Genomic DNA, 71,564 nt, shown 5'->3' on the forward strand with positions numbered 1-71,564 from the left:
GGAAAAACAGACGGGAGTGTTTGGAAGGTTCTGACTCCATTTAGCCAATAATTAATTCTGGAGGCACCAAAAGGAAGGAACACTGAGCAGTGCAATCGGCAGGATGCAATCTGTGTCGGTAGATCCCAGTGGAGTTAAAATCCATCGCCTTAATCACTCAGCCATGACTGGAGCCCTTACACTGGTGTAAATGTTGTTCATGTAAAATCATGGAATGGTTACAGCAGAGAATGAGAGCATTCAGTCCGGCTTATTCGCAGTCACCCTGCAATTCCTACAGCCTCCCTTGTAACTCCTACCAAGACGAACCACATCATACATCAAATTACCCGAGCCTATGCTAAGGAATTTGATGAAACGTCTGAAAGGACGAACCAACTGAAACTTTGGCAGTGATGAGATTCAAATCCATGACTCGATAGAAGCTGCAGCCTAAATCAGCCATTCAAACACGCTACTGCTGGCAATATGATAGTAGCCTTGAGTGGTATTGGTGCTGAATAAGAACATAACAAGTAGCAGCAGGAATACACCATTTTGTTGCTCGAGCCCATCAGAGTTCCAAAAAATCAGAGCCAAGGCAACACCACATCTTGAGGCCATTCAGCCCTGGTCAGAGGAACATCGGCCTTTCAGGTCTTTGATCCTGCTCTGCCATTCACTAAGATCATGGCTGATCTTGTGGTCTCAACTCCACTTTCCTGTCTATCTGTTCCGTCCCCTGCCCCCATAGTCATTGACTCACTTGTCTATCAAAAATCTGTTTAATTCTGCCTTGAATAAATTCAACGACCCAGCCTCCAATGTTTCCTGGGTAACACTCCTCACACTAACAACCCCCAAAGAAAACAAAAAAAACCTCTTCATCATCGTCTGAAATGGGAGACCTATTATTCTTCTAGAAACTAACTCGCCTGTTCCCATTCCTCTGCCCTTTCCCTGGACATGCTGCAGGTTTTGGTCCAATTTCCTTATGAAATCCACGACTGAATCTGCCTCCGCCACACACTCTATCTAACCCAGCCGCTGGCTCCAACCCTTCCCGCTCTCCGGACAGTTTCTCACCCAAATAAACATCCACCGCACCACTTGGTGCAACCCCGGGATTGGGAGTTTCTTATTGAGAGTTTGAGGACTTCACTGGGTGTTCGTGATGCCTCATCATCCACGCAGCCACCGCCATTCCTCTCCACCACTCGGCCCCTCCATTCCGCCCCAAGCACCCGGCCGCCTTTCGCCCTCCCCACGCCCTTAGCCTCCCCGTTGCTCTCTTGTCGCTCGACCCCTTCATTCCTCTCCACCCACCGGCTTCATTCACTCGCGTCGACTTTCTGTTGCTCAGCTCAAGTTACACCCTGCAATGCGCATGCTCCAGGCAAAGTCCGGTACTCTGTCTGCACGGGGAAATCTTGCAGTGAGGATAAGGCATATACTACCCCGCAGCGAAGGCTGAGCAGGAGCACCGCCATTGAAAGGTCACGTGGTTGAATAGAAAAATATGTTTGTGATCCGAAGACAATGAAGCCATTGGGCCAATATGTACAATTTTTTAAAAATCACATGATCACTTCAGCTGCTGTGACTCCAAAGGGTTCACATGCAACTGTTGGGGTTTGTTCTGCTGTTGGTTACTCCCAGAACAGAACTCTGGTGGAGGTTTTAGGCACATTGATTACTGGAACAAATTATTTAATAATTCTGTATATCATCTCCATGGCTCCAATTGTAATCGGAGTTGAAAATATAATTATCCAGTTAAGATTTCGCCTTCTCCATGGCGGGGTTCCGACCCAGATTTCGCTACGGTGCAGAATGTGCCCAATGTTACCCACAGGGGCTCCCGCGCAGGCGCAATGGTGGGTTGAGAAGGGAGCGTGCGCAGGTCAGATAGGCGCATGCGCAGTCTGGATGAGCAACTGCGGGGATGCTGTTATCTCTGCTCCGCAACCGGAGAGAAACGGCCGATTGTAGGAGGAATGGAGGCGGCAGAGCGGGTGGGGAAGATTCACAAACACCCAGTGGAGGCCTCAAACCCCAAAGGAAACTCCCGGTCCCGCGGTCACACCGAGCGGGGCGGCGGCTGTTTATCGGGTGAGCGGGGAGGGATGGAGCCGGCGGCTGGGTTAGACAGGAGGATTCACAAACACCCGGTGTAGACCCCAAACCCCCAGTAAGAAGATCCCGGGTCCGGGTTTGAACCGGCGGCAGCTGCTCGGGGTTTTCCCGCTGACAGGCCCGGGGGTCAACGGCCGCCATCTTTACAAGGGTCAGTGTGCAACGGGGCGCATGCGCAGCAATAGAGGGCGCAACCCCGCCCCTCATTCACTCCGATTGGCTGGAGGTCCAGCCGCTGCCGTTCGGTCCTCCGGCCCCTCCCCTTCCATTTGGTCAGTCACAGAGAAAAACAGCAAAGAAACAGGCCCTTCGGCCCATTGTGTCTGTGCCGGCCCGCAAGCCCCCATCTATTCTAATCCCATTGTCCAGCACTTGGCCCCTAACCCTGTAAGCTGTGGCGTTTCAGGTGCTCATCTAAATCTTCTCAAATGTTGTTGCCTCTACCACCCCCTCAGGCAGTGAGTTCCAGACTCCAACCACCCTCTTGGTGAAAAAAATCCTCAAATGCTCTCTAAACCTCCTGCCCCTTACCTTAAATCGATGACCCCTGGTTATTGACACCCCTGCTAAGGGGAAATGCTTCTTCACTTCCACCCTATTTATGTCCCTCATAATTTTGTATAGCTCTATTCCCTCAGCCTTCTCTGCTCTTAGCAACACAACCCCAGCCTATCCAGTCTCTCTTCATAGCTGAAACTCTCCAGCCCAGGCTGCATCCTGGTGATTCTCCTTTGCACCTCTCCAGTGCAGCCGGGGAGGCTGGAGCCAGAGATGCCGTCAATCACTCCCCAGTCATTTTGAACTGGAGCAAGAACAGTGCGGAAACCCTAGGATGTGGTTGGGGAGAATTCAGAAACACCTGCTGGAGGAAGGAAACTCCCAATAAGAACCTGCAGCTCTGGGGATTTTCACCACGAACAGGCCCAGGTTAACGGCCACCATCTTGCTTCAACAGCGAGTTTTGCGCATGCCCGGCTATCCTGGTGAAATGAGAGTAGGCGGGGCTTCAAGGTCCTAGTAACCAGGAGAAAAGTGATTCATTCATTGATTTTATTCTCAATCTGCACACAGAGGTTTGAGAACTGAACTGAACCAGAGCAGATGGAGGGAGAAAGCTGGGAGTGGAGGAAATATATGGGGGAGATGGTATGATGGGTTTGGAATTTAGCACAGAAAATGGGAGTGTGTTTGGGCCAAGGGTTCGCACCTTTGGGAAATGAGAAAGTTAAAACAAGAATTGTCTGCTCTGGATTCCTATGCTGTACTACCAATGATTACTTTTGTAACCTTTCTTTGCAGATCTTAGAAAGGAAGGAATCGGAGATGTTCACTGAAACTAAACGTCTTGGCTGAGTCAATTGCTTATTCAGAACCTGAATACCATCAACCTTTGAAGATGGAAGGGAAAATGTTCGTCTGTTTTGTCTCCAAGAAAATAATTGAAATATAAATGTGACTGGACAAGTATCAAGACACATATACCCGAGTGAGAGCGTTTCACTGCACTGACTGTGGAAGGAGCTTTAACCAGTTACACAGCCTGGACAAACATCACACCATTCACAGCAGAGAGAAACTGTCACCTGTTCTGTGTGTGGACAAGGTTCCAATTGATCGCCTCAACTGTAGAAACACAAAGACATTGGCACCATGGAAAAACCTTGGAAATGTGAGGACTGTGGTAAAGGATTCATTTATCCATCCCGGCTGGAATATCATCGACGCAGTCACACTGGGGAGAGGCCGTTCACCTGCTCCAAGTGTGGGAAGGGATTCACTCAGAAAACCTCCTTGATGTTACACCAGAGAATTCACACTGAGGAGAGGCCCTTCAGCTGCACTTACTGTGGGAAGAGGTTCAGGTATTCATCCACCCTCAATACACACCAGCGAGTTCACACTGGGGAGCGACCTTTCACCTGCTCCATGTGTGGGAAAGGATTCACTCAGTCAGCCAGCCTGCTGAATCACCAGCGAATTCACACTGGGGAAAAGCCGTTCACCTGTTCTGTGTGTGGCGAAGGTTTCACTCGGTCATCCAGTCTTTTGTCACACCGGCAAATTCATACTGAGGAGAAGCCTTTCAGCTGCACCTCCTGTGGAAAGAGTTTCGGGCATTCATCCACACTCGCTGTACACCAACGTACTCACACTGGGGAGCGACCGTTCACCTGCTCTGTGTGTGGGAAGGGATTCACTCAGTCATTTGACCTGGTTAGACACCAGCGGCTTCACACTGGGGAGAGACCATTCACCTGCTCCGTGTGTGGGAAGGGATTTGCTCGATTATTCAGCCTCCAGTTACACCAACGAATTCACACTGAGGAGAGTCCATTCAGCTGCACTACTTGTGGAAAGAGTTTCAGACAGTCATCTGTCCTTATTGAACACCAGCGAATTCACACTGAGGAGAAGCCGTTCAGCTGCACTTCCTGTGGAAAGAGGTTCAGACATTCTTCTGCCCTCACTGTACACCAGCGCACTCACACTGGGGAGAGGCCGTTCACCTGCTCCGTGTGTGGGAAAAAATTTGCTCAGTCATTTGATCTGGTGAGACACCAGCGAATTCACACGGGGGAGAGACCATTCACCTGCTCCGTGTGTGGGAAGGGATTTGCTCGGTTATCCAGCCTTCAGTCACACCAACAAATTCACACTGAGAAGAGCCCATTCAGCTGAAATATCTGTGGAAAGAGATTCAGTCAGTTATCTAAGCTGACTGTACACCAGCGAATTCACATTAAGGAGAGACCATTCACCTGCTCCGTGTGTGGAAAGGGATTCACCAGATCCTCCAACCTGCGGACTCACCAGTGATTTCATAAATAACTGCGGGGTTGGATTCTGCTTCTGTTAATCACGTCCAGGATTGATAGTCTGACAATAAATAGGTTTGTTCCTGCTGATGTTAACAGCCGTATAACTGGCTGGAGTTTAATATTCTGGATCTGTCACTGGTTTTCTGAACTGCAGTGCCCCTTTTTAAAAGCACCATCTGTGACATTACCCCTTAATTCAAGAACTCATGACAGGAATGCATTTATAATAAAATTATTAACTTTTACCTCAATCATAAATTGATCTTTGGTACGAACTCTACAATTCAGTATCTGAGATTTTCCACTGATTAACATCTCCAATTAGAAAGTGCTGATTAATCCTTGCTGACAATTCTTACTGATCTGCATATTCTTTATAGTGACACCTCCGTTGTGCAATTAAACTATCAAGCAAGATGAACAAAGTAGTGAAATATTTTACAGGCTCATCAATAAAAGCTTCATCAGTCAACATTGATATTGCTGAATCTTGGAAGTGGCTGAGTTCAATCATTTCTGACACAGCAGCAGCAACATTTGGGAAAGGTGGAACCCACAACAAAGTGTGGTTTGTGACCTACTCAGCAGAGATGAATCTGTCATTGAAACAAAAAGCAAAGCCTACCTGATTACAACATAAACCCAACAGCTAGAGCACAGTGTGACTTGAAAGTAGCTGAGACAGTTGTGTAAAAGACAGGGAGATACTGTGTAAATAAACACTGGATCAGCCCACGTCAAGAAATCCAAACTGCCTGTGACAATGGAAATCTACGTGCTGTGTATGATGGGATCAGGAGGGCACTTGGTCCGACCATCACCAAAGTTACCCCGTGAAATCAGCAGATGGTGAAGCACCCACTGACAGAAGTAAACAGATGTCCCACTGGGTTGAAACTGCTGTGAGCTGTACTCCTGTGAGAAGGACATCTCCCAGTCTCTGTTTGACTCTCTCCTGCAGCTTCCTGTCATGATTGGGTTGGACGAGGAACCCTCATCACGTGAGCTCGAAAAGGCCATTAATTGCTTAGCAAGCAGAAAGACACCTGGCAAGGATGGAATTCCAGCTGAACTGCTCAAACCCAGAAAGTCCCATCGACTGTCACAGCTTCATGAGCTCCTCCTTCTCTGTTGGGATGTAGGATCCATTCCACAGGACATGTGTGTGATTGAAGAATGATCACAATATACTAAAAGAAAGGTGACAGAGGAGATTGCAACAACTACAGGGACATCTCACTCCTCAGCATCACAGGGACGTCCTTCACTAGGGTCAGGCCTCCATCTGCTTGCAGACCGAGTGTATCCAGAAGCACAGTGCGGTTTCTGTGCTGGCAGATCTACAGTGGACATGATCTTCTCCATACGCCAGCTACAAGAGAAGTTTACAATTGGGATTGAATCTAAAATGCTGCCGGCTTCTGTGCTGAGAAAAGTGAAAGGTTATAATGACTGAGTGAAAGTAAACATTTAAGTATGAATCACAATGAACTTGTACAATTGTAAAAGACATCGAAAAGTTTGATTCCCTAAAGATAAGCTTCAGCCTTGAGGTTCTGTTCTGGAGCTCACAAGCTGTGGGAAGCTCCACCCTCTTTAACTCTTTTCAGTCTCAGAAGGTTGAAGCTCCTTTTGCCTGTGAAAGTGAACTTTTTCAGTTTTATTTTTCTTCAGTTTTATTACCGTCATTTGGAAAGGTGCCTGAAGGAAGAAGAAAAAAATAATATTTGGGCAAAGCTGAGAAAAATACCAAGAGAATTGGAAAAACAAAGATTGAAATGGGGTTTGGTTCATCCTTGATCTGAAAATGAAGTTACATAAAGTTGACACAAGTGTGCACATTTGAGAATGTTTCTTCAGCCCCTTTGCTAACAAGCTGAGAAGTTAACCCTTTCCACTACAGCACGGTGATAATTTAAACAAAAGGCTTTGCTTTTTAAAGATTTGACTTCATCCCATTTGTTATCATTCAGGATAAAGTGCCTGAGAATAGGAGATATGGGAGTGATCTACAATCTGATTGCAAGTCTCTGTACTTCTGTCTCTGATCTACAAACACCATAATATGAGTGTATTAAATGGGACAGTAAAGTTCCTTGAGTTTTCCTGAATGAGATCGAATGGTAATTCATGAAATGACGTATTTAGAATAAAAGATAGAGAAAATCACACCACCAATTGGGAAATGGAATAATTCACTTGAGTATAATTCATTTGACTAGTTCAATCTGACATACCTGTACCTTCTAGTGAAAGTCAGGGAAGTGTAGATGAGCTCAGTAAAAACAGAGATTTCTCTTGGTGATGTTTGTGTCCTTTCCTCTGTATTTTAAAAGAAACTGAATTTGATAGTCAGGCCACTATCCGAGACTCCAGAACCAAGCAGGGTTAGATCAGCAAAGATCTTCAGACAGACACCCCATTGATATTTTGATAAGATCACCTGAAAGACCAAGAGTGACTTGCATAGGTTGGCACATTCAGCATGATATTGGGATACAGTGTGAGTGTGCAGATGTGATATGTTCCATGTGGTGTAATTAACATGTGGAAATGCATGGTGACCCTGTACTGAAGAACAGGTCCCAGACATGCTCAGCTACTTGACAACAGAACATGAAGTGATTATTGTGGAAAATTGAATAAGACATTTTAAATCATCAGGACATTAACTTATACTCCATAGTGAAACTAACTATAAAACAATCAGCATTGAATGAAACACACTGGTACCTATCAGAGGGAGTAAAGTTAAAGTGAAGGGGGAAATAGAATCTGGATTTAGAAAATATCCACAAGGTGGATGCAGGTGAACAGAGAGATGGAGAATCTTTAAAGTCCGTACATGAACTTCTGTTTGAACCAGATGTATTTACCACATGCTAATAATTTAGATTGTGTGAGATGATCAGCAGGTGGGGAGGATGAATCTAAGTCGATAGTTATCACATTTTGACATTTATTCTTGGTGGCAGCTCAAGGGTTTGTGTTGCTGATTCTGATCATTCTGGCAGCTTTAGTATGTTATCTACAGTTTGTCATCAAGAAATTAGGAAAACAAGCTCGGAGCTTAGAAATAGGTTAGTCAGAAATCAGTTGTGAGAAGCCAATCAGGATTTTCCCTTTTCAAGGTGGGGAGATCTGTAAGAAATCACTGTCTAATAATCTTATAAAATCTTCAGAAATGTATTGAATATTATAGGAATAGCGCTTCATCTTTTGCTTAGGAAGAATGAGGGGAGATGGTAGAGAAACTGGAGAAAGATGTGGGTTCAGGACACAGACAAGAGGGAACTTTAGAGACAGTTTGTCCCAGTGGGCTAGTGGAAGGGAGGGAAGCAGCAGAGGCAGCTGATCAGATTGTCTCAATCTTAGTGACAAAGAAGCTCCATGAGCTCCTCACACTTGTTGTTGGAGGTGAGGATGGAGGAGACAGGGGAGAGGGAGAGCCCTTCCAAAGGAACTAACTTGTGTTTGAGATATTAAGAAGACTTGACACAGTGAGTTTAACACAAAGCTGATTTATTTGACTTTTATCCAGAATATCAATCCCTATAACTGGGCTGTAGTTTATTAACATCAGCAGAAACAGCCCTGAATGAACATGGTTAGTCCTGGATGGAATTTCACAACAACATCCAATCACTGTAGTTACTTATGAACCCGCTGGTGTCTCAGCAGGTGAGATGACTGAGTGAATCCCTTCCCACACTTGGAGCAGATGAATGGTCTCTCCCCACTGTGAACTCGCTGGTGTGTCAGCAGGTGGGATGACTGAGTGAATTCCTTCCCACATTCTGAACAGGTGAACGGCCTCTCCCCAGTGTGACTGCGCTGGTGTTCAGTGAGGTGAGATGACCATCTGAACCCAGTCCCACACTGAGAGCACCTGAACGGTCTCTCGTCAGTGTGAAGACGTTGATGGGACATCAGATTCCCAGAACTTATGCAGCACTTCCCACAGTCTGGACATTTAAAAGGTCTCTCCTCAGTGTGAACTCGCTGGTGTGTCAGCAGGTTGGATGAATCCGTAAATCCCTTCCCACACTCAGAGCAGGTGAAAGGTCTTTCCCCAGTGTGAACTCGCTTGTGAGTCAACAGGTGGGACAACCGAGTGAATCCCTTCCAACACTTGGAACAGGTGAACGGCCTCTCTCCAGTGTGACTGCGCCGATGCATCTCCAGCAGGGAAGGGTAATTGAATCTCTTCCCACAATCCCCACATTTCCACGGTTTCTCCCCATTGTGACTGCGTTTATGTTCTGACCGGCCAGATGATCGGCTGAAGCCTCGTCCACACACAGAACACGTGTACGGTTTCTCCCCACTGTGAACGGTGCTTTTTCCTTCCATGTTCAAAATCTAAAGATATTCAGTTTACGATAGAATGGGCGACTCCATCAAAGTCTGAAGTGATGTTTGGTTTCAGTTTCCTGACTATAAATCCTCCCCTTCTAATACCCTGTGAAATTGATTTAAAACAGAAAAAGGGGAGTGAGAGGGAACCCACAAAAACACAAAGGCAGGTTGTGAAACTGAGCTGAATGAATCTGGGAATTTGTGGGGCCGGCACGAGGAAAAAGTGACCATGAAAACTGCTGGATTGTCATAAAAACCCAACTGGTTCACTAATGTCCTTCAGGGAAGGGAACCTGCCACCGCTCTGGGCCTACACAAGACTCTGGCCCACAAGGGAGGAGAGGGAGAGAGAGAGATGGGAGAGGCAGGGGGTGAAGGATATCTACAACACAACAAAAACTTTGACAAAATTTCCAGAAACCTCAACCTCCACCCGCTAGAAGGACCAGGGTAGCAGGTGTATGTGACACACCATCACCTCCCAAGTTCCCCTGCAAGTCACACACCATCCTGACTTGTCTGACATTCAGTACTAAGTCAGCTGAAAATTCCTCCATTTAATTACTGGGAAGACTAAAGCCATTGTCTTCAGTCCCAGCTAAAACCTCCACTCCTTAGACACCGACTCAATCCCTCTCCCGGGAACTGACTGAGACTGAACCAGACTGTTCATAGGAATAGGAGTAGGCCATTCTGCCCGTCAAACCTGCTCCACCGTTCAATCCAATCAATGTCTTTTTCCCCACACTATCCCCATATCCCTTCATGTAATTGCTAAGCCTGACATCCATTCCCTTGTTCCCTCTAGACTCAACTCCCGGCCGGCTTCCCACATTCAGCACCCCTGTAATCCAGAACTCTGCTTACTCGCTCCAAGTCTTGTTCACCCATCACTCCTGTACTCACTGACTTACAAAGGCTCTGGGTTAAGGAGAACCTAGATTTTAAATTTCTCATCCTTAGTTTAAATTCTTGCAAGGTCTTTCCTTCTCTATCTCTGTAATCTCCTCCAGCCTCACAATCCTCCAAGATATCTACACTTCTCTAATTCCGACCTCATCAGCATTCCTGATTTTAACTGCTCCACCTTTGGTGTCTCTCCCAGCAGCTGCCAAGGCCACAAGCTCTGGAATTTCCCCCCTAAACATCTCCACATCTCTTTTCTCCTTTAAGATACTCCTTAAAACCTACCTCTTTTAGTAGACCTTTGTTCATCTGCCCTGATATCTCTTCAGGTATCTCAGTGTCAAACGTTGCTTTCTAACACTCCTGCGAAACACCTTGGAGCATTCTATCACACAATAGAATTAATTAATTAACGTTTCAGGGTGGGCAGTATGTGATGGTCAATATAAGCTCAGAGCGGGAGAGAAATTGACTATAGCACAGGAAAAACAATTCCTGACTATGAAAGATACTGTGGGAAGATAAAGCTGGGAAGCCAGCAGCACGTGGTGAGGGGGTGGACAGCAGTGGAAACCTCATTTAGACAGAGTTGGCAGAAGTTACAGTAGAGTACTAAACATAGTTAAAACACACCCGGTATTAGAGGCAGGAGAAGTTAGACAATAGCAGAGAGGTGATCAGGAAGGGCAGAGGTAAAACAGAGCAATGGGTGGACATCGATTCAGATCCACAGTAAAGGAGTCACACCAGCCCCAGAGCCATTGAAATCTCACAGATAACAGAGTACAACACTAAAGGTCTCAATTGTAGATGAATACTCAAAAATATTAACCTCTGAAACTATTTCACTCATTCCAACTTTAGACTCTCCTGCTGGAGCCTGCGACTGGAAAGAAAACAGAAGCACTGGAGTCAGAGAAAAATCTCCCAGTTGAGGAAATACCCAGGGGAGCTGGGTGATGTCACCGTGTAATTGTCGATGTGTGATGATGTCACAGTGTAATTGTTGATGTGTGATGATGTCACAGACATGGACACAAGAACATCTGGGTCTGTGCAAACCAGTGATCACCACACATTATGAAGGATGTGAGGGTCCGTTGAGGGACTGCAGAGTAGATTTGCGAGAATAGTTTGAGGGATGAGGGATTTTAATTGTAAGGTTAGGTTCTGGAAACTGGGGTTTTCCTCCTTGGTGTAAAGGAGATTGAAGGGAGATTTGATAGAGGTTTACAAGATTATGAAAGGTATGTATAGGGTAGTTAAATAAAATCTTTTCCCATTGGTTGATTATAAAAGGATTAAGGGACAGAGATTTAAGATTTTAGGCAAGATCCACAAGGGGGATGTGAGGAAGAGATTTTTTACCTGGTGACTGGTAGTGACCTGGAACTCAATGCTTACATTCAAAGGCTGGTGATATTAAGGTGCTGAGGAATCAAGTGACTTTCAGATGTTGATGTGCTGTTTGGTTTGAGTTTCTCATCTCCCTTGAGTTTCCCCTCCTCTTCTTAAATCCTGTAAATGGAGTACACAAGATCCATCACTGTCAATCCAGGACAGAAATCCTGAAAGGATTCCCTTGGTTTGAGTTTGCTGTGTGTAAATCCTCCCCTTCTAACTCCCTGTAAAAGGAGTTTCCAAAATCCATCCCTGTTCGTCCAGGATAGACATTCACAATATTCTCTCCTTCTGCTATCTGGACCAGGATGACCGCGCATGCGCCCTGCTGCACATTGCCCCCTATAAAGATGGCGGCCGTTACCCCGGGCCTGCTGAAGGGAGAAATCCAGAATTTTTCAGTCTGTTCTCTGTAAACACAATACCGGTACCTTGTTATTTGGGGTCTGCGGCCTGCACTGTGTCTTAATGAAACCTCCCTGCCCAGGTCCGCTGGCTCCATTCCTCCTCACACACACACTAACTCTGTTAGTTTGCTCCACTCGACATTCACTCACCAGCTCTGAACAACTTCAGTCACAGACCAGCACTGTGCATGCTCATGAAACAGACCGCAATGCGCATGCTTCAAAAACACACACACACACACACACACACGCAGTGTAATGCGCATGTGCAGGAAGCTGCTTTAATGGGGATAGGGCACATTCTGCCCCGCAGCGAATGCTGGGTGACCACCCCGTCATTCAAAGGTGATAATGTGCAACAGAAACATATGCCCTGTAATCAGAATACGATGCCAAGGGGGCAAGATATAAAATTCTTGAATCAATCGATGCAGTGACCAAATTGGTCTAGTTTCCACCATATTTCTCTCCTGGCTGTAATGAACAGCAGCACAAAGCACTACAGCTAGACCTGAACCCAGTGGAGTCTCAGCAGTTGGGGTGAGATGGTGCCTTTTTATCGCTCCCAAACATGGAACATTAAATGCCTCTTGCCAGTAGCAATGCCCTGACTGTGGATCAAACTCTATGAACTTTTCAAGTTGGAGTGTTAACATGTGGGCAAACTGAATAAAGCCCTTTGCACTCATGAAGTATCTGAATGGCCTCGCACCAGTGAGACTGTGTTGCTGTGTCAGTAAAAGGGATGATGAGTGAATGCCTTTCCATTTCCAGCTGGTGAATGATCTGTTTACAGTTTGAGTTTACCTGTATGTTTTCAGCTCAGACATGGATCTCGAAATCTACTGGTAATGGGTTTGTCCATAAGAACAAGCAGCAGGAGTCGGCCATTCGGCCCCTCAAGCCTGCTCCGCCATTCAATAAGATCGTGGCTGATCTGAAAGTAACCCAAAATCTATATCGTGCCTACCCCCAATAATTTATCACCCCCTTGCTTACCAAGAATATATCCACCTCTGTTTTAAAAATATTCAAAGACTTTGCTTCCACAATCTTTTCAGGAAGGGAGTTCCAAAGACTCATGGCCCTCTGGGAGAAAAAAACTTTGCTTCAGCTCTGTTTTAAATCAGTGAACCTTTATTTTTAAATTGTAATCCCTAGTTCTAGATTCCCCCACAAGAGGCAACATCCTCTCCACATTAACCCTGTCAAGTCCCCTCAGGATCTCATATGTTTCACTAAGGAGTTAAAGAAATGCAAAATACTGCAGGTGCTGGCTATCTGAAATAAAAACAGAAATACTGGAATTCTCAGCAAATCTGTTAGCGTCTGTGGAGAGAGAAACATGGTTTTCATTTCAGGCCTGTAACCTTTCATCAGAACCGCACTGCATCTGAACTGTTAATTTTGCCTCTCAATCCAAAGATGCTGCCAGGTCTAGTCAGGGAACTCAAGAAGAAAAAAGAAAATCCCTTTGAGGAATGGAATCCGAGGAAAATGAAGGGTGAAATGCCCGACTGACCAGAGACAGTCAAGGCACCTTTCCCTTCTTTAAGACGCTGGAACATTGACTCTGATGTTATCAGTGAAATTAACTGATCTGAGACATTGAAAGGGTTCTCGTTACCGCACATCAGGAATTCAAACCTAATATTGGCTTTGGGACAATCAGAATATTTAGTAACAGACAAAACACGGGAAGGCTTTAAGGGAGACAGGACCGGTTGTAGGAGAGCTGGTTCCCAGTGACATGGATGTGTCTGCAGTGGGTGGGATCAGACTGTTTCCATATAACCATAATGAATGTCCCATCCTTTATTTTGAAAGAATAAAACTGATAGAGAACGATAGTCATCTGGGTAGTGACAACCTGAAGATTTGACTCACCTTCACCCTGGTAGGGATACCTTGTTGGCTGACCTCTCATAAGTCTCTGTGGTGCAATTGGTCAGCGTGTTTGCCTTTTTATCGAAAGGTTGGTGATTGAAGACCATCCAGGGGCGAAGCTGTTACTGTTTTCCCTCCATCAGTATTCATTATCACATGTTCCGCATTGTCACCGGGTACTTGGGCTGCAAAATAATATCCCCAAAATGGTGGCCAGATCAACTGTTATCCAGTGAACTCCCACACAAAAAGCAAACACACAAACACATATAATGAGAAAAGATTTGAGCCTACTAAATACCTTCATCGAACCCATTAGAAATCTAGGAAATTATTGGATTCAAACAAAGCCATCAATTAATCTCTCATCCTCAGCTCCACAGTGAGTGAGACAGGGAAAAGCAGAAAATCAACCCAGGCCAAACCTCCCAATACACCAAGCATAGGCTCAGGGAAAAGCAGGTAGATTATATCCTGGTCACTAAACCTCCGAGCAGCATTTACAGAATACCCAAGTTAGTGAGTCACAAATAATTTCTAAAGGTTTTCACTGTATTTGTTCTCAAGTGTAAGATTTGCAGCTGAGGCAAAGCTTCAACCCTCACTCCACTGATTCTGGTGGGGCTGTTAAATGTTTCCAAGAAATCGTTTTAACAACTTCACAAGATCAATAAATTTTCATTCCCTGACTGGGAATTGAATCATGAGAGCGTCGAATCCTAACCACTAGACCACCATACTAGCTGTCCAATGCGCTTTCGGTTTGGCTTATCTACAGCTTTTGCCCTTTTTTTCATTTCAGTTGAGGTTCAGCTTCAACAAAAAACAACTTATTCAGCCATTGAAAACAACGACTGCTGTGAGCTGGAATATGAAATTGACTGTGAGGCGAATGTCCCACAAGTTGCTCATGTGCAACTTTCAATTTCCAAAACCCTCCAACATAATTGCTATTGGTCCAATGAAAGTGCTGAATCATAGTCACTGTGCCACGAGGGAAACTACCAATAAGGCTTGAAATTTGACTTATGCAGGCTACTGTATTTTTTCATTTTAGATCTTTTCCACCTCCGACTAAATGGTCTCTTTAGGTTGAACACAAATGATATCTTCACCAATGAGAAGAACCATTGCTGTTAGCTGGAACATGAAATCGATACTTTCCTCCTGTAAGACAGTTCTTAAGGCTTCCACCTTTGACGGAGCTTTTAGTCATCTGACTGGATATGTGGCTCGGTGTCACACTTTGTTATATAATGATCTTGAGGAATGCCTTGTGACGTTTCATTACATTAAACGTGCTTTATAAATATAAGTTGTTGTTGTAAGGCACACATAGAAAGGGCCAATCTCCTCTTTTATCTTTTACGCTGCTGCTTCTCTCTGCAACTTTTTAACATGAAGTTGCACACCTAATGTAAATAAAATTTGTGATTTTAAAAACGCTTTCACCCCTCAGGGAACTGAACCACATTGACAATCGCAGAAGAACACACACAGGTATATACACCAAGAGTGACAGAGGCCTAAGGGGAGACAGGGGCGTATAAAGCATGGATTTCACTAAATTGACTCAGTTTTTATTTGATTTCCAAAAGCAAATTTCCTGAATGGAAATCAAAAAATACGTATGTTTTTGGATGGGATTTCTTCTATTGAAATGATAATTAATTCGGTTAAAATCACAAAAGGTAAAAATCTTAGTCCGCAAGATGTTTATATATACAACAAAGGTAAATGATCGCACTTCCACTCACACTTAAAATAAACAAGCTTGTATAATGCTCCTGCCAGGTTTCAAACTGCTGCTTTATAATATGTGAAGTGAATATGACCCCACTCGCCTCTATAAACCCTGCGCTGTAAAGATCCCAATGGAGCTGTCTGGAATGTTAAACGGTGACGTCATGCAGCAGCACTTTTGGTCTTTGTTTTGAAGAAATGGAATTCGGCTGTTCTCATTAGGAATGCTGGAGACAGACTGATCAACAATGTCAAACAATTGGTTTGAATTCCTGATGTGCAGTAACGAGAATCCTTTCAAAGTCTCAGATCAGTAAATTTCACTGATAACATCAGAGTCAATGTTCCAGCATCTTAAAGAAGGTAAAGGTGCCTTGACTGTCCCTGGTCAGTCGGACAGTTCACCCTTCATTCTCCGCTGATTCCTGTTCCCAAAGTCTTTCTGTAGATTCACAAAGCTGGAGACTGGGTTTTCTGTTTTGGTTCTTTCTCCATTTTCCCACCTGCAGACTGACAATATTTTCCAAAATCTTGTCTCAATCCTTCGCCTTGCTTCATGTCCAGAGATGAGGAAATTCAGTTTTGTGGAGAGTTTATGGACACCGGGATTGTCCTCGATGAGCAAAGAAGGTTCAACGGAGATTTCACGGAGCTGTTCAAAATGACGGGGGTGGGGACAACAGGGACCAGGCGGTTTGTTAGTGCAGATAGGGAGGGACTGTTTCCATTGACGGGGGTCAGTAACCAGAGGACTGGGAGTTAAGATAATTAAAGAAGGATAAATTTGCATTTTAATAGCGCTATTCCTGACCAGTGGAACCAGTGGATGTCTCAAACCACTTTCCAGCAAATTAAGTACATTTTTGAAATAAAAACAGAAAATGTTGGAAAACACAGCAGGTTTCTCTCTCCACAGATGCTGTCAGCCCTGCTGAGTTTTTCCTGCATTTTCTGTTTCCCTTTCCAGATTTCTGCAGTATTTTGCGTTTATTGAAGTGGAGTCATTGATGTAATGCAGGGAATACGGCAGCCAATCACCGCTCAGGAAACAGCCAAAAGGAGGGACGTCACAACGAACAGACCATGTGCGGTTGGTTGAGGGATAAATACTGACCAGGCCACGTGGCTGCATCGTGAACCCACAGATTTTGATAATAGCTCTGCCCAGTTATGAACCAGAGAACGTTTCATGTGTTAGACAAACATGATAATCGCTGCACCACAGAAACAGGAAACAGTGCAAAGGCTCAATGGGCTTCACTAAAATGTACAGCTGTGACGTCATGCAGTAGCATTTTGGGTCTTTGTTTTAAAGAAATAGAATTTGGCTGTTCTCATTAGGAATGCTGGAGACAGACTGATCAACAATTTCATCATGTCATGATACAGCTCCTCAAGAGGCCTTTCGGACAATCATATTTATGTCAGTTTTGGACAAAGAGATTTCTAGTTAATCTCAACTTCTTTGCCTCTTTCCATAACTCTGATTATTTTTCTCCCTTTCATGTAATTGTCCAATTCCCTTCTGAGAACTCTGAGTTAAGAAAAACAATATTGAAAGAGGTGCAGGAACTTCTGCAGTCTACATGCATAATGTGTGAAAATTAACAAAGCTTCCCTGACCCAATGACATGAAGAGTTGGATTCTGAAACTTTTTACAGTTTTCAAAATTTTTGAAATAGTTGATGTCAAATCGAATTATCAAAAAATGTTTATCCTGACGAATCATCTTCTCATTTTTCTCAGTTAATAGATACAAATTCATTACTTTTTACCAACACTTCATTTAGCAAACACTCACAGTCACACAGGAAAAAAAAGAAACATCATTGGAAACATCGAAACAATGAGACATTGAAAAAATAATTTAGCAGTGGAGATGATTTCTGTATGTTACAAAATACAGGATGACCTGATTAACTGGCGGAGTTGTTTCGAATTTCGAAATGACTTACCCCTGCTCCTTTGCTGCTGTTCTATTTCGTTGGCAATACTATTAAAGGAAATTATTCATGCAATCACATACTGTGGTAGCGTGGCCGAGCGGTCTAAGAAGCTACATTTAGACGCTAGTCTTTACGGAGGCGTGGGTTCGAATCCCACCGCTACCGAACAATTAAGTTACCCGCCTTTTAGAATCTGCAGCAGTCCCATTTGAACCAACACATATCAACTCACATTAAATCCAGCGGAGTGTGCGGTTTTTAACTTTGATAGGAGGAACGAGGAGAGACGATATAAATTTGATTTGCTGTAAGAAAAAGGCGGGTTGTGGAATTACAGTCGCTGAGCTTCTCTTCTAGAGACTCGGCATGTGAATGGCCATCTGATGCAGCCGTCTATGGTTTTATACAAACAACTTTCGTGCAAATCTGGGACTTGGACTGAGTTGTTAAGCTGACGGGATTGAATGAATTGGGATCTCCACAGGTAGGCTGGAATCCTGACAGCTACGCTGCTTATCATCCCTGAATTTTATTGTGTGCCTGCACAATTAATTGACGATTAAGTTGATTAAAAAACATATATAACTTCCAGCGTTCTCTAATTTCCATTCGTCTGCAAGCATTCACAAAAGTTACAGCTACAAAGTGGAGGATGATGGAAATTGTCACTGAGCAACATTTAAAAAGACAGACACCAAGTGCTTGTGATCAAGTGGGTAAGGCAATGGTCACATCGAGAGAATTAATTTTTAAATACAAATAGTCCAAATTGAAATCACTCGGGCATTAGGAACTGTTTTTGCTGCTGCCAGGTGTCACAAGGGACAGGAAAGTAAAAGCTCAATAACAAATGTTGCAGTAACGGCTAGGTTATAATCACCAGGAAAGGCTGAACAGCCTGAAACTCTTTTCTCTGGAAAGAGAAGGCTGAGAAATGATCTGACGGAAATGGGATGTTTTGCCCCTGTTTCGTCAGGGATTCGAGGTGAAATTTATTCACTCAGCTGCAGGTTTACATCCTGTGAATCTGCATCAAACAAACAATGAAATGTTTAGAGATATAGAAAGAAAGATTCTACATTGAGATGGAATTGTTAAGATCGTATTTTGTCATCCATTGAATCAGCATTTTTTTTCAAACTCTCTCTGTCATTAGATTACAACAGTGACTACTTTTCAAAAAGATTTCATTGTCTCTAAAGAGCCTCCGGTTTTCCTGAATTGGTGAAAGGCTCTGTTTTAATGTAAATCTTTATTTCTCTCTTTCTGTCTGTCAACCTAAAGATAACAATCATATGGAATGGTGAAATGTATCAGTTCCTTTCTGTGTCTACCCCTCTCTCTCCTTCTCTCTGCTTCTCTTTGTCTCTGTATATCTGTCTCGGTCACTTTCACTCTCTCAGTCTCTAGTCTGTGTCTCTATCTCTGTTCACTCTTGTGCCTTTTGTTCCCTCTATTCTCTCGCTGCCTGTGTGCAACCAAGATTCACTGGATTGATTCCTGAGATGAGGATGAGAGATTAAGTGGGATGAGTCTGTTCTCTCTGGAGTTTAGAATAATGAGAGGTGATCTCATTGAACAGTCTGACATTCTGAGCCAGCTTGACAGTGAACATGCTGAGAAGCTGTTTCCCCCCGGCTGGAGCATCTAGAACTGGGCTCACATTCTCCAGATAATGTGTCAGCCGTTTAGGACTGAGGTGAGGAGACATTTCTTTACTCAAAGGCATGTGAATCTTTCGAATTGTGTAGCCCACGTGCCTCTAGATCCTCAGTTGACGAGTATATTGATGGCTGAGGTGAATATATTTTTGGACTTTAAGGGAATGAAGGACTATCAGGATCGGATTGGAAATTGCTGTTGAGTTTCGGGATCTGACACGATCTAATAAAATGGTAGCGGAGGCTCGAGGGGGCTTATAGCCAATTCCTGTTCCTTTTTTGATGTTTTCATGTTCTGTTTCAGTGGAAACACCATCGAGGCGACGGGAAACAGCAGGTTGAGAGAAGTAGCCTGGCCGAACGGCCTCAGGCGCTGGATTCAGGTTCCAGTCCCTGTGGAACCGCTGCCAAAGTTATTGGTGGTTCACCTGTGGGTCACTTTGAATGCTCCCTTCTGACGAAAAAGTGCCAGCTCAAAGTGAATGTGGGAGTGTATTGGTTTTCATTTTAACCGGGAGAAGAAGAAGAGACAATACAAATATTAATTGCTTTTGTGAGAATGCACGGCAGTGGAAGTAGCTGACTTGTTCTTCCAGACAGTCGGCACGGAGAAGATGGGCCGAAAGCCCGGCTTTCTGTGCTGCAGCCATCTTATATACCAGCAACATTAACCTGTCCATAAGGCCAGTCGCCGTGGCCGAGTGGTTAAGGTGATGGTGTTCAAATCCATTGGGTTTCCCCGCTGCTCATTATTCCTGGTTTTAACTCTGTACCGACAGAGTTAATTCTCGGTTAGATTCAACCAAATCCATCCAAGTACTAAAACATCCGAGGGGGTTTTCCTATTTCCATTCATTCACGAAAACATTCACGAAACTTGTAGGTCTTGTGGTCCACTCCTCCATCACCCCCTACTCCTCAACCCCCTCCTATGGCACCACCCCATGCCCACGCAAAAGATGCAACACCTGCCCCTTCACTTCCTCTCTCCTCACCGTCCAAGGACCCAAACACTCCTTTCAAGTGAAGCAGCATTTCACTTGCATTTCCCCCAACTTAGTCTACTGCATTCGTTGCTCCCAATGTGGTCTCCTCTACATTGGAGAGACCAAACGTAAACTGGGCGACCGCTTTGCAGAACACCTGCAGTCTGTCCGCAAGAATGACCCAAACCTCCCTGTCGCTTGCCATTTCAACACTCCACCCTGCTCTCTTGCCCACATGTCTGTCCTTGGCTTGCTGCATTGTTCCAGTGAAGCCCAATGCAAACTGGAGGAACAACACCTCATCTTCCGACTAGGGACTTTACAGCCTTCCGGACTGAATATTGAATTCAACAACTTTAGGTCGTGAGCTCCCTCCCCCATCCCCACCCCCTTTCTGTTTCCCCCTTCCCTTTTTTTTCCAATAAATTATAAAGATTTTCCTTTTCCCACCTATTTCCATTATATAAAAAAAATAAAAAAAAACCCACTAGAGCTATACCTTGAGTGCCCTACCATCCATTCTTAATTAGCACATTCGTTTAGATAATATCACCAACTTTAATTTTAACACCTATGTGTTCTATTGTACTATTGTCGTTGACATCTTTTGATGATCTGCTTCTATCACTGCTTGTTTGTCCCTACAACCACACCACCCCCCCTCCACCTTGTTGTCTCTCTATCTCTCCGCCCCACACACACACACCTTAAACCAGCTTATATTTCAACTCTTTCTTGGACTCGAACGCAAGTTCTGTCAAAGGGTCATGAGGACTCGAAACGTCAACTCTTTTCTTCTCTGCCGATGCTGCCAGACCTGCTGAGTTTTCTAGGTAATTCTGTTTTTGTTCACGAAAACTGTAGTCCTAGCGGAACAAAAACGGAGCCAGGTGGTGTCATGCTTGCTTTCTGGGTGTTAGTCTATCCTTGGATACAACCCTTGCCCTCTTTCACTCTCGGTGTATATGTCTGTGTGTTTCCCTCTATGTGTGTCGATGTGCTTCAGTTCCCCGAGGGGGTGAACACATTTTTAACATCACGAACTTTATTTACATTAGTCGTGCAGTTTCATATGAAAATGTTACAGAGAAAAATATCAGGATGGAAGGTGCACGAGGAGTTTGCAATAAAACAAAAATAGCTGGAAAAACTCAGCAGGTTTGACAGCATCTGTGGAGAAGAAGACCGAGTTAGCATTACGAGTCCTTATGAATCTTCATGAGTTCTGTTGAAGAGTCAGTCAAACGGACTCGAAATGTCAACTGTATTGCTCTCCACAGATGCTGTCAGACCTGCTGAGTTTTTCCAGCTATTTTTGTTTTTGTATCAGATTTCCAGCATCTGCAGTATTTTGCTTTTATCTTAGGCATTTTCAATGTTTGGAAGGAGGTGCGATAAAAAGTGAGAGATTCAACAACAAGTCTTCTTCTCATTTAACATGAGATTTGGAAGCAGTTCTGGGAGATATTTGTATCGGTTTCAACAATAAAATCTCCCCTATTACCGCTTTATTTTGTCGTACACCACCATCTCTATTGTCAGTGCTTTGTAGCCGATCACAGCCCTTCTCTCATTCCTTATCTTCACCTCTGTGTTTGTTCTCGACTGGTTGAGACCGAATGACATTTCCAACTCTGATGCAAAACTCAAGCTCTGACGCCACTGAGAATCAGATGACTTGCATTTCTCGCTTTTAATCAGGAAATTATTCAATCTCATTTGAACAGTTTGCACGAGGTCAATAAATTGCTACCCCTTCACTGGGAATCTAACCTGGGCAGCAGCTGCGAAACCGCTGTATCCTGACCAATAGACCATTAAGGAAACTGCAGACAACACTTACAACCTGGATTACCTATGTTATTTGTGCCTTTTATTTCCGGCCCCTTTCACCAGAGACACGTTTCAAACGAACATAGGAACATAAGGGAAAGGAGCAGGAGTCGACCATTTAGCCCCTCAAGTCTGCCCCGCTATTCAATAAGATCATGGCTGATCTGCCTCAGGCCTGAACTCCTCTTTTGTGCTCGCTCCTCATAGGCCTCAACTCCCCGATATTTTAAAAATCCAACTACCTCCTCTTTAAATACTTTCACTGATCTAGCTGCCACAACTCCCTGGAGTACAGAATTCCAGACACTTACTACCCTCTGAGAGAGGGAATTCCTGCGCATCTCAGTTTTAAATGAGTGTCCCCTGATCCTGTAACTATGTCCCCGATTTCGAGATTCCCCACTAGTGGAAACATCTTCTCTACATCTGCCCTGTCAAGCCTCCTCAGAATTTTGTCCGTTTCAATAAGATCACCCATCATTCTTATAAACTCTAATGAATAAAGACTTAACCTGTTTCACCGTTTTTGATAAGTCAGCCTCTTCATCCCAAAAATGAGCCTACTGAATCAAGATTCCCCACTACTGGAAAGTGTTCTTTACATTAACCTGTCAAGCCTCCTCAGAATCTTGTAGGTTTATAGAGGAGATTTTACTGTTGGCACCAAACAAATATCTCCCAGATCTAGTTCCAAATCTCGTGTTAAATGAAAAGAAAGCTGCTTGCTGAATCCTCTGCATCATGGCTGCACCTCATGCTAAACATTACAAACCCCTCTTGCATCTTCCATCCTGAAACTTTTCTCTTCAACACTTTGACATGAAGCTGTACAACTAACGTGAATAAAGTTTTTGATGGTAAAACTGTTTTCAATCTCTCGGGGAACTGAGCCACATTGACACACACAGAGGAAAACAGACAGACATATACACCAAGAGTTAGTGAGGGCAAGGGCTTGTCTCTAAGGAGAGGCAAACACCCAGAAAGCAAGAATACCATCAGCCTGGCTCCGTTATTGTTCCATTTCCGAATGGAAATTTCTTGAATGCTTTCAGCAACTAACGGACATAGTTCCTGAGTTTCTGGATGGATTTCATTCAACGTAACCAATAATAAACTCTGTAGACACAGAGTTAAAACCAGGAATAATGAGATGCGGAAACCCCAATGGATTTGAACTCCATCACCCTATCCACTCAGCTACGATGACTGGTCCTATGGATAGTTTAATGTTGATGGTATGTGAGCATAGATAGCTGCAGCAAAGAAGGAGGGCATTCAGCCCATTGTGTCCGTGCTGGCTGTCTGGAAGAGCAACTCAACTACTTCCACTACCGTGCATTCTCACAAAATCAATTAATATTTGTTTTGCTTCTCCTCCTTCTTCCAGTTGAAATGAAACCCAATAGACTCCTGCATTCACTTTGTGCTGGCACTTCATCGTCAGAACAGAGCACCCAAAGTGACTCACAGGTGAACCACCTATAACTTTGGCAGCAGTTCCACAGAGACTGAAATCTGAATCCAGCAACGGAGGCCATTCGGCCAGACTACCACGCTCAAACTGCTGTTTCTCATTGCCTTGATGGTATTTCCACTGAGATAGAACATTGAAATGATCAAAAAAGGAACAGTAATTGGCCATGTGCCCCTTCGAGCCTCCTCCTCCAGTTCATAAGATCATGGTGGATCCCCAATCTCAACACCAATTGCCCACCCAATCCTGATGCCCTTTCATTCCCTTAAAGACCAAAAATCTAAACATCTCAGCCTTCAATATACTCATCGGCTAAAGATCCACAGACCTCTCGGCTACAGAATTCCAAATGTTCACAAACATTTGAGTGAAGAAATGTCTCCTCACCTCAGTCCTAAACGGCTGACACATTATCTGGAGAAGCTGAGCCCAGTTCTAGACACTTCAGCCAGGGGGAAACAGCCTCTCAGCATGTTCACTGTCAAACTGTCTCAGAATGTCAGACTGTTCAATGAGATCACCTCTCATTATTCTAAACTCCAGAGAGAACAGACTCATCTCACTTAATCTCTCCTCCTAGGACAATCGTCTCATCTCAGCAATCAATCCAGTAAATCTTGGCTGCGCACAGACAGCGAGAGAATAGAGGGAACAAAGAGCACAAGAGTGAACTGAGATAGAGACACAGGCAGAGAGACTGAGAGAGTGAATGAGAGCGAGACAGGTATACAGAGACAAAGGGAGACAGGTAGAGACAGAGAGTGAAGTAGACACTGCAAGGAACAGATACACTTCACCATTCCATCCGATTGTTAACTTAGATTGCCAGTCAGAAAGAAAGAAGAGAAAGAAAGACTTTCAATTAAACAGTGCCTTTCAACAAGTTATGATAACGGGAGGCATTTTACAGCCAATGAAATCTTGCTCAAGTGCAGTCACTGTTGTAATCTAATGACAGAGAGAGTTTGATAAAAGTTATTCATTTAGCAGATGACAATATCCGACTTTAAGAATTCCATTTCAACGTAGAATCTTTCTTTCTATATCCCTAAACATTTCATTGTTTGTTTGATGCAGATTCAGAAGATGTAAACCTGCAGCTGAGTGAATAAATTTCACCTCGAATCCCTGAAGAAACAGGGACAAAGCATCCCATTTCTATCAGGTCATCTCTCAGCCTTCTCTCTTCCACAGAAAAGAGCTTCAGGCTGTTCAGCCTTTCCTGGTGATTATAACCTATCCGTTCCTGGAACATTTGTGAATCAACTTTTATTTTCCTGTTCCTTGTGACACCTGGCAGCAATAGAAACAGTTCCTAATGTCCGGGTGATTTCAGTTTGGACTATCTGTATTTAAAAATAAATTCTCTCATCCATTGCCTTAACCACTCGACCACAAGGACTCGGTGTCTGTCTGTTTAAATGTCGCTCAGTGACAATTCCCATCATTCTCCACTTTGTACCACCCCGATCCTTAGAAGCTGAAAAGTCTTCAGTCAAAAAAAGAAAGAAAACCTCTCTTGTATATTTTAAATCCGCTCTTTTTGTTCCCTGTGCCATCTTAATATGAAGCTACAAAATTAACGTGAATAATGTTTGGTTGGTAAAAATAGGAACTGAACCATATTGACACACACACAGGAACACAGACAGACCGAGAGTGACAGGGAGCAAGTGTCTAAGGAGAGACAAACACCCAGAAAGCAAGTATGACACCAACATCGCACTGCTTTTCTTCCATTTCTAGCTGTAACTTTTGTGAATCCTTGCAGACGAATGGAAATTAGAGAACGCTGGGGAAATTTGGTCAGGGAAACTTTGTTACTTTTCACACACTGTGCAGAGGCACTGCAGAAGATCCTGCACCTCTTTCAATATTGTTTGTCTTAACTCAGAGTTTTCAAAAGGGAATTGGACAATGACTTGAAAGGGAGTTAAGAAAAGAGTTATGGAAAGAGGCAACGAAATTGAGATTAACTGGAAATCTCTGTACAAAACGGACATGGATATGATTGCCCAAAAGACCACTTATGCGCTGTGCCATTTGATGATGACATTGTTGATCAGTCTGTCTCCAGCATTCCTAATGAGAACAGCCGAATCCCATTTCTTCAAAACAAAGACCCAAAGTGCTACTGCATGACGTCACAGCTGTACATTTTAGTGAAGCCCATTGAGCCTTCGCACTGTTTCCTGTTTCTGTGGTGCAGCGATTATCATGTTTGTCCAACACGTGAAACGTTCTCTGGTTCATAACTGGACAGAGCCATTTTCAAAATCTGTGTGTTCACGTTGCAGCCACGTGGCCTGGTCAGTGTTTAACCCTCAACCAACCGCATTTGGTCTGCTCATTGTGACGTGCCTGGTTTTGGCTGTTTACTGAGCGGTGATTGGCTGCCGTGTTCCCTGCATTACAACAATGGCTCCACTTCAATAAACGCAAAATACTGCAGAAATCAGGAAATGGAAAACAGAAAATGCAGGCAAAACTCAGCCGGTCTGACAGCATCTGTGGAGAGAGAAACCTGCTGAGTTTTCCAACATTTTCTATTCTTATTCCAAAAAAGAACTTAATTGGCTGGTGCTTTGAGACATCCACTCGTCGGGACAATCGCTATATAAATGCAAGTCTGTCCTTATTTAAGTATCTTAAATCCCAGTCCTCTGGTTACTGACTCCCGTCAGTGAAGAGCGCCCGTCCCCACTGCTCCCACTCCCATAATTTTGACCAGCTCCATGAATTCTCCGTTAAACCATCTTTATTTTAAATAGAACAATCCGGGTCTCTATAACCCCTCCACCAAATTGAATTTCCTCATCTCTGGACATGATGCAAGGTGGTGGATTGAGATGAGATTTTGGAAAATATTGTCAGTCGGCAGGTGGGAAAATGGAGAAGGAACCAAATCAAAAAACCCAGACTCCAGTTTTATGAATCTTCAGAAAAACTTTGGAAACCGGAATCAGAGGTGAAAGAAGGGTGAACTGTCCAAATGACCAGACAGAGCCAAGGCACCTTTACCTTCTTTAAGATGCTGGAACATTGACTCCGATGCTATCAGTAAAGTTAAATGATCAGAGGCATTGAAAGGATTCACGTTACTACACATCAGGAATTCAAACCAAACAACGGCTTCAGGAAAATCAGAATACTTGATAACAGTCAAGGCACCGAAAGGCTCAAAGGGAGACGGCACCAGTTGTAGGAGAGCTGATACCCAGTGACATGAATGTGTCTGCAGTGGGTGGGATCAGACGGTTTCCATGTATCCACAATGAATATCCCAACCTTTATTTTGGAAGAGTAAAACTGATAGAGAGCAATTGCCATTCCGTTCGCTGCAATCTGAAGCTTTAACTCACTGACACGCTAGCAATGTCCTCATTGGTCTCTGTGGTGCAATCGGTTAGCACATTCGCCTATTAACTGAAAGGTTGGTGGATCAAAACCACTCAGGGACGAAGCTGTCACTGTTTTCTCCCCATCAGCCTTCACTGTCACACAGTTTCTGGCTGTCTTTGGGTCCTTGAACGAAATGTCAATATTCCAGAAATGTTGTCGGCTCCACAGTTATCCAGTGAGCTCCCAGATAAGTGGCTTTTTTTTCCGGATATTCATTTCAAATTAATGGGAAAACAATTAGGCATACCATGTACCGATATCCAACACACTGGAAACCTATGAAGTTACTGGATTCAAAGAAATCCATCAATTCTTCCCTCTTCCTCATTTCCAAAGTGAGTGAGACAGGGAAAAGCAGCAAGGCAGCAATATTCCGCCCCGCACTCTCCAATCACCCGCTGCCCGCAGAAAGCAGTGACTGCAGCTTCAGTCAGCGGGTTACTGCCCATCCCTGGGACACAAGATACTCCAACCCGGGCCAAACCTCCCAATACACCGAGCACAGGCTCAGGAAAACACAGGTAGATTATATCCTGGTCACTAAACCTCCGACAAACATTTACAGATTACCCGAATGAGTCAGTTACAAATAAAAGTCACACAAACTTTCTAATCTTTTCACTGTAAAATTCCTTCATTTTATTGAAAAGCTGACTGTTGTGAATCTGAAAATTAGCACCATGGGATTTGTTACTGAGTGACTTGTTTTCCATTGTTTGTCCATCGGGTTTGCAACTCAATTTGTGTTGGATGTTGATGCCAATAATTTCAAAATGAGGACAAAGCAGGTAAGTATTAAATGCAGGAGAAAATCCTGAGGAAAATGGATCACAGTATTTGGAAGGAGGTGCAGCTCAGAAGGGGAAGATGTGAATGATGTTATTGATGATTGAGAGGAATGCATTGCAACCTTGGGACATTTGTCGGCCGATTATGTTCCATACTTTAAAATTCCGACCAAGCTGAGGTATCAGGTGGAAAGCAACAAAACCATCCATGTATGTTGGGATACGAAGCAGCTTCACACATTCCCGGCTAGCTCAGCCCGTGGAACATGTGACTCTTCATCTCAGGGTCGTGGTTTAGTGCCCCAAGCTGGGTGCTGTTTAAAAATCTGAATAAGCGTCGTACAGACTGAGAACATTGACTCTGTTTCTCCTTCCAGCTGCTGAGTTTTTCCAGCATTTTCTGTGTTTGTTTCAAATTTCCATCATTCGCAATAATTTGCTTTTATCTTTTTATTTTTACATCTTACTGCTTAAAAAAAAAACACCAACTAATCACTGCGGCTCCTGTGAAACTTAGAAAACAGACATTCACCACTGAGAGCAACTGATACACATCAAATTGAAAGTAATTTCATGTCGCATCTCTTTCCGCTTCTGTCCCTGCCTCACCTCCAGCTCCCTCTGACCGTTCAGCCGCCAGGTCAACTAACTGCTTGATGTAGACACAGTCAGTTCGTGGGAATGGGTAAAACACGTGGGTAAAGAGACACCTGAATCTCACCTTCCTGGTTCTCCCAGATACTGATTACAGGAATGTGTCCAGTGCCGATTATCCACAGTCACTCTCCTCCTAGTTGTTCAGCTTTTGAATTGATTTTCACACTGGGTTTCAATGTGAAGAAAGCAGAGCTGTGATAAGCTTATATTGTTCAGCAGATGTACTGCAAGATGGTTCAGAACAGGCTGATGATAACAGTGCTCTTTGGACACGGTGAGCTGCAGTGAAGGATTGGCACCATTAATGTGTCGCTAATTTAGTCTCGTGACCAATCTCGTGCTGGAAATGACAAGAAAACTCGTTGAATTTACTCCGTGTTTTGGTTTCAAAAAAGCCAAATACAAGGTAAGAAAGTACATCTCGCTCAAATGGGTTACAAAATGGCAGAATGACCCGTGCTGGTGGGAAACATAAAATTATCGAAAGTCACAGCACAGAAAGAGGCCATTCGGCCGGGCGTGCTGCTTTCAAAGTGCAGATTGGTTGATCCATCAGGAGTGATATCTGTGCCAGTGCAAACTCTAGGCACCAAAATTCGCACTTTTCCCCACCCATATTGTGCCTCAAACCAACATTTCTACAGTCAGTGCTATGCACTGCTCTTCTCCCTTTGTACCCTCACTACACTTGGACCAAGTGTGATATTTCCCAGCTCTGAGGCGAAACTTAAACTCTCACTCCTCTGATTCTGGTGGAGCTTTTAAAAGTTTCCAATCAATGAGCAATCAACACTTGTTCGTACAAACTCATTAACTCGACATTGCCTGACAGGGAATCGTACCGGGGTTGCACTGCATCCTGACCACGACAACACCAGGGAATCTGCAGCAGCATTTTTCAATTTGGTTTATCTACGTTCCTTTTGCCTATTGGTTTTCAGTTCAGATCTCTTCACAAAACTGCCTGTTTTGGTTCAACCCAAACGACTTCTTCAGCCAATGAAAACAACGGTTGCTGGGAGCTGGAACATGAAATAGACAGTGAGGTGAAATAGTCCCACTAGCTGTTCATGTGTAACTTTCAATTTCCAAAAACCTCCATCCTATTCGCTGTTGGTCAAATGAAAGCGCCGATTCCCAGTCACTGGACATCAGGGAAACAATCAATAAAGCTGGACAGATGGATTATGCAAGCTACATTTGACTTTTCTTTCATTCCCGAACTCGTTTACCAGAGACAACTTTCTCCGGCCAAATGGTCTGCTTCAGTTTGAACACAGTGACTTCATCGCCAATGAGAAGAACCATTGCTGTGAGCTGGAACATGAAATCAATACTTTCCTCCTTTAAGACAGTTTTTAAAGCCTCCCCCTTTGACCGAGCTTTTAGTCACCTGACCGAATATGAGACTCGGTGTCACGCTTTGTTATATAATGATCCTGGGGAACGCCTTGTGACATTTTATTAGGTTAAAGATTTAGGAAGATAAGTTGCTGTTGTAGGATCGAAATAGAAAAGGCCAGCCTCCTGTTTTATCTTTCTTGCTGATACTTTTCTCTGCGACATTTTAACATGAATTCGCACAACTCATGCGAATCAAGTTTGCGATGTTGAAAACATTTTAACCCCCTCGGGGAACTGATCCACGTTGACAATCACAGAGGAGCAGACACAGAGATATACATCGAGAGTGACAGAGGCCTAAGGAGAGACACAGGCCCAGAAATCAAAGATATCACCAAATTGTCTCCACGTTTTTCTATTTCCGAAAGCAAATTTCCTGAATGCTGAAAAATGAATGGAAATCAGAAAAGACGGACGTATTTGGATGGATTTCCTTCTAATCAACTGATAATTAATTTGGATAAAATCAAAAATGATGAAAACTTTAGTCAGCAGGATCCCAACCCTTGTGTTCACATTTACAACAAACGTAAATTGTCGAACTTTCGCTCACACTCTTTTAAACAAGCTTGGAAAATGCTCTTGCCAGGTTTCAACCCGCTGTTCTGTATGAATATCATCCCACTCGCCTCGATAAACCCTGCGCTGTAAAGAGCCCAATGGAGCTGTCTGGAATGTTAAACAGTGACGTCATGCAGCAGCACTTTGGGTCTTTGTTTTGAAGAATTGGAATTCGGCTGTTCTCATTAGGAATGCTGGAGACAGACTGATCAACAATGTCATCATCAAATGGCACAGTGCAGTAAGAGGCCCTTACATCCATCGTGTCTTTGTCAGTTTTGTACGAAGAGCTGTCTAATTAATCTCAATTTCCTTTCTCTTTCTTCTTAACCATATTTTTCTCGCTTTCAAGCCATTGTCCAATTCCCATTTGGAAACTCAGAGTTAAGAAAACCAATATTGAAAGCTTCAGCTGGTTCCTCACCTGAGCAAATATGTCAGGGTTGGTTTTCCTGGCACTGACGTTTGCAGTGCTTTATTTTGGTCGGCAGAACAAGGCAGTATAATTTGCAGGGTGACCTGGAATCAATCGGGCCGAATGTCCTCTTCCTCTGCTGTAGCCATCCCAAGATTTTATATGAACAACATTAATACTCATTGAAGGCTCATTGCTGTGGCCGAGTGGTTAAGGTTGGATTCGAAACCCATTGGGAATCTTCCCACTGCAGGTTTGAATCCTGCTAACTGCGCTGCTCCCTTTTCTTCCCTTTCGGTGCCTCCAGAATAAATTATTGATGAAATGAAGTCAAAAACCTTCCAAACTCTCCCTGTGTTTTTTCCTGCCTGACTTCTATGTTCCTTCATTCCCATACATCTACTAGCATTCACCAAATCTCAAAATGAGCACCGTGGGATTTGTATTGCACAGTGACTCGCTTTCCTGTTTCCAAGATAAATACTTATCCTGTATAACATTCCATTCCCAGATCTAAATTATTTTAAACCAATTAAACTATCTGTTAAGCATGTGATCGAACCGGACCTTTGGATATCTGTAACTATCATTTATCCCTGTTCTATGAAGAGGGACAATCTGTAACAATTATTTATCCCTGAGTTCTGATGAAGAGTCATACGGACTCGAAACATTAACTGTGCTCCTCTCCGCACATGCTGCCAGACCTGCTGAGTTTTTCCAGGTATTTTTTTTTTATTCCTGTTCTGTAACAGACTCGGTTGGCAGGTTGAAGAGGAAACGTAATGAGAATGTGGACATAAACTCAGAAATAATAAGGACATGCTGAATCAGAATAAACGTCTTTTATAAATTCAATATGAAATCAGTTGTGTAAATAAGTAATAATTATATCAAAACCAGTATCAGGAACCTAAGTCCAACTCACCATGTCATTGGGTCAGAGAAACTATTTTAATTAAGGCAAACTGTGCATGGATTCTGCAGAAACTGCTTCTTCAGAAGTGAATTGGACAGTTATTGAAGTGGATAAACATCATGTTTATGAAAAGAGAGAAGTAAATTGAGACTAATTGGTTCCTCTTCACAACAGAAGCTGGCACAGGTCGGTTTAATGGTTAGGATTCAGTGCTCTTATCACCGTGCCCGGGGTTTGGATAGATATGATGATCTAATGATTTTCCAGCATGTTGTGCCATTTGTTGATCAGTCTGTCTCCAGCATTCCTAATGAGAACAGCTGAATTCCATTTCTTCAAAACAAAGACCCAAAGTGCTACTGCAGGACTGCATTGTAATCAGAGGTATGGGGTGCTGTCTCCTGCTGTGTTTCTGTGGTGTAGTGGATTTCTCCCTTTGTCAGGCCTGGGGTAACGGCCGCCATCTTTATAGGTGGCAATGTGCAGCAGAGCGCATACACGGTCATTCTGGTCCAGGTCGCAGGAGGAGAGAATATTGTGAAAATTCTATCCTGGACTGACAGGGATGGATTTTGGAAACTCCTTTTACAGGGGAGTTAGAAGGGGAGGATTTACACACAGCAAACTCAAACGAAGAGAAATGCTTACCTCTTCTCAATTTCTACCCTAGGTTGACAGGAATGGATTTTGAGTACTCCACTTATAGGATGCTAGAAGATGAGGTTTTGCAGATGGGAAATTCAAACCAAACATCACCTCAAAGTCTGATAGAATCACTCAATTCATCAGGACCTAGATATTATCAGCCTCTGAGTATAAGCAATAAGTTCTAGGTCATTACTACTCACTGTGTAAAGTTTCTTCCTCATATCTCCCCGGTAGATCTTGCCCAAAATCTTTAAACTGTGTCCCTGCATCCTTTTACGATTAGTTTATGGAAACCGCCTTTAACTGGCTCATATAAACCTCAGGACCCTCACATCCTCCATAATGTGTGGTGATCACTGGTTTGCACAGAACCAGGTATTCTGTGTTTCTGTCTGTGACATCATCACACATCGACAATTACGCGGTGACATCACCCCCCTCCCCGGGTAATTCCTCAACTGGAAGATTTTTCTCTAACTCCAGTGCTTATGATACATTTCCAGCTGCAGGCTCCAGCAGGAGATTTTAAATTTAAAAATGGTGAAATTGTTTTAGAAGTGAGTATTTCAAAATACCATTCATCTACAATTTCAAGTTTTTAGTTCTGTGCTCTGTTTCTGTGAGAGGTTCCATTGCTCTGGGGCTGGTGTGAGTGCTTTCCTGTGGATCTGAACCCGTATCCATCCATTGCTCCATTTTACCTCTGCCCTCCCTGATCACCTCTCTACCATTCCTCTGTCTCTAATACTGCGTGTAGTTTAGCTCTGTTTAGGATTTTACTATTACTCCTGCTGACTGTCTCAATGAGGTGTCCACTGCTGCCCATTCCATGACCATGTGCTGCTGGCTTCCTAGCTTTATCTTCCCACAGTATCTTTCATAGTCAGGAATTGTTTTTCCTGTGCTATAGTCCATTTCTCTTCCACTTCTGAGCTTATATTGCCCATCAGATTTTGCACCATCTTTATTCCCCATATTTCATTCTGCACACCCTGAAACATTAACTCTTTGTTTCACTCTCCACAGATATGGCCTGACCTGCTAAGTTTTTCCAATAGCGCTAACGAAAGTGAACTGGCAAATTACGTAAGGGGATGGGCCAATGGAGATGCAGTGGCAGATATTTGAGGGGATATTTCAGAATATACAGAATAAATAGATAAATTCAAACAAGAGAGAAAAATTTCAAGGGGACGATCCTCACGTGTAGTTAACCCAGAAAGTTAAAGATAATATCAAACTTAAAGGAAAATCATATTATTGCGCAAAGATGGATGGCAGGTCAGAAGATTGGTGAGAATATTTTAAATCAGCAAAGAATGTAGGAAAAATTAGAGTATGAGTGAATGCCAGCTTGAAAGATTAAGGCAGATAGTAAGATAAGAAAAGAAGTTCTATCGACATTGAAAAAAGAAAAGACTTATGAAAGTGAGCATTGATGCTATAGAAAGTGAGTCTGCAAATTAATAATGGGGAACAAGGAGCTGGCAGATGAATCAAACAGGTATTTACATTGGTTTTCAGAAATTAGGATCAAAGTAACATCCCAAAAAATAGCTGTAAATCGGGACCTGGAAGGGTGGGAGGAACTCAAGAAAATTACACTCACTGGTGAAGTGGTGCTGAGCAAATTGTTGAAGCTGTGGGCTGACAAGTCCCCGGTTCCTGATGGACTTCATCCTAGGGTCTTAAAAGAAGTGGCTAGTGACATAGTTGATGCATTGGTTTTAATTTATTAAAATTCCCTAGACTCAGGGAGGTTCCATTAGATTGGAAATTAGCAAATGTAACTCCTTTATTCAAAAAGTGGGGGAGACAGAAAGCAGGAAATTACAGACCAGTTAGCTTAACGTCTGTCGTAGGCAAAATGTTAGAAGCTATTATTAAAGACATTGTGGCAGAGCATGAAGAAAAATTAAAGGTAATCAGGCAGAGTCAATATGGTTTTATGAAAGGGAAATCATGTTTAACCAATTTATTGGAGTGCTTTGGAGTCATGTGTGCTGTGGATAAAGGGGAATCACTGGATGTGCTGCACTTAGATTTCCAGAAGGCATTTGATAAGGTTCTACATCAAAGGTTCTTGTGGAAAATAAAAGCTCATGGTGTAGGGGATAACATATTGGCATGGATAGAAGATTGGCTAGCTAACAGGAAGCAGAGAGTTGGCATAAATGGGTGTTTTTCTGGTTGGTGGGATGTAACGAATGGTGTGCCACTGGGATCAGTGCTGGAGCCTCAACTTTTTACAGTTTATATCAATGACTTGGATGAAGGGACCAAGGGTATGGTGGCTAAATTTGCTGATGACACAAAGATAGGTAGGAAAGTAAGTTGTGAAGAGGACATAAGGAGGCTACAAAGGGACATAGATAGGTTAAGTGAGTGGCAAAGATCTGGTAAATGGAGTATAATGTGGGCAAAAGTGAAATTGTTCATCTTGGCAGGAATTAGTGAAATGATGAGAGATTGCAGAGCTCTGAGATTCAGGGGGATCTGGGTGTCCTAGTGCTTGAGTCACAAAAGGTTAGTGTGCAGGTACAACGGGTAATTAGGAAAGCTAATAGAATGTTATGATTTATTGTGAGGGGAATTGAGAACAAAAGTAGGGAGGTTATGCTTCAGTTGGACAGGGCACTGGTGAGACCACATCTGGAGAACCGTGTACAGTACTGGTCTCCTTATTTCAGGAAACATATAAATGTGTTAACAGCAGCTTAGAAAAAGTTTACTAGATTATTACCAGGAATGGGCGGATTGTGTTATGAGAAAAGTTTGGACAGGTTAGGCTTGTATCGCTGGAGTTTAGAATGGGAAGATATGACTTGAATCAAACCTTTAAGAGCCTGAGGGCTCTTGACAGGGTCATTGTGGCGAGGAACCTTCCTCTTGTGGGAGAATTCAGAACGAGGGGTCACTGTTTAAAAATAAGGGGGTGCCCTTTTAAGACAGAGATGAGGGGAATGCTTTTCTCTCAGAGGGTAGTGAATGTTTGGAATTCTCATCCTCAATAGGCAGATGAGCTGAGATGAGGGCTGAGTCAGTGATGTTACTGAGTGAAAATAGATGGTCTTGGTGAAGTGTTGGATTTTTGTTTGGAAGCTCATCTTGGGGTGAAATATTTCACCATGGTTGTGAACAGTCTGGTTCAGTCTCAATTAGTTGTCAGGGAGAGGGATGGAGTCGGTGTCAAGGGAGTGGAGTTTGTCGCAGGGAATGAAATCAATGACCTCGATCTTCTCAATTTTTAAATGGAGGAAATTTCTCCTCATCCATTACTGGATGTCAGACAAGTCAGGATGGTGTGTGACTTGGAGGGGAACTTGGAGGTGATGGTGTTCACATACACCTGCTACCCTGGCCCTTCTCGGTGGAAGAGTTTGATGGTTTGGGAGATTCTATCAAAGTTCTGGTCAAGTTGCAGTGATACAAAATCTAGCTTATCACCTGCATCTCCCATCTCTCTCTCTCTGCTCCAATAGAGGCCAGAGTTTTGCACAGACCTAGGCAGTATGACAGGTTCCCTTCCCTGAAGGACATTAGTGAACCAGTTGGGTTTTTATGACAATCCAGCAGTTTTCATGGTCACTTTTTCCTCGTGCCGTCCCCACAAATTCCCAGATTCATTCAGCTCAGTTTCACAACCTGCCCTTGTGTTTTTGTGGGTTCTCTCTCACTCCCTTTTTTCTGTTTTATATCAATTCCACAGGGTATCAGAATGAGAGAATTTGTGTTTGAGAAACTGAAAACAAACATCACATCAGGGTCTAACGGAGTCGCCCAATTTATCGGAACCTGAACATTATTCGATTTGGAACATGGAAGGAAAAAGCAGCGTTCACAGTGGGGAGAAACCATACACGTGTTCTGTGTATGGACGAGGCTTCAGTAATCATCTGACCTGTCGGAGCATAAATGCAGTCACAAAGCATGCGAGATTGTGAGAAGGGATTCACTCGATTATACAACCTGCTGACACACCAGCGAGTTCACTCTGGGGAGAGGCCGTTCACCTGCTCTGAGTGTGGGGAGGGATTCACTCAGTCACCCAACCTGCAGAGACACCAGCGAGTTCACACAGGGGAGAGACCTTTCAAATGTCTGGACTGTTCTGGGGAACTGATGTCCCATCAACGTGTTCACACTGATGAGAGACCGTTCAGGTGCTCTCAGTGTGAAACTGGGTTTATACGATCATCTCAACTCACTGAACGCCAGCGAATTCACACTGGGGAGATGCTGTTCACCTGCTTTGAATGTGGGAAGGGATTTAATCGATCATCCAACCTGCTGACATACCAGCGGGTTCACACTGGAGAGAGACCATTCACATGCTCCAAGTGTGGGACAGGATTCACTCAGTTATCCACCCTGCTGAGCCACCAACAAGTTCACACTGATGAGAGACCTTTTAAATGCCCAGACTGCAGGAAGTGTTATAAAAGTTCCGGGGACCTGCTGTACCATCAACGTGTTCACACTGATGAGAGACCGTTCAGGTGCTCTCACTGTGGGACTGGGTTCAGGCGATCAAATGATCTCACTGACCACCAGCGAATTCACACTAGGCAGAGGCCGTTCACCTGCTCCGAGTGTGGGAAGGGATTCACTCAGTCATCGAACCTGCAGACACACCAGCGAGTTCACACTGGGGAGAAACCATTCACTTGCTCTGAGTGTGGGAAAAGTTTCAGTCAGTTATCCCACCTTAGAACACACCAGCGAGTTCACAAGTAACTACAGTGATGGGATTTTGCTGTTAATCACATCCAGGACTGAACCGTATTCATTGGGGTTTGTTTTTGCTGATGTTAATGAACTCCAGCCCAGTTATAGGTGTTAATATTCTGGATAAAATTCAAATCAATCCGCTTGGTGTTTACAGTGTGATGAATCTTTTTAATATCTCTGACACAAGTTAGTTCCTTTTGAAGTGCTCTCCCTCTCTCCTCCATCCTCACCTCCAACAATAAGTGTGAGGAGCTCATGGAGCTTCTTTGTCACTAAGATTGAGACAATCCGATCAGCTGCCTCTGCTGCTTCCCTCCCTTCCACTAGCCCACTGGGACAAACTGTCTCTAAAGCTTCCCTTTGTCTGAGCCCTGAACCCACATCTTTATCCAGTTTCTCTCCCAAATTCCCCTCAGTGCTCATCTTGTCCATGAGACCCACCTCCTGCTCCATCAACCCTATTCCCACTAAACTGTTGATCACCCAAACTCTCCCTCATTTCTTTCTCAGCCTGTCTGCAGTCTTTGACACCATTCACCAAAGCATCCTCCTCCAATGCCTCTCCACTGGTGTCCAGCTGGGTGTGACTGCTCACTCCTGATTCCTTTTTATCGATCTCATTGTAGCCAGAGAATCACCTGCAGGAGCTGTGGCTATTTGAGTTACAATTTCACAGATTGACTCACTCAGTAAGTGATTAGATCTCACTGAACCTAGATAGAAAAATGATCCATTATCAGTCTCACAGTGACTGTATCATACAGACTGAGTCTTTCTTACCACAGCAGCCCTCCTGGTTAAGATCAATGCAGAAGAGTGAAAACATTCTCGTCCACAACCCAAGCTCATAGTGAGAAAAAATATCTGAAAATTCTCTTTAAAATGTAAGGTACAGCAGAACAACTGTACACTGGTCTGTTACAGACTTATTGAAACAGATTCATTGTCACCTCCTCCCTTCCCACATTCCAGGGCCCCAAACACACTTTCCAGATGACACAATGATTTACTTGTACTTCTTGCTATTCAGTATTGTGTTTTCACTGCTCACAATGTGATCTCCTCTACACTGAGGAGACTAATTCCCGATTGGGTGACTGTTTTGTGGAACATCACCATTCAGTCTGCAAGTGTGATCTGGAGCTTCTGCCCATTTACTATTTTAATTCTAGGAATCACTTTTGGTCTGAACTCTCTGTCCTCGGCCTCCTGCACTGTTCCAGTGAAGCTCAGTGAAAGCTCGGGAAACAGCAGCTCATCTTTTATTAGACACTTCACAACCTCCGAGACTCAAGCTTCATTTCAACAATTTCAGATCATTGCCACCACTCCCATTTTTTTCAGACAGTCGGTGTTGGTCATGGTTCTGCTGTTACCATTTATCCCTCCTCTGGACCTGTCTTTTGTTTCTCCTCTTGTCCCATTAGTTTATTTACTTGTCTCATTATCACCCAATGTTGTATCATCATCCCCTTTGTCATTTAATCACTCCAGCCTTCCATCCCATCACAAGACCGTTTGTTCTTTCCTCTTCTTTTCCCTGACTCTGTACTTGTTTGTAAACTATCACATCTCTAACTTCTTCCATTTTCTATAAAAGGTCAGCGATCTGAAACATTCACTCTGTTTCCATCTCCATAGAAGCTGTTTGACTCGCTGAAAGTTTCCAGCATTTTCTGTTTTGAGGTCGGATTTCCAGCATCTGCAGTATCTTGTTTTTGGGTCACAGTGGATCAGTTTTCTCTGACTTATCGTTCCCTGTTTAAAGGTGAAGAAGGAGCTTTTACAGAATGAGACAATAACTGTCCCCTTGTTCGACATGAAACTAAACTCACTGTTAATTCCTCCTCAGTAACAATTGTAAACACAAAGCTTCCAGCCGGGATTGAACCGGGGACTTTCTCACGTAAAGTAAACGTGATAATCAGTGCACTAGGGAAATGAGTGTGAATCCCCCCCGGACAGAGGGGAACTGACCATCCATCTCTAGCTCTAATTCCCAAACAGAAAATGCTGCCAAGAATCAGCAAGTCAGACTGAGTCTGTGGCCGCTCTCACCATCTGAAACCGTCACAATGCCCGGCTGATTGACGGCAGCTCCGGACCAATAGGAAGCAGGGTTCGTGTCTGGAGGACCGAGCTGGAGCGGCTGGTCCTCCAACCAATCGGAGTGAATGAGGGGTGGGGCCGGGCTGGGAGTGTAGCATGCGCGATGTGAGTAATGGCGCTGGAGAGATGCTCAATTTTCTGATCTTCAATTGGTAAGGAAGTGAATGGCAGGGCGGAGGGAGTAATAGGTCCGGCGGGTGGGCGGGGCGGCTTCGTAAACATGTTGTGTAAACCGCAAACCCGGAAAAATAACTTCCCAGTCCTCTGAGGACCGTCTCCACGTTTGCACCGAGCGAGGCCGCTGCTTTCTCCCAGGAGCAGACCCGGGGTAACGGCTGCCATCTTTATTGGGGGCATTGGCATCAGGCCACATGCGCGGCCGCCATCTTTATAGGGGCAAAAACAATGTTGGGAAACCTCAGGTCTGACAGCATCTGTGGAGAGAGAGAAACAGTTAACGTCTCTTCAGAGATAAAGAGAAGTAGAAATATCATGGACTTCATACTGTTTAAGAGTGGTCGCGCAGGTAGAAAGATAATATTCAGGTCCTGATGAATCGAGTGACTGTCCAATCTTGATGTGATGTTTGGTTTGAATTTACCATCTGCAAATACTCACCAAGGCTTCTTAGGCAGCACTTTCCAAACCACTAGCATCTAGAAGCACAAGGGTAGCAAATAGATGGGAATACAACCCGTGGAAGTTCCCCTCCAAGCCACTCACCATCCTGACTTGGGAATATATCACTGTTCCTTCACTGCTGCTGTGTCAAAATCCTGGAACTCCCTTCCTAACAGCACTGTGGGTGTACCTACACCACATGGACTGCATGGTTCAAGAAGGCAGCTCAGCACCACCACCTCGAGGACAATGAGGCATAGGTAATAAATGCTGGCCTAGCCAGCGATGCTCACATCTCATGAACGAACAAAAAAAATGTTGTAAAAAGGAGATTATTAAAAAATCCATCACAGTCCAAGAGTGGGTGCGGGAGGGAGGGCATTAGAATCCCAGATCAATGGGCCTATTTCTGGGAAAGGTGGGACTTGGACAGGTCTGACAGGTTACACCTGAACTGGAACGGGACCAACATCCTTGTGCAAGGATTGCTCATACTGTGGGTGGCAGTTTGAGCTAATTTGGCAGTGGGATGGGTTACAGAGTGGAGATATAGTAGGGGTGATGCACAGACAAGTATAGAAGAAAAGCAAGTCAGCCTGGAAGGCAGATCAGATCTAGTCAAGTTAAGGCACAAGGGACAATGGCAAGCCTGAATGGCACCTATTATAATGCAAGGAGCCTTGCGAGTAAGGCAGATGAGTTGAGGGTGTTGATTAACACATGGGGATATGATATAATTGCTATCACGGAGACATGGTTGAGGGAGGGGCAGGACTGGCAGCTCAATATTCCAGGGTATGGAATCTTCGGGTGAGATGGGGGAGGGGGTGTAAAAGTGGAGGTGGGGTTGCAATATTGATCAAGGTGCCAATTACTGCAATAAGGAGGGATGATATCTGAGAAGGTTCTTTAAATGAGGCCATATAGGTAGAGGTGAAAAACAAAAAGGGGGAAATCATATTGCTGGGAGTGTACTATAAACCCCCAAACAGTCAGCAAGAGGTAGAAGGGCAGATATGTAGGCAAATCTCACAAAAGTGTAAAAATAATAGGGTAATAATAGTAGGGGATTTCAACTTGCCCAATATTAACTGGGATAGACTAAGTGAGAAAGGCTCAGAGGGGGCTGAATTCTTAAAATGTATCCAGGAGAGCTTTTTAACCCAGCACGTAGGAAGTTCTACAAGAGAGGCAATGGTGCGAAGCTGGTCAAGTGGTAGAAGTTTCTGTGGGGGAGCATTTTGGTGATAATGACCATATCCCAGGAAGATTTAAGTTAGTTATGGAAAAGGCCAAAGATGGTCCGGAAATAAAGGTTCTGAATTGGGCGAAGGCTGATTTTGATATGATAAGGCAAGATCTGGACAAAGTGGACTGGGAGCAGCTACTTGTAGGAAAATCTGCATCAGAGCAGTGGGAGTCATTCAAAAAGGAAATAGTGAGAGTGCAGGGTTGAAAATAAACCAAATTTCAAAGGAAACAACAGTTTATACTGCTTAAGAAAAGAGTGGTGATTGGTTGGCCAGTCAGTTCTGATTGGTCATTGCCATGGAAAATGCACCAGGGAGCTATAATCATGTGCTTTTGTTTAATTCAACTGAAGGTGCCATGTCTGGACTTGTTCCTTCTGCCTGCAGAGGACAGGTCCCTGTGTATGAATATATGTAGCTTCTAGTAAGTGTAAGTGAGACACGTTACAAGCCTGACTGATAATCTTTGAAATTTGATGTTCTTGCATCTGTCCTGATGAGCACAAGATGAAAAGTTTGGTAGAATGTCTCTTTTTTTAACAATACTCAAGTGTCTTAAAGGGGCAAGTCTGGTAGACAGGAGAGGTGGAGAGAGAGAATCTCAGAGCTTGGGGACGAGGGAACTGAAGGCATGGTCATTAATGGTGGAGTAATTAAAATAGGGAATGTACAAGGTCAGAATTACAGCAGTGCAGGTATCTCAGAGGGTCGTGGGGCTGGAGGAGATTACAGAAATAGGGAGGGGCGAGGCCATGGAGGGATTTGAAAACAAGGATGAGAATTTTAAAATCAAGTTGCTGCTTGACCGGGAGCCAAGGGAGGTCAGGAAGCAGAGGGATGTTAGGGGAATGGGCCTCACTGTGAGTGAAGACATGGATAGAAGACATTTGGATGGTGTTAAGTGTATAGTGGGTAACGCGTGCGACCAGCCAGGAGTATGTTGGAATAGTCGAGACTGGAGGTAACAACGGCAGCGATGAGGGTTTCAGCAGCAGATTCACTGAAACAGGATGAGGTTGGGTGATGTTACAGAGGTGGAAACAGGCGATCAGAGTGATGACACAGATATGAGGTCAGAAGCTTATCCCGAGATCAATTTTAACACCGAGGTTATGAACAGACTGGTTTAATCTCAGACTGTTCCCAGGGAGAGAGATGGAGTTGGTATCTAGGGAATGGAGATTGGAACAGGGACTGAAAACAGTGTCTTCAGTCTTCTCAGTGTTTAATTGGAGTTAATTAGTCATCAGGAAGAGAAGCAGGAACCAGAATGGGCCATGAGACTGATCCCAGGTTTAACTTAGTTAGAGAGGGAGAGAAGGAAGGAAGGAAACCCTGGGAGGTTTGGAGAAACCACCGTCATGATTAGTCATTAAATCTGCACACAGTAAGTTTTGGACACAAGGTTAATGTCTGCTATTCTGTATGGTCAGTCAGGGGGTTTCAGATTAATGTTTTGTCATGAGTAATGACTGAAGTGAAAGATGAAACATATTGTTATCTCCAGTTGTAGAAACCTGTTAAAAAGATACAGAAATAATTGTCCAAAACTCTGCTTGGATTTCAGCACAGGGAAGAGGGAGAGTGTGTGGGATGGGGATTTGCAGCTTTAGGGGAACAAGCGATGCGGAAATGTTCCATTGAAACTAGAGTTGTCTGATCTGAATTTCTATCCTGTTCTTACAGTGATGACATTTGTAAACTCCTCTTACAGAGAATTAGAAGGGGAGGCCTTGTAGACAGGAAACTCAAACCAAACATCACATCAAGATCTGACACAGTCACTCGATTCATCAGGAACTGAATATCATCGGCCTTTGACTGTGGAAGGAGAAATGTTTGTCTGTTCTGTCTGTGGGAAAAGATTGCAAACATCAGTGTGACTGGGAAAGCACCGTGAAACACACACCCGAGTGAGAGTGTTCCACTGAACTGACAGTGGAAAGAGCTTTAACCAGTTAGACAGCCTGAAACAACATACACCATTCACAGTGGGAAGGAACTGTACACGTGTTCCCTGTGTGGACGAGGCTTCAACTGATCATCAAACCTGGAGAGACACAGGGGCACCTGCATCATGGAGAACCCATGGAAATGTGAAGACTGTGGGAAGGGATTCAATTACCCATCCCATCTGGAAAACCATCGACGCAGTCACACTGGAGAGAGACCGTTCACCTGCTCCATGTGTGGGAAGGGATTCACTCAGTTATCCAACCTGCTAACACACCAACAGCTACACACTGCAGAGAGACCATTTACCTGTTCCAAGTGTGTGAAGGGGTACACTCGATTATCCCACCTGCTCACACACCAGCGAGTTCACAGTGGAGAGAGGCCATTCACCTGCTCTGTATGTGGGAAAGGATTCGCTGGGTCCCCTGACCTGCTGAAGCACTAGCAAGTTCACACTGAGGAGAGGCCGTTCAGCTGTACTTCCTGTGGAAAGAGATTCAGGTCTTCAATCAACCTCAGTGTACACCAACGAGTTCACACTGGGGAGAGGCCGTTCGCCTGCTCTCAGTGTTGGAAGGGATTCACTCAGTTATCTAGCCTGCTGACATACCAGTGAGTTCACACTGGGGAGGGACCATTCAACTGCTCCGAGTGTGGGAAGAAATTCACTCAGTTATCCACACTGCTGACACACCAGCGAGTTCACTCTGCAGAGAGACAGTTCACCTGCTCTGTATGTGGGAAAGGATTCACTGGGTCCACTGTCCTGCTGAAGCACCAGCGAATTCACACTGAGGAGAGGCCGTTCAGCTGCACTTCCTGTGGAAAGAGATTCAGGTCTTCATCCAACCTCAAAGTGCACCAACGAGTTCACACTGGAGAGAGGAGATTCACCTGCTCCAAGTGTGGGAAAGGATTCACTCAGTCATCCAGCCTGTTGACACACCATCGAATTCACACTGAGGAGAGACCGTTCACCTGTACTTCCTGTGGAAAGAGATCCAACTACAAAGTACACCAGCGAATTCACACTGGAGAGAGGCCATTCACCTGCTCCGACTGTGGGAAGGGATTCACTCAGTTATCCCACCTGCTGAAACACCAGCGAGTTCATAAGTGACTGCTGGGATTGGATTCTGCTGTTAATCACATCCAGGATGAAAAGTCTGACAATATTAGGCTTGTTTCTCCTGACATTTACAATCCCTGTAACTGGGCTGGAGTTTAATATTCTGGATCTAAAGCTGATTGTGTCCTCGGGGCTGCAGTGTCCCTTTAAGAACCGCTGTCTCTGATCTTTCCCCGGAATTCAGGAACTCTCATCAGAATTTAGTTTACAACAAGTTTCTGAATTTTTACTTCGATCCTAAATTGATCTTCAGTACGAACTCTACAATTCAGTGTCTGAGAGGTTCAGCTGATTAACATCTCCAATTAGAAAGTGCTGATTAATCCTTGCTGACAATTCTTACTAACTTGCACATCACTCACAGTGACACCTCCATTATCCACCAGAAAGAAGGGGAATAGGAATTGGTGGAGAATCGAGAGTTCCCAAATGTTACCTCTCCTGCCTGGTACAGAAATCCCCCCGGCACGGGAATGGAGACAAGTTCAATCCAAGTAACGGACTGTAAGTAATCACTGTCTAATAACCCTATAAAAAGGTTAAAATAGGCTCTTGAGAGCAAAGAGATTTTGAAGTGATCTGTATTGGCTTCAGCCCAACACTCACACTCCCCACACCAGTTAACCGTTCAGAAGAGACTGCCACCACCAGCTACGGAGACCAGCACTCACTCTGTGTCTCCAGGACCAGTAATCCATTCTAACCTGTCATGGGTCATGTGTTTCTCGTGTCTATTTAGGTTCTGCATCATATTTAAACTGTCGCTTCTCAATAAACTACTTTAAAATCACTTCTGCACTCAACCCACTTTTCAGGTAATCTGTGACTCCCGAACATCAATCTTACAAGTGGAGTTAGGAGTGGGATCGGGGTGATCAAGATCATAGGCTTGAGAAGCAACACACTTATTTAAACATGAATGGAGAAGTTCCTAAATGAAGCCAAGAGTATACAATGGCATTGACACATTACAGGGAGTGACTGATAGATAGTCTGACAGAGAAAACATGCGGGCCGGGGTGAGAGATATCCTGGGGATTAGTGAAAAGTGTGACTGGGATTACGAGTATATCCTCAATAGGATTTCTAAAGAGGGTCAGAAAGGACATTAAGTTGCAAAAGGTCCAGAATGGGTTAGAAAATACCCGCAAGTGAACAGAGAGCTAGAGAATCTTTAAAGTCAATGCATGAAACTTTGTTTGAACCAGATGTATTTACGACATGCAAATGATTTAGATTGTGTGAGATGATCGGCAGGAGGGGAGAATGAATATAAGACAATAGTTATCACATTTTAGCAGAAAAGATTTGACATTTATTCTTGGTGGCTACTCAATAGTTTGTGTTGCTGATTCTGATCATTCTAGTAGCTTTAGTACATTATCTACGGTTTGTAACCAATAATTTAGGAAAACAAGCTCGGAGCTTAGAAATAGGGAGGTGAGTCAGTAATCAGTTGTGAGAAGTCAATAAGGATTTTCCCTTCTCAAGGTGGGGAGATCTGTGAATTAAGAGGAAAGATCGCAGACAGCGGTTATTCAAGGTACACTGCAGGCCTGACAGCTCAGTCAGCTCCACTCTCAGCTCAGGAGAGCTCAACAACTCCACATCCTGTCCACAGGGGATTTTTCCTGGTGCAGTGGGACCAACATTCGCTTTACCTAACACCACCAAAAAAAAGATTAATCAGTCACTTGTACGATTGCTGCGTGTGGAATCTTACTTTGTGCATCTGGCTGTCATGAAACAGAAGCAACTTGTCTTTATCTAAAACAAAAACAGAATTACCTGGAAAAACTCAGCAGGTCTGGCAGCATCGGCGGAGAAGAAAAGAGTTGACGTTTCCAGTCCTCATGACCCTTCGACAGAGCGTGTCTTTATCTTTATATAAAGTGTCTATAAAGATGGCAGTCGTTAATTCGGGCCTTTCTCCCGCAGCACCGAGAAAACGTGAGACCGATGGCTCCTTACTAAGGGTTTGGGGGCGACACTGTGAGTTTACAAAGTTTCCTACCTCACTCACCAGCCTTCTCTCTGTTCATGGGTTTGTTTTCGGCTCTGGGTCCGCACTCGTTCTTTCTAAAATCCTCATTTTAAATCCGTTCGCTCGTGCTGTCACCCCGTCTGCCTCCACGGATTGCGCATGCTCAATGACTGATGGCAGCTCCGGACCAATAGGAAGGAGGGGCGGGGCTGACGAACGGTGCGGGAACGACTGGTCCTCCAGCCAATCGGAGTGAATGAGGGGGGGGGCGGAGCCGGGTGTGGAGCATGCGTCCTGATGGTGCGGGACCTGGATGGAAGCTCAAAACAAAAAACACCTGGAAAAACTCAGAAATAAAAACAAAAAAACTGCGGATGCTGGAAATCCAAAACAAAAACAGAATTACCTGGAAAAACTCAGCAGGTCTGGCAGCATCGGCGGAGAAGAAAAGAGTTGACGTTTCGAGTCCTCATGACCCTTCGACAGAACTTGCGTTCGAGTCCAAGAAAGAGTTGAAATATAAGCTGGTTTAAGGTGTGTGTGTGGGGGGCGGAGAGATAGAGAGACAAAGAGGTGGAGTGGGGGGTGGGGGTGTGTGGTTGTAGGGACAAACAAGCAGTGATAGAAGCAGATCATCAAAAGATGTCAACGACAATAGTACAATAGAACACATAGGTGTTAAAATTAAAGTAGGTGATATTATCTAAACGAATGTGCTAATTAAGAATGGATGGTAGGGCACTCAAGGTATAGCTCTAGTGGGTTTTTTTTATATATAATGGAAATAGGTGGGAAAAGGAAAATCTTTATAATTTATTGGAAAAAAAAGGGAAGGGGGAAACAGAAAGGGGGTGGGGATGGGGGAGGGAGCTTACGACCTAAAGTTGTTGAATTCAATATTCAGTCCAGAAGGCTGTAAAGTCCCTAGTCGGAAGATGAGGTGTTGTTCCTCCAGTTTGCGTTGGGCTTCACTGGAACAATGCAGCAAGCCAAGGACAGACATGTGGGAAAGAGAGCAGGATGGAGTGTTGAAATGGCAAGCGACAGGGAGGTTTGGGTCATTCTTGCGGACAGACCGCAGGTGTTCTGCAAAGCGGTCGCCCAGTTTACGTTTGGTCTCTCCAATGTAGAGGAGACCACATTGGGAGCAATGGATGCAGTAGACTAAGTTGGGGGAAATGCAAGTGAAATGCTGCTTCACTTGAAAGGAGTGTTTGGGTCCTTGGACGGTGAGGAGAGAGGAAGTGAAGGGGCAGGTGTTGCATTTTTTGCGTGGGCATGGGGTGGTGCCATAGGAGGGGGTTGAGGAGTAGGGGGTGATGGAGGAGTGGACCAGGGTGTCCCAGAGGGAGCGATCCCTACGGAATGCCGATAAGGTGGGTGAAGGGAAGATGTGTTTGGTGGTGGCATCATGCTGGAGTTGGCGGAAATGGCGGAGGATGATCCTTTTAATGCGGAGGCTGGTGGGGTGATAAGTGAGGACAAGGGGGACCCTATCATGTTTCTGGGAGGGAGGAGAAGGCGTGAGGGCGGATGCGCGGGAGATGGGCCGGACACGGTTGAGGGCCCTGTCAACGACCGTGGGTGGAAAACCTCGGTTAAGGAAGAAGGAGGACATGTCAGAGGAACTGATTTTGAATGTAGCATCATCGGAATAGATGCGACGGAGGCGAAGGAATTGAGAGAATGGGATGGAGTCCTTACAGGAAGCAGGGTGTGAGGAGCTGTAGTCGAGATAGCTGTGGGAGTCGGTGGGTTTGTAATGGATATTGGTGGACAGTCTATCACCAGAGATTGAGACAGAGAGGTCAAGGAAGGGAAGGGAAGTGTCAGAGATGGACCACGTGAAAATGATGGAGGGGTGGAGATTGGAAGCAAAATTAATAAATTTTTTCAAGTCCTGACGAGAGCATGAAGCGGCACTGAAGTAATCATCGATGTACCGGAGAAAGAGTTGTGGAAGGGGGCCGGAGTAGGACTGCAACAAGGAATGTTCCACATACCCCATAAAGAAACAGGCATAGCTGGGGCCCATGCGGGTACCCATAGCCACACCTTTTATTTGGAGGAAGTGAGAGGAGTTGAAGGAGAAATTGTTCAGTGTGAGAACAAGTTCAGCCAGACAGAGGAGAGTAGTGGTGGATGGGGATTGTTCGGGCCTCTGTTCGAGGAAGAAGCTAAGGGCCCTCAGACCATCCTGGTGGGGGATGGAGGTGTAGAGGGATTGGACGTCCATGGTGAAGAGTAAGCGGTTGGGGCCAGGGAACTGGAAATTGTTGATGTGACGTAAGGTGTCAGAGGAATCACGGATGTAGGTGGGAAGGGACTGGACAAGGGGAGAGAGAAGGGAGTCAAGATAACGAGAAATGAGTTCTGTGGGGCAGGAGCAAGCTGAGACGATCGGTCTACCGGGGCAGTTCTGTTTGTGGATTTTGGGTAGGAGATAGAAGCGGGCCGTCCGAGGTTGGGCGACTATCAGGTTGGAAGCTGTGGGAGGGAGATCCCCAGAGGAGATGAGGTCAGTGACAGTCCTGGAAACAATGGCTTGATGTTCAGTGGTGGGGTCATGGTCTAGGGAGAGGTAGGAGGAAGTGTCTGCGAGTTGACGCTCAGCCTCCGCGAGGTAGAGGTCAGTGCGCCAGACAACAACAGCACCACCCTTGTCAGCGGGTTTGATGACAATGTCAGGGTTGGACCTGAGAGAACGGAGTGCAGTAAGTTCAGAGAGAGACAGGTTAGAATGGGTGAGAGGAGCAGAGAAATTGAGACGACTAATGTCGTGCCGACAGTTCTCAATGAAAAGATCAAGAGGAGTTAAGAATCCAAAGGGAGGGGTCCAGGTGGAGGGAGAATATTGGAGATGGGTAACAGGATCCGTTGAACTGGGAGAGGACTCCTGCCCAAAGAAGTGAGCCCGGAGACGAAGACGGCGGAAGAAGAGTTCAGTATCATGCCGAGCCCGAAATTCATTGAGGTGAGGGCATAAGGGTATGAAACTAAGTCCTTTGCTGAGCACTGAACGTTCAGCATCGGAGAGGGGGAAGGTCAGGGGGTATAGTGAATACATGGCTGGGGTTGGGATTGGAAGAAAGGGTGGGGACGGAGGAACAGGCAGGGGTGGGGGGTCCTAGATGGGTGTTGGTGTCGATGAGTTGTTGTAGCTTGCGTTCCTTAGCACTTGAGAGAAAGAGAAAAAGTTTCTTGTTGAGGCGTCGGATGAGCCGAAGGATAAAATGAAACTGGGGGCACGCGCAGCTTTGACAAAGGGTACGGCGGTGCTGCTGGAGGGAGAGGTCGAGTGTGTTCATATGGTGGTGCATGGCACTGAGTGTGGATTTCAGAATGTGACGGGAACAGCAGTCCGAGAAACGTTTTATGTCCCGGAGATACCTGTAATCCTGGGTGGGTTCGAAACATGAGGGGTGGAATTTCAGTTGAAATCCACGTGGGGTAAGTCGGAGACGGAGACAGTCACTGAGAAAGGAGATATGGCTGTGAAAGCGGGTTTTAGTAAACACCTTGTCAAACACTAGGAGGGAAATGGAAAGCAAAGAAGGTGAGCAAGACAACAGAGAGATACGGAAATCTTGTCGCAGAGAGGAACAGAACTTCTTCAAGGAGGTAGGCATTTCTTGAAGAGCAGTGGCAGTCAATTAAACACAGAGATAAAAACAAAAAAACTGCGGATGCTGGAAATCCAAAACAAAAACAGAATTACCTGGAAAAACTCAGCAGGTCTGGCAGCATCAGCGGAGAAGAAAAGAGTTGACGTTTCGAGTCCTCATGACCCTTCGACAGAACTTGCGTTCGAGTCCAAGAAAGAGTTGAAATATAAGCTGGTTTAAGGTGTGTGTGTGGGGGGCGGAGAGATAGAGAGACAAAGAGGTGGAGGGGGGGTGGGGGTGTGTGGTTGTAGGGACAAACAAGCAGTGATAGAAGCAGATCATCAAAAGATGTCAACGACAATAGTAAAATAGAACACATAGGTGTTAAAATTAAAGTTGGTGATATTATCTAAATGAATGTGCTAATTAAGAATGGATGGTAGGGCACTCAAGGTATAGCTCTAGTGGGTTTTTTTTATATATAATGGAAATAGGTGGGAAAAGGAAAATCTTTATAATTTATTGGAAAAAAAAGGGAAGGGGGAAACAGAAAGGGGGTGGGGATGGGGGAGGGAGCTTACGACCTAAAGTTGTTGAATTCAATATTCAGTCCAGAAGGCTGTAAAGTCCCTAGTCGGAAGATGAGGTGTTGTTCCTCCAGTTTGCGTTGGGCTTCACTGGAACAATGCAGCAAGCCAAGGACAGACATGTGGGCAAGAGAGCAGGGTGGAGTGTTGAAATGGCAAGCGACAGGGAGGTTTGGGTCATTCTTGTGGACAGACCGCAGGTGTTCTGCAAAGCGGTCACCCAGTTTACGTTTGGTCTCTCCAATGTAGAGGAGACCACATTGGGAGCAATGGATGCAGTAGACTAAGTTGGGGGAAATGCAAGTGAAATGCTGCTTCACTTGAAAGGAGTGTTTGGGTCCTTGGACGGTGAGGAGAGAGGAAGTGAAGGGGCAGGTGTTGCATTTTTTGCGTGGGCATGGGGTGGTGCCATAGGAGGGGGTTGAGGAGTAGGGGGTGATGGAGGAGTGGATCAGGGTGTCCCGGAGGGAGCGATCCCTACGGAATGCCGATAAGGGGGGTGAAGGGAAGATGTGTTTGGTGGTGGCATCATGCTGGAGTTGGCGGAAATGGCGGAGGATGATCCTTTTAATGCGGAGGCTGGTGGGGTGATAAGTGAGGACAAGGGGGACCCTATCATGTTTCTGGGAGGGAGGAGAAGGCGTGAGGGCGGATGCGCGGGAGATGGGCCAGACAAGGTTGAGGGCCCTGTCAGCGACCGTGGGTGGAAAACCTCGGTTAAGGAAGAAGGAGGACAAAGTAATTCTGTTTTTGACCTGGAAAAACTCAGTAGGTCTGGCAGCATCTGCGGAGAGGAGCACAGTTAATGTTTCGAGTCCGCATGAGAGTCATGCTGAGTTTTTCTGGGTATTTTTGTTTTTTTTTTGGATTTCCAGCATCCGCAGTTTTTTGCTTTTAACCTGGATGGAAACTGTCGGGTGACAGTCCAGCGGGTGAGAAAGGGCCGAGTGCAGGAGAGGAATGGAGCTGGAGGGTGGACTGGGAGGGTTCACAAACACCCGGTGTCGGACTCCACACCCAGATTAGAAACTCTCGGAGCCGAGTTTACACCAAGTGTTTGGAAACTCCTTTTACAGGGGGTTAAAAGGGGAGGATTTACACACAACAAACTCAAACCAAGAGAAATGTTTGTCTTCTTCTCAATTTCTATCCTGGACTGACATGCTGAAACAGTGAATTCACACTGGGGAGAGGCTGTTCAATTGCTCACAGTGTGGCAAGAGGTTCAGGACATCATTCCACCCGCTGAGATACCAGCACATTCACACTGACGAGAGACGTTTGTAATGCCCAGAGTGTGAGAAGTGCTTTCAAAGGTGTGGGGAATTGATGTCCCACCAAAGTGCCCACACTGACCAGAGACCATTCAGATGGTTTACTGTGGGATTGGGTGCAGGCTTTCAAGGGACCATATTCGACAAGTGCAGTCACACTGGGGAGAGACCATTCACCTGCTCCAAGTGTGGAAAGAGATTCACTCAGTTGTCCCATCTGCAGACACACCAGCGAGTTCACACTGATGTGGCCTTTTAAATGCCCAGATTGCAGCCAGTGCTAGAAATGTTTCAGAGAACTGTTGTCGCATCAAAGTGTTCACATTCACAAATGACCATTAAGGTGCTCTCATTGTGGGTCTGGATTCAGGAAATCATCTGACCTCACTGTACACTAGTGAATTTACACAGGGGAGAGGCTGTTCTCATAATCTGAGTGTGGCAAGTCATTTGGTCATTCATCCACGCTGCAAAGACACCAACCAGTTCACAAGTATAAAGGAAAAATACTGCAGATGCTGGAAATCCGAAATAAAAACAGTGTGGAAAGATTCAGCTGGTCTGGCTGCATCTGTGAACAGAGAAACAAAGTTAAAGTTTCAAGTCCGTATATTCTCGTCTTCAGAAAAGTCACGTGAATTCAAAACATTAACTCGAGTTGACAAGTAACTACAGTGATTGGACTTAGCTGTTAAACACATTTGGGACTGAACCATGTTTAATGGTCTGTTTCTGCTGATAATAAACTCCAACCCAGTTATAGGGGTTAAAATTCTGGATTAAAGTCAAATAAATCAGCCTTGAGTAAAGTACTGTGTTGCGTCTTTTTTATATCTCTACAGAAGTCAGTTCCTTTTGAAATCCTCTCCCTCTCCCCTGTCTGTTCCATTCTCACCTCCAACAGCGAGTGTAAGGAGCTCATGGAGCTTCTTTGTCACTAAGATTGAGACAATCCGATCAGCTGCTTCCCTTCCCCTAGCCTACCAGGTTAACTGTCTCTAAAGATCCCCCATGTCCGAGCTCCGAACTCAGATCTTTCTCCAGTTTCCTATTTCCCTTCATAGCCTCTCAGTGCTCACCTTGCCCATGAGACTTGCCTTCTGCTCCAGTGACCCTATTCCCACTGAACTGCTGACCATTCAACTTCTCCATGTTGGTTGATATTGTTCATATTTTTTTCTCTCTACTGGTACTGTCCCTCTCACCTTTAAATCCACCGTCATCATCCATCCTAAAAAGAGGATCTGTCCTTGATCCCTCCTATTTTGCAACTACATACTACCACTAAGTAACATCTTCCAAAAGCATCGTGTTAGTTTTCACATGTACACTGACAACACCCAGCTCTACCTCACCACCATCCCTCTCCATTCCTCCACTATTAATAAATTATCAAACTGCTAATCCTGCATCTAGTACTGGATGAGTAGAAATTTGCTCCTTTTAAGAATTGAGAAAATCAAAACCATTGTCTTCAGTCACCAGTACAAATTCCGTCCCCCAACTCCCGAGCCCATCCCTGAGGTAACACTGGGATGTGTTGTCCTTTGTTTTTCAAGCCAGTAATCTTTGTTCCTGAGAGAGAGGGAGAGGGGGGAGGGGAACGGGAAGGAGAGCCATTCTTATAATACTCAATACATTTCTGAAGATTTTATAAGGTGACTGATTTCTTACAGATCTCCCCATCTTGAGAAGGGAATATCCTTATTGACTTCTCGCAACTGCTTTCTGACTTACCTCACTATTTCTAAGCTACGAGCTTGTTTTCCTAATTTTTTGATGGAAAACTGTGGATAACATACTAATGCTACTAGAATTATCAGAATCAGCAACACAAACCCTTGAGCTGTCATCAAGAATAAATGTGAAAACTTTATCCACTAAATGTGATAACTATCGACTGAGATTCATCCTCCTCACCTGCCGATCATCTCTCACAATCTAACTTATTGACATGTCGTAAATACACCTGGTTCAAATAAAAGTTCATGCACGAACTTTAAAGATTCTCCAGCTCTCTGTTCACCTGCATCCAACTTATGGATATTTTCTAAATCCAGATTCTATTTCCCTCTTCACTTTAATTTTACTCCTGATCAGTACCAGCGTGTTTAATTCTATCCTGATAGTTTGAAAGTCAGTTTCTCTATGGAGTGTGTGTCAATGTGTTGATGATTTAAAATGTTGTCTTATTCAATTTTCCACAATAATCATTACATGTTGTTCTGTTGCCAAGTAGCTGAGTATGTCTGGGACCTGTTCTTCAGTGCAGGGTCACCATGCATTTCCACATGGCGACCTGGAAGGGATGGATCTGGCGGCTGGGTTAGATAGAGAGTGTGGGGATGGCAGATTCAGTCGTGGAACTCAAAAGGGAATTGGACCAAAAACAGCAGCTCGTCCAGGGAAAAGGTGGGGGATTGGCATCAGGTGAGTTAGTTCCAGAAGAGTAAGAGGTCTCTCTTTTCAGACAGAGATGAGATTATTTTTTTGTTTTTTCAGAGGGTCGTTAGCCGGAGGAATTTTCCTGAGAAGAAGTGGAGGCTGGCTCATTGAATTTATTCAAGGCTGATTTGGACAGATTTTTGATAGACAAGGGAATCAAGGGTTATGTGGGGGTGGGGTGGGGGGGGGGCGGCGGCAGTGGGAGGGGGGCTATGAAGGCATTGTGGGGGATGGAAAGACAGATAGGAAAGTGGAGTTGAGACCACAACCAGATCAGCCTTGATCTGATTGAATGGTGGAGCAGGGTCAAAGGGTTCAATGGCTTATGTTCCTCTGACCTGGCTGAATGGTCTCTATATGTTGTTTTTGGCTCTGCTTTTATGGTACTGTATATACACCCACATTTTGCACCATCATCCGTTTAGTAGGTTTCTCTCTCAAGCCTTGTAACCTATCACAGTCCTTCCCTTTTGTCCTTTCACTCCCCTCCCTCCGCCTCTGGACTTGTTTTCCACATGTTACATCTCTGACTTTTCCAGCTTTGATGAAAGATCATCCAGCTGGAAGATTAATTCAGTTTCTCAATCCACAGGCGCTGCCAGACCTGATTTCATTGAATAAGGAATTCCTGTTCATTGTGTCAGTTCACATAGCAGGCAGGGAAAGGTTTTCCCTGTACGGGAATTAAACCTAGGCTGCAGCGGTGAAAGCACCAAATGTTCAGAATTAAATACTCTGACTTCCAGTGAAGCCGAGAGCAGTTTTCACTCAGAAACCAGCAGCTGTGATATTAGCAAAGCGGGGTGGAGAAATAATCAGTTTGAGTGGTGTTACTGCTGGAGGAATGGAGAGCTGGGGTTCACCCTTGAAAGTAGTTAAGTTTAAAAAGGGAATTTCACCGAGCATAGGTCACGAACCCAACAGACCTGGACATTAAGAGTCGATTGAACCCGCCAGGCATGTAAGGAGAGTGAAGTATTCCACATCCCCACATCCATGGAGATCATGGCTGTTTCGACCTCAAGCCTCAGCTTGTTCTGAATTTCAAATTGTAAAAGGTAATCGAACGACAAAAGCCCCAAGGTTGCAATACATTCCTCTCAATCACCAATAACATCATTCACATCTTCCACTTCTTAACTACACCTCCTTCCAAACATTGCAAACTCCTCTTCCATCTTCCATCTTGATACTTTTCTCTGTTGCATTTTAATATGAAACTGCACAGCTATTATGTATAAAGTTCATGATGGTGAAAATGTGTTCAGCCCCTCGGGGAACTGAAGCACATTGACACACACAGACATATATACCGAGAGTGACAGAGACTGAAGGAGTGTCAAACACACAGAAAACAAGTCACCAACTTGGCCAATTATTGTTCCATTTCAGACTGCAAATTTAGTGAATGTTTGCAGATGAACAAGAAACATGGACATGGTTGGATGGTTTTTATTTAATTTAACTGGTAATTAATTCTGAAGGCAGTTTGCTAAATTCAGGAGTTGGTTCGGGCTGTGTCGCAGGAAAGAGAGGAATGAGGATCAGGAGGAGGCCATTCAGCCCTTTGACACCGCTCCGCCATTCAGTAAGATCATGGCTGATCTTATTGTGGTCCCAAGGCCACTTTGCTGTTCTCTTCTCAATATTTGGAAAATAATGTCAGTTGACAGCTGGGAAAATGGACTGGGAACCAAAACAGAAAACTCAGTCCCCAGCTTTGCGAATCTTCAGAAACTCTTTGGGAACCGGAATCAGGAGAGAATGAAGGGTGAACTGTCCAACTGACCAGAGAAAGTCAAGGCACCTTTCCCTTCTTTAAGACACTGGAACATTGACTCTGATGTTATCAATGAAATTAACTGATCTGAGACATTGAGAGGATTCTCGTTACTGAACATCAGGAATTCAAAGTAATATCGGCTTTGGGACAATCAGAATACTTGGTAACAGTCAAGACAGCGAAAGGCTCGAAGGGAGATGGCATCGGTTGTAGGAGAGCTGGTTCCCGGTGACATGGATGTGTCTGCAGTAGGTGGGATCAGATTGTTTCCATGTATCCACAATGAATGCTCCACACTTTACTTTGGAAGAATAAAACTGAAAGAGACCAATGGTCATTCTGGCAGCAGCAATCTGCAGCTTTATCTCGCTGATACCCTGGTTTAGGATACCTTGCAGGTGAAGCTTGTGTGAGTCCCTGTGGCGCAATTGGTCAGTGTGTTCGGCTGTTCATTGAAAGGTTGGTGGTTCGAGACCATTCAAGGGCGAACCTTTCACTGTTTTCTCCCCATCTGCCTTCATTGTTACTCAATTCCGGGCTGTCATTGGCCACTTGAGCTGCAAATAAAATCCCACAAACGTTGCAAACTTTACCCTTACCCAGTGAGAACCCACGCCAATGTTTTTGTTATGAATGTTCATTTCAAACACAATAAAAGACAATGAACCTGGGAAGTTATTGGATTCAAACAAACCCATCAATTATTCTCTCTTCCTCAGCTCCACAGTGAGTGAGACAGGGAAAAGCAGAAAAGTAGCAATATTCCGGTCCCACACTCTCCAATCACCCGCTGCCAGCTGAAAGATTTTCTCACTTTGCTGAATGTTTATTTTGTGAAATGGTGAAGAGGAAATGTAATGTGACTGAGAGATATTACATTCACTGAACATGCAACTACAAAGGCGAATGATGCAAAAAGTGCCAGCTCACTGTCAAAATAGATGCCTGTCATGCTTAATTTTAACAGGAAGAATGTGGAGAGACAATAGAAATATAAGCTGCAGTGGAGAAAAGGTGGGCTTATCAAATTAGCTGAATTCCTTTGCCATCGGCCAGCAGGGACACGATGGGCCGAATATCATCCTCCTCTGCTGCAGACATTTATGATTTTATGCCATCGACATTAACCTATGGACAGGACCAGTTGCCGTGGCCAATTGGCTTAGGTGATGGAGCCTAAATCCATTGGGGTTTCCCGCTTCTCATTATTCCTGGTTTTAACTCTGTGTCTACAGCATTAAATATAATTTAAATTGAATAAAACCCATCCAAACACTCGGCGGTTTTCCTATTTCTGTTCATTCCTGAAAATATTCACAAAACCTGCGGTTGGAACTGGAATAAAACTTAATGTTATGTTTGCTTTCTGGGTGTTTGTCTCTCCTTAGAAACAAACCCTTATCCTCTGTCACTCTTGGTGTACATGTCTGTGTGTGTTCCTGTGTGTGTGTAAATGTGATTCAGTTCCCTGAGGAGTGAACACATTTTTACCATCACAAACTTTATTCACATTAATTGTGCAGATTCACATTAAAATGTTGCAGAGAAAAAATATCAGGATGAACGATGCAGGAAAGAGTTTGCAATGTTTGGAAGGAGGTGCAGCTAAGAAGTGGAAGATGTGAATGATTTTATTGATGATTGAGAGGAATGCATTGCAACCTTGGGCTTTTGTAGGTCGATTACCTTCGACACTATGAAATTCAAAACAAGCTGAGGCTCCAGGTGGAAAACAATATTTGTCTCCATATGTGTTGGGATATGGGAGTTTTATTCTCGCATTCCCAGTTAGCTCAGTCGATAGACCATGAAATGCTGAATTTCAGGGTCGTGGATTTGCACCCCATGCTCAGTGCTGTAGTCATTTAAAATCTTGCTGCTTTCAAACAAAAAAACCCCTCATTCCGTGGAACTTACAAGGCAGACATTCACCACTGACACACATCAAATTCAAAGCACTTTCGTGTCGCATCTCTTTCTGCCTCTGTCCCCGCCTCACCTCCAGCTCTCAAGTCAATTAGCTGCTTGATGCAGACACTGTCAGTTTGTGGGAATGTAAGAAACAAGGCGATGGATTTGCAGGCAACAGGTTAAAGAGATACCAGGATCTCATCTTCCTGATTCTCCCAGATACTGATTACAGGAATGTGCTCAGTGCCGATTATCCACACTCACACTCTCCTTCCAGTCTTGTATACGTTGTCCAGCTTTGAAATTGTTCATATTTTCACACTGGGTTTCAATGTGAAGAAAGCAGAGCTGTCATAAGCTTATATTGTTCAGCAGGTGCACTGCAAGAAGGTAGATAAAAGGCCCCACAAGCCTCCTCCGTCACTTAATAAGATCATGGCAGATCTCCAGCCTCAACACCAATTTCCCACCCGATCCCAAGGACCCTTCATTCCCTGAGAGTCCAAAAATCACAAGAATGTTTGGATAAAGACTAAATACTGTGAATTCTGGAAATTTGAAATAGAAACAGAAAATACTGGAAACACTCAACAAGTCTTGTAGCACCTGTGGAGAAAGAAAGGGAGCTAACATCTCGAGTGCATATGACTTTTCTTCAGAGCAAATAAGGATTTTTGTTTGTCTTTTCTTCCATTGACCCAACAGTTAGTTCTGCAGATACCTGGTTGAAATCAGCAATAATGTAAATCACAGTCGGTAAGACTTGAACTTACCTGATGAAACCCCAATGAATTTTAAAACCATCTACTTAACCACACGGCCATGATGTTAAACAAGTACCCAATGCTATCCATTCAATCATCAATAACTTCATTCACAGCTTCCGCTTCTCAGCTCCACATCCTTCCAAACAGTGTGATCCATTTTCCTCAGGATTAATTCCTGGATTTAATGTCCTCATTTTGAAATCAGATTCGCTTCAATATCCAACACAAATCGAATTGCAAACCTGACGGACAAACAATAGAAAACAAGTCACTCGGTAACACAAATCCCATGGTGCTCATTTTCAGATTCACAAGTCAGCTTTTCAATAAAATGAAGGAATTTTACAGTGAAAATATTGAGAAAGTTGGTGTGACTTATATTTGTGACTCAGTCACTTGGGTATTCTGTAAATGCTGCTGGGAGATTTGGTGACGGGGATATAATCTACCTGTGTGTTCCTGAGCCTGTGCTCAGTGTATTGGGAGGTTTGGTCCGGGTTGGAGTGTCTTGTGTCCCAGGGATGGGCAGTAACCCGCTGACTGAAGCTGCAGTCGCTGCTTTCTGCTGGCAGCGGGTGATTGGAGAGTGCGGGGCCGGAATATTGCTGCTTTTCCCTGTCTTACTCACTGTGAAGCTGAGGTAGGGAGGATAATTTGTGTTTGTTTGGATCTAATAATTTCATAGATTTCCAATGGGTTAGATATCGGTACATAGTAGTCCCAAATCATTTCTTATTATATTTGAAAGAAGAAAGTAATTTCAAAAAAACTGCTTGTGTGGGAACTCACAGGGTAACAGTAGATCTGGCACCATTTTGGGGATATTATCTTGCAGCTCAAGTCCCCAATGACAACCCAGAACTGTGTGACAACGAATGCTGATGGTGAGAAAACAGTAAACACTTCAACCCAAGATGGTCACGAACCATCAACCATTCAATGAACAAGCAAACACGCCAACCAATTGCCTACAGAGAGTGATACGGACTTAATTTACAAGGTATCCTTGCTAGCGTGTCAGTGAACCAAATCTTCAGATGTCAATCGTTCTCTATCAGTTTTATTCTTCCAAAATAAAGGGTTACATTACATCTACTGAAGAATATAAGCTTATGACAGCTCTGCTTTCTTCAAATTGAAATCCAATGTGAAAATATGAACAATTTCAAGGCTGGACAATGGACATAAGACTGGAAGGAGAGTGTGACTGTGGATAATTGGCACTGTTGTCGTGAAGCTATTAATATCTACAATATTGTTGGAAAAAAAGATGCCAGGAGGTGAGGAAGGACTTATCTCCAGAGTAGAACCCAATGGGGACATGATTATATTTGTACAAGCTCTCCCAAAGTTTGAGGAAAAAGATATTGAAGCATTCCTTATTTCATTTGAGAAGATAGCTAGACAAATGAAATGGCCACAGAAGTACTGGACATTATCACTACAGCCTAAGTTGGTGGGTAGAGTGCATGAGGTATACGCTTTGGTGTCTGAAGGAGTATTAGTGAATTATGATATGGTCAAAAAGGCTATTTTGAGTGCATTTGAGTTGGTTCCTGAAGCATATAGGCAGAAATTTAGTAATATGAGAAAATAGCCCAGGCAAACTGATATTGAGTTCGAGAGAGTAAAACAAAGTAATTTTGACCAGTGGATACAGGCATTAAAAATAGAGACAACATATGCAGCTCTTCCAGATGTGATTCTTTTGGAAGAATTTAATGATTCAATCCCTTTGGTAGCAGGAACCCATGTGAAGGAACAAAGGGTTCAAACTGTAAGGCAAGCAGCAGAGATAGCTGATGATTATGAGTTAGTGCATAGAGCCAAACCCTTTTTTCATAACCAGCTTCTGCAGCCCTCTGTGGTAAAGAATTCCACAGATTAAAAATTTCTCATTCCTCTGGATTACCACTAATCTTTGCCACATTGTAATTTGTTTTCAGTTTGGTATTACCCTTAACTTCCTTGATTAACCATGGTTGGTTTAGCCCCTTCCTACAATCCTTCTTTCTCACTGGGATATATCTTAGCTGAGAGTCATGAACTATTTCTTAAATGCCTGCCGTTGTTCATGAACTGTCTTTTCTGCTAAGCTCCTTTCCCAGTCCACTCCAGCCAACTCTGCCCTCATTCCTTTGTATTTAAGTTTAGCATAGTTGTTTCCAACCCAAGTTTCTCACTCTCAAACTGAATGCCAAATTCTACCATGTTATGGTCACTGTTTCCTAGGGGATCTTTTACTCTGAGATCATTTATTAAGCCTGCCTCATTACACATTACCAGATCCAAAATAGCCAGACTACAGGTTGGATCCAACGTATCATTCTAGAAAACTGCCCCGATTTCATGCTATAAATTCTTGCTCGTAGCTACCTCTGCCAATTTGATTGCCCCAATCTACATGAAGATTAAAGTCACCCATGATTAATATACTGCCTCTTTTTTTGCCCTCATTATCTCCTGATTTATTCTCTGTCCTACAGTGTAGCTACTGTTAGGGGGCTTATAAACTATTCCCACCAGTGTCTTCTTCCCCTTGTTATTTATCACCTCCACCCATATGGAGTCTACATCTTCCAATCCAAGATCTTTACTTGCTATTGTACTTATTCCACCTCATACTGATTAAGCTAACACACCATCCTTTCCTTCCTGCCTGTCCTTTCGAAAAGTCACATACCCATGAATATTTAGTTCCCAGCTTTTATCTCTTTGTAACCACATCTCCATAATGCTTATAAGATCATACCCATTAACCTCCGTTTGTGCCGTTAATTCATTTATTTTGTTCCGAATATTATGTGCATTTAAGAGCCATTAATTTTGCATTTTTACCATTTTCCCCCCATGACTATACTTGCTGCTGTTTTATTCTGTTTTTACACTCTGTCCCTTCCTGTCAGACTCTGGTATCAATACCTAAAAAGCTGCCCTGCAATGCTGCCATATCCTTTTGCTTTATTAGCCTATATATGCCCTCTCCAGAACACTCTGCACTACCCCACCGCCCACCATCTAATTTAAAGCCCTCTCTACAGCCCTAGTTATTAAATTCACCAGGACACTGGTCCCAGCATGGTTCAAGTGAGTCTGCCCACCAGAAGAGCTCCCTTCTACCCCAGTTCTGATGCCATGAACTGAAACCCATTCCTCCCACACCAATCTTTGAGCCATTCATTAAACCCCTTGCCTTTATTTACTCTATGAGTTTGCCTGTGGCTCAGGTAGTATTACCGAAATTATTACCTTGGAGGTTCTGCTTTTTAATTTAGCTCCTAACTGTTCAAATTCTTTCAGCAGGACCTCCTTTCTAGTCCTATCAATGTTGTTGGTACCAACGTAGATGACGACAACTGGATCCCTCCCCTCCCACTCCAAGTTCCTCTCCAACCCTGTGGAGATGTCCTTAACCCTGGCACTGGGCAGGCAACACAACCTTCGGCACTCCTGCACATGGCTCGAGTGAACAGGATCTACCCCCCTAATTATACTGTCCCCTACCACTACTAACTTCCTATTTCACATTCCCCAATTGAATGGCTCCCTGTATCACGGTGCCACGGTCAGTTTGCTTATCCTCCCTGCTCTTGTGCACACAGTTTGCAAGAAACTAGTAACTTGTTTGACACTTGCAGGGACCGTAATCGTGTGTTGCAGTTTCACCAGGTTGACACCTCATTTTTAGACGTGTCTGGTGCTGCTCCTGGCATGCCCTCCTGCACTATTCATTGAACCAGGGTTGATCTCCTGGCTGGGTGGCAATGGCAGAGTGGAGGATATGCCGAGTGTTGAGGTTACAGATTGCAGATGGGTACAATTCTGCTGCAGCTGATAGCCCACAGCACCTCATCATTGCCCAGTCTTGAGTTGCTACATCTGTTGGAAATCTATCCCATTTAGCACGGTGGTAGTGCCACACAACATGATGGAGGGTGTCCTCAATGTGAAGAGGGACAGTATCAGAACAGAGAGAGAACCGTTAACAATATTGGCTGACATGGCGAAGTTGAGCGATCAGTATTTTTTTTCTTTGGACAAGCTGAGCAGAGAGGATGTGAGGGAAAATGGGAGAGAAACTAGAGAAAGATGTGAGTTCAGGGCTCAGACAAGGGGCAACTATAGGGACAGATTGCCCAGGTGGGCTAGTGGAAGGGAGGGAAGCAGCTGATCAAATTGTCTCAATCTTAGTGACAAAGAAGTTCCATGAGCTCCTCACACTTGTTGTTGGAGGTGAGGATGGAGGAGACAGGGGAGAGGGAGAGCCCTTCAAAAGGAACTAACTTGTGTTAGAGACATGAAAAAGACTTGACACACAGTCTTTCACACAAGGCTGATTTATTTGACTTTTATCCAGAAAATAAACTCCTCTAACTGACCTGGAGTTTACTGACATCAGCAGAAAGAGACCTCAATGAACATGGTTCAGTTCTGGATGTGATTAACAGCAAAACCCAATCACTGTAGTTACTTGTGAACTCGCTGGTGTCTCAGCAGGTGGGATGACCGAGTGAATCCCTTCCCACACTCGGAGCAGGTGAACGGTCTCTCCCCAGTGTGAACTCGCTGGTGTCTCAGCAGGCTGGATGACTGAATGAATCGCTTCCCACACTCAGAGCAGGTGAACGGCCTCTCCCCAGAGTGAATTCGCTGGTGGTCAGTGAGGTGAGATGACCACCTGAACCCAGTCCCACACTGAGAGCACCTGAACGGTCTCTCGTCAGTGTGAACACGTTGATGGAGCATCAGATTCCCCGAACTTATATAGCACTTCCCACAGTCTGGGCATTTAAAAGGTCTCTTGTCTGTGTGACCTCGCTGGTGTATCAGCAGGGTGGATGACGTGGTGAAGCCCGTCCCACACTCAGAACAGATGAATGGCCTCTCCTCAGTGTGAAGTCGCCGGTGTCCAGTGAGATGAGATGATTGCCTGAATCCAGTCCCACAGTGAGAGCATCTGAAAGGTCTCTCGTCAGTGTGAACACGTTGATGGTACATCAGATTCCTGGAACTTTTAAAACACTTTCCACAGTCTGGGCATTTGAAAGGCCTCTCTTCAGTGTGAACTTGCTGGTGTCTCAGGAGGCTGGATGAATCAGTGAATCCCTTCCCACACTCGGAGCAGGTGAACGGTCTCTCCCCAGTGTGAACGTGCTGGTGTCTCAGCAGGTGGGATAACTGAGTGAATCCCTTCCCACACTCAGAGCAGGTGAATGGCCTCTCCCCACTGTGAACTCGTTGGTGGTCAGTGAGGTGAGATGACCACCTGAACCCAGTCCCGCACTGAGAGCACCTGAATGGTCTCTCGTCAGTGTGAACACGTTGATGGGACATCAGATTCCCCGAACATTTATAACACTTCCCACAGTCTGGACATTTAAAAGGTCTCTCCCCAGTGTGAACCCGCTGGTGTTTCAGCAGATGGGATGAGGTAGTGAATCCCTTCCCACATATGGAGCAGGTGAATGGCCTCTCGCCAGTGTGAACTCGCTGGTGTGTCAGCAGGGTGGTTGAATTGGTGAATTCCTTCCCACATTCAGAGCAGGTGTGGCTGCTTCGATGAGTTTCCAGCACAGACAGGTAATTGAATCCTTTCCCACAATCCCCACATTTCCACGGTTTCTCCACAGTGTGAACATTGCTTTGTCCTTCCATGTTCAAAATCCAATGATATTCAGGATACTTTAAGCTGGGTGACTCCATCAGATCCTGATGTGATGTTTGGTCTGAGATTCCCGACTGTAAATCCTCCCCTTCTAATCTCCTGCGAAACTGATTTAAAACAGAAAAAAGGGAGTGAGAGAGATCCCACAAAAACACAAAGGCAGGTTGTGAAATTGAGCTGAATGAATCTGGTAATTTATGGGACTGGCACTGGGGAAAAATTGACCATGAAAACTGCCGGATTGTCATAAAGACTCAACTGGTTCACTACTGTCCATCAAGGAAGGCATGTGGGCCCAGACAAGACTCTGGCATCTGGATGAGAGAGGGAGAGAGAGAAAGATAGTGAGGTGTGAGTGGTGAGAAGTGGAGAGATATTTCATATTTTTACAACTCAACCAGAAATTTGGCAGAGCCACAAAAATTACAAACGTCCACCCTCTAAAAGGACCAGGGTAGCAGGAGTCTGTGAATACCATCATCTCCAAGTTCACCTCCAAGTCACAAACCATCCTAACTTGTCTGACATCCAGTACAGGATGTACAGAAATTTTGTTCATTTAAATATTGGGAAGATTGAAGCCATTGCCTTCAGTCCCCACTACAAACTCCACTCCCTAGGCACCAGCTCCATCCCTCTCCCTGGCAACTGTCTGAGACTGAACCAGACTGTTCACAAACATGGTGAAATATTTCAGCCCAAGATGAGCTTCCAACCACATATCCACATCATCACCAAGACCGCCTATTTCCACCTCAGTAACATCGCCCGACTCCACCCCAGTCTCAGCTCATCTGCTGTTGAAACTCTCATCCATTCCTTTGTTACCTCTAGACTTAACTATCCTAACGCACTCCCGGCCGGCCTCCCACATTCACCCTCCCTGTAATCATGAGGTTATCCAATTCTCTGCTGCTCATGTGCTTATTCGCACCAAGTCTTGTTCACCCATCACCCCTGTACTCAGTGACCTACAAAGGCTTCAGATAAGGATGGAACTAAATTTCAAATTTCTCATCCTTTCAAATCACTCCATGGTCTTGCTCCTCCCTATCTCTGCAATCTCCTCCAGTCTCACAATCCTCGGAGATATCTTCATTCCCTCTAATTCCGTTTTCCTGACAATTTCCAATTTCCATTGCTCCACCTTTGGTCACAACCACTGCCCAGTGCCCCCTATAAAAATGGCGGTCGCACATGCACACTGCAGCATATTGCCCCTATAAAGATGGAAGCCGCACATGCGCACCACAGCACATTGCCCCATAAAAATAGCGGTCGCACATGCGCACTACAGCTCAATGCCCCCTATAATGATGGCGGCCGCACATGCGCACTATACCACATTTTGCACTCACAAGATGGTGGCCGTGAATCAGATTGTGCTGTCGAGATTAACGCCGCGGTCGCCAATTCGGTCCAAACGCGGGATCGGAAACTTAATCTTCGCAGTTTCAGGCCCGCAGTAGATGTTCATGAAGCCTCCCCGTCCACTTGTCGGCTCCCATTCGCCCTCACCCAGCCGTATGACTGAATTCTTCTGCTCTCCGGGCTGATACGACACATCAGCAACTCTCCTCCCAGCACCGCTACTGCGCATGCTCCATTCACAGCTTTGTGTAGCGCCCGCGCGGTGATCTACTCAGCGAGGATGGAGCATATTCTGCCCCTCGGTGAATGCTGGGTAACCGAAGCGCCATCGTAGCTTTCATATTCACGCATGGGATGTGGGATTCGCTGGCTGGCCCATCTCTAGTTGCCCTTAACAATTGGAGCTGCTTTCTTGAACCGCTGCATTCATTTTCTGTGCTCCGAACATGATTAGAGCCAAAAATATGATTTTAATGTCAATTAACCCAGCCAGCAAGTGCACGGAAGGGGAACCTGCCACCTGGTCTGTGTGCCCGCGTGAGGGAGATGAGACAGGGTGAAAACGAAGGATTTTATATATTAGCAACATAACCAGAACTTTGACAGAACCTCCTAAACCAAAGGTTACACCACATAGAAGAGAAGCAGCAGAGGAACACCCTCATCCCCCAGTTTCCATCTCAGTCACACACCATCCTGCCTTGGGCATATTCTCACTGCTTCTTCATTGCTGAGTGAAAATGGTGGAACTCAGGAATTTACCTCATGGCTTTGTGGGAGCACCATCACTAGACAGTGGGTCGAGAAGAAGGTGGTCCACCATTACCTTCTCAAAGGATAACTGGGAATAGGCAATAGACTTGCTACCAACACCCACATGCCAAGAATGAAAAGCCTTTTGAAAAATATTTGTTTCTAAAACAATACTCATTTTATACTGGATTTGGGGACGGGGGAGTAAGGCTGTTTATTTAGCAAACCATTTTCCCAGGGTCAAACAGGAAATGTTGGAAACACTCAGCTGGTCAGGGAGCATTTGTGGAGAGAGAAAGTTAACATTTCAGGCATTAGGCTTTGTCAGAGTTAACAACTGCCTTAAAATGAAAGATGGAGGACTGTCTCACACACACACACACACACACACACACACACACACACACACACACGTTAAATCTTTCTTTCATTCAGAAATATTAATTCACAGAATACTTAATACAGTTATTTTCAGACTGGAAACTTAAACCTGCCGTTTCACAGATCACAGTTTTACACCAATGTCTGATTTGACAAAAGCAAAAAAACTGCAGATGCTGGAAATCCAAAACAAAAATACCTGGAAAAACTCAGCAGGTCTGACAGCATCTGCAGAGAGGAATACAGTTAATGTTTCAAGTCCGAATGACTCTTCATCAGAACTAAGAAAAAATAGAAAAGAGATGAAATATAAGCTGGTTTAAGGGGGTGGGACAGGTGGGACTCTGTTCTCTCAGGTCCAACACTGACATTGTCACCAAACCCACTGACAAGGGTGGTGCTGTTGTTGTCTGGCGCACTGACCTCTACCTCGCAGAGGCTGAGCATCAACTCGCAGACACTTCCTCCTACCTCCCCCTGGACCATGACCCCACCACTGAACATCAAGCCATTGTTTCTAGGACTGTCACTGACCTCATCTCCTCTGGAGATCTTCCTTCCACAGCTTCCAACCTCATAGTCTCCCACCCTTGGACGGCCCGCTTCTACCTCCTGCCCAAAATCCACAAACAGGACTGTCCTGGCAGACCGATCATGTCAGCCTGTTCCTTTTTGCTATCTTGACTCCATTCTCTCACCTCTTGTCCAGACTCTTCCCACCTACATCCATGATCCCTCTGACACCCTACATCATATCAACAATTTTCAGTTCCCTGGCCCCAACCACCACCTCTTCACCATGGGTGTCCAATCCATCTACACCTCCATCCCCCACCAGGATGGTCTGAGGGTTCTCCACTTCTTTCTCAAACAGAGGCCCGAAAAATCCCCATCCATCACTACTCTCCTCCGTCTGGCTGAACTAGTTCTCTCACTGAACAATTTCGCCTTAAACTCCTCTCACTTTCTCCAAATAAAGGGTATGGCTATGGGTACCCACATGGGCCCCAGTTATGCTTGTCACTTTATGGGGTATGTGGAACGTTCCTTGTTCCAGTCCTACTCAGGCCCCCTCCCACAACTCTTTCTCCAGTACATCAATGACTGCTTCGGTGCTGTTTCATGCTCTTGTCTGGACCTGGAAAAATTTATTAATTTTGCTGCCAATTTCCACCCCTCCATAATTTTCACATGGTTCATTTCTGACACTTCCCTTCCCTTCCTTAATCCCTCTCTCAATTTCTGGTGATAGACTGTCCACCAATATTCATTACAAGCCCACCAACTCCCACAGCTACCTTGATTACAGCTCCTCACACCCCGCTTCCTGTAAGGACTCCATCCCATTCTCTCAGTTCCTTCGGCACCGTCACATCTGTTATATGATGTCACTTTCAAAAACAGTTCCTCTGACATGTCTTCCTTCTTCCTTAACCAAGGTTTTCAACCAACGGTGGTTGACAGGGCTCTCAACTGTGTCCGGCCCATCTCCCACGCATCCGCCCTCACATCTTTCTCTCCCTCCCAGAACCATGATGGTGTCCCCCTTGTCCTCACTTATCACCCCACCAGCCTCCGCATTCAAAGGATCATCCTCCACCATTTCCGCCAACTCCAGCATGATGCCACCACCAAACACAACTTCCCTTCACCCCCAGGGCGGCATTCCACAGGGATCGTTCCCTCTGGGACACCCTGGTCCATTCCTCCATCACCCCCTACATCTCAACCCCCTCCCACGGCACCTTCCCATGCAACCACAGAAGGTGCAACACCTGCCCCTTTACTTCCCCTCTCCTCCCCGTCCAAGGGCCAAAACATTCCTTTCAAGTGAAGCAGCATTTCACTTGCACTTCCCTCAATTTAGTTTACTGCATTTGCTGCTCCCAATGCAATTTCCTCTACACTGGAGAAACCAAATGCAGACTGGGTGACCGCTTTGCGGAACACCTAGTGTCTGTCCGCAAGCATGACCCAGACCTCCCTGTCGCTTGCCATTTCAACACACCACCCTGCTCTCATGCCCACATGTCCGTCCTTGCTCTGCTGTAATGTTCCAGTGAAGCTCAACGCAAACTGGAGGAACAGCACCTCATCTTCCGACTAGGCATTTTACAGCCTTCTGGACTGAATATTGAGTTCAACAACTTTAGATCATGAACTCTCTCCTCCATCCCCACCCCCTTTCTGATCCCCGCTTTTCCAATAATTTATATAGATTTTTCTTTTCCCACCTATTTCCATTATTTTTAAATATATTTCCACCCATTGTTTTATCTCTACCTTTTAGCCTATTTCGATCCGTTCCCCCCACTCCACCCCCACTAGGGCTATCTGTACCTTGCTCGTCCTGCTTTCTACCCTTAATGTCATCATTAGCACATTTCTTAGCTAATATCACCGTCGTCAACACCTCTTTGTCCTTTTGTCTGTGACATCTTTTGGCAATCTCTACCTATCACTGGCCCTCTATCCCACTCTACCTGTCTCCCCACCCCACTCCCCCCAAACCAGCTTATCTTTCACCTCTTTTCTATTTCTCCTTAATTCTGATGAAGAGTCATTCAGACTCGAAACTCGTAATCCTCTCCGCAGATGCTGTCAGACCTGCTGAGCTTTTCCAGGTATTTTTGTTTCTGATTTGACAACACTTTTCCAGCATTCACCGTTGTTCTTCCTGACTCAAAACACAGCTGTAAAGGAATCTTCTGTATCATGTCTAGGAGATCTGAACCCTGGAACAGAGCGGCCAGGACAAACTTTATACACATCTCAGGGATTAACCCACACAGAGATTTTCCTGCCAGTGAAGAGAGACAAGAATGACCAAAGTGTTGTTTGTCCCTCTCAATGTGACCCTGATCCAAACAGGTGAAGGTAGTTAAGTGTATAGATGGAATGTGAAATGGGCTGTTCCTACTACCCAAGGGACACTGATTGTGTTCCAAACCTCATTTGTTTTTTAATAAGCTTCTGATAAAATGCTGAGGGAATGAAGTCTCAGGACTTGTTAAATAACCTGATGGAGTTTTTTGACAAGTTTAACAGGGAGGGGGGTTGAGGCCAGTGCAGTTTGTGCTGTGTTTGCAGACATTGGATCAAGTACCATTTATTAAGTCTGTTAGTAAACTTGACGCCCATCTGATCAAAACATCAGCAGTAGCATGGATACAAAGATATGTAAGTGATAGCAATCAGAGAGCTAGGGTGAATGGCATTTCCTTTGGAATGAAGTGAGATTTACAGTGCAGTTCCCAGGGTTCAGCACCAGGATCTCTGCTGTTTTTTGATAAAAATGACTGACTTATGTTACAAATGTGCATAAGCTTATTTTTGGTTTGGAAATTGTAATTTTTAAATGTAGGATAAATGAAAGAGCACCTGGCCTGAAGGGAAAGTAGACAGGTCTGGGGTAATTTCAGATCAAAGTGAGGTCCCATGTTATGTCCATGAAGCCATAATAGGAGGTGTTAAAAGTTAAACAATGGAGGTCTCGGTAACTGTCTCTTGAGGAGATGGACTGTCTGTGAGGGTTTATATTATTAATAATTTCCCCCAGATCAGAGAAAGTTGAAGGCCACTGGTAACCAAGAGATGGTTTCAAAGTATCCAAATACTTTTCAGGTCAAAGAAGTGGTTTAAAGTTAAAGATAAATAATTTCCATTTATTTCTAAAATCAGGCCATGTGTATCAAGTGATAATGGAAATGGGTTGAGAGGGGAAAGTTCACCATATTTCTGCAGTAAATGTCAGTCTGGGGGTCAGTCTGTGTCCTCAGCAGCTTGTAGAAGCAGAGAGAGAATCTGCCGGCAGCCTGAATAAGGAGCAGAGCACCATCAGGAACCAGGGGTGTTTCTGATTTGAAGACAATATGCAAGGATGTGAGTGAGGCCCATGCTCAGGCTGGACAAATCCAAATTCAGTTCTATGATGACAGGATTCTCCTCCAGAAGGAATGAGGTCAGTTACGGTCTGAGAATTGAGTGACGTGTTTCAGATTTCCAGCATCTGCAGTATTTTGCTTTTAAACTTTCAGACAGTGTATTACAGATGAAAACAACTGACTGTGGAATGAAATGTTTTCTAATGATGACCAGTCTGCTGTGAGTTTCTAACTTAGTTCCAACTTCTCTTTCCCATGAGGAAAGACTAGAGAAACTGGGGGTCTTTTCATTAGAATGAAGTAGGATGAGAGGAGATGTGAGCAAGGAGTTCAAAACTGGATCAAGGACATGGTCCAAAATATTACAGACACTCCTTGTCCTTCAGGATCTGTGTCCAGGGGGGAAGCTGATGGGTTTATCTCATCATCATCATCTCATTGTCAGAATCAAACACTCTCCAGTAAAATACAGCACGGATTAGATACAGAGTAAACCCATCAGCCTGTCCCCCAGATACAGATACTGAGGGACAGGGAGTGTCCGGAACAATGACATAACTCACTCTGTAAGGTAGAAATTAATCCTGTATCTCTCCCCAATAAAGGTGGAAATCTGGGACATCCTGTCTCCAAACACATCCCAACCTGTTCACAATGAGATTCTCAGTGTGGAGAACTGGGACATCCTGTCTCCAAACACATCCCAACCTGTTCACAATGGGATTCCCAGGGTGGAGAACTGGGACATCCTGTCTCCAAACACATCCCACCCTGTTCACACTGAGAATCCCAGGGTGGGGAACTGGGACATCCTGTCTCCAAACACATCCCACCATGTTCACACTGAGAATCCCAGGGTGGGGAACTGGGACATCCTGTCTCCAAACACATCCCACCCTGTTCACACTGAGAATCCCAGGGTGGGGAATTGGGACATCCTGTCTCCAAACACATCCCAACCTGTTCACACTGAGAATTGCAGAGTGGAGAACTGGGACACCCTGTCTCCAAACACATTCCACC

General features: G+C 44.6%; 3 protein-coding genes across 9 annotated transcripts; 1 reads left to right on the forward strand and 2 right to left on the reverse strand.

The window, feature by feature from the left end:
• The first annotated feature begins 1,910 nt into the window (after window positions 1-1,910).
• Window positions 1,911-7,103, forward strand: LOC121292940 (zinc finger protein 135-like). Of its 2 annotated transcripts, none has more exons than XM_041215447.1 (2): window positions 1,911-2,091; window positions 3,415-7,103. In XM_041215447.1, the coding sequence occupies exon 2, from the start codon at window positions 3,766-3,768 to the stop codon at window positions 4,792-4,794; it is 1,029 nt and encodes a 342-aa protein (XP_041071381.1). In that variant the 5' UTR covers window positions 1,911-2,091; window positions 3,415-3,765; the 3' UTR covers window positions 4,795-7,103. The 2 variants fall into 2 exon arrangements, with proteins under 2 accessions (XP_041071381.1, XP_041071382.1); XM_041215448.1 differs by having other exon boundaries at window positions 1,956-1,994.
• A 1,356-nt stretch (window positions 7,104-8,459) lies between these two features.
• Window positions 8,460-12,073, reverse strand: LOC121292950 (zinc finger protein 774-like). 3 transcript variants are annotated; one of them, XM_041215460.1, is made up of 3 exons: window positions 12,032-12,073; window positions 11,568-11,717; window positions 8,460-9,396 (listed from the first exon to the last, which is right to left on the reverse strand). In XM_041215460.1, the coding sequence occupies exon 3, from the start codon at window positions 9,285-9,287 to the stop codon at window positions 8,586-8,588; it is 702 nt and encodes a 233-aa protein (XP_041071394.1). In that variant the 5' UTR covers window positions 9,288-9,396; window positions 11,568-11,717; window positions 12,032-12,073; the 3' UTR covers window positions 8,460-8,585. The 3 variants fall into 3 exon arrangements, with proteins under 3 accessions (XP_041071394.1, XP_041071395.1, XP_041071396.1); XM_041215461.1 differs by lacking the exon at window positions 12,032-12,073 and adding an exon at window positions 10,485-10,584 and having other exon boundaries at window positions 11,568-11,808; XM_041215462.1 differs by lacking the exon at window positions 12,032-12,073 and having other exon boundaries at window positions 11,604-11,808.
• A 39,990-nt stretch (window positions 12,074-52,063) lies between these two features.
• On the reverse strand, window positions 52,064-65,744 carry LOC121292935 (zinc finger protein OZF-like). Of its 4 annotated transcripts, XR_005946380.1 has the most exons (5): window positions 65,511-65,734; window positions 64,412-64,466; window positions 62,867-64,259; window positions 58,494-58,729; window positions 52,064-52,152 (listed from the first exon to the last, which is right to left on the reverse strand). XR_005946380.1 is itself a non-coding variant. In XM_041215444.1 (3 exons), the coding sequence occupies exons 2-3, from the start codon at window positions 64,439-64,441 to the stop codon at window positions 62,955-62,957; spliced, it is 1,335 nt and encodes a 444-aa protein (XP_041071378.1). In that variant the 5' UTR covers window positions 64,442-64,466; window positions 65,511-65,734; the 3' UTR covers window positions 62,809-62,954. The 4 variants fall into 4 exon arrangements, 1 of the variants encoding a protein (XP_041071378.1); XR_005946381.1 differs by lacking the exons at window positions 52,064-52,152; window positions 64,412-64,466 and having other exon boundaries at window positions 57,823-58,729; XM_041215444.1 differs by lacking the exons at window positions 52,064-52,152; window positions 58,494-58,729 and having other exon boundaries at window positions 62,809-64,259.
• Window positions 65,745-71,564: the final 5,820 nt, after the last annotated feature.

Source organism: Carcharodon carcharias, chromosome 21, assembly GCF_017639515.1.
Source record: "Carcharodon carcharias isolate sCarCar2 chromosome 21, sCarCar2.pri, whole genome shotgun sequence".
NCBI lineage: Eukaryota > Metazoa > Chordata > Chondrichthyes > Lamniformes > Lamnidae > Carcharodon > Carcharodon carcharias.

Coding starts and splice junctions, on each gene's coding strand:
- LOC121292940 (XM_041215447.1), top strand. CDS start 3,766: ATGGAAAAACCTTGGAAATGTGAGGACTGTGGTAAAGGATTCATTTAT.
- LOC121292950 (XM_041215460.1), bottom strand. CDS start 9,287: ATGGAAGGAAAAAGCACCGTTCACAGTGGGGAGAAACCGTACACGTGT.
- LOC121292935 (XM_041215444.1), bottom strand. CDS start 64,441: ATGCCTTCCTTGATGGACAGTAGTGAACCA. Junction 64,260..64,411: donor TGATGGACAGTAGTGAACCA/GTTGAGTCTTTA, acceptor GTTTTAAATCAG/TTTCGCAGGAGATTAGAAGG.